Raw genomic sequence first — 60,948 nt, 5'->3', positions numbered from 1 at the left:
GGCAGCACGCGCGGACGGCGGAGGCTGGAGGCTCGGCCCCCCGGGCGCGGTCGCCGAGGCGCGGAGGGTGCAGAGTCCCGTCCTCCACGCCGGCCGCTGGGCTCCGGGGCAGCCGTGGCCCTTGGCAGCGTCTGCAGCTCCTCTTAAGCGGAGTCCACCGTGCAGAGCTGCGGGGAAACCGCGGCCCAGCAAGGCGGGCGGGAGGGGGCGCTGAGGCCGAAGGGGCGGGGCGTTTCCGTGGCGCCGCTGCTCCGCCGGGGATCGCCGTGCTGGGCGGGCCACCTGTCCCCCGCGGCTCCGCGCGCCCGGCTGTCGGAGGAGCTCGGAAGACCTCGGGTTCCGGAAGAGCTGGGCGGGGCGAGCGGGGCGCGGGCGGGGCGGGGCGGGGCGGGGCGGGGCGCGGGGGGCGGGCGAGGCGGGAGCGCACCCGGGGCCGGCTCGGGGCTGGCTGAGCGCGGGCGGGGGCGAGGCGGGGCGCGGGCGGGGGCGGGGCGCGGGCGGGGCGCGGGCGGGGGCGCGGGCGGGGGCGGGGCGGAGCGCGGGCGGGGGCGCGGCGGCGGCGCTGGGCCTCATAGGCAGCCGCGCGCCCCGGCGCACAAAGGCTGGCGCATGTGTGAGCGGCCCGGGAGCCGGCAAAGGGAAAGCGAAATCCGCGGGGGCGGCAGGGGACGGCGAAGGCGCGGCGCCGCGGTCCCGAGGCGGGGGTCCCGGCCTGCCCGCCCCGCCCCCTGGGCCCGGGGCCTGAGCGCGCCGCCGCGGCCATGGCCATCGCCCACCTGGCCACCGAGTACGTGTTCTCGGACTTCTTGCTGAAGGAGCCCTCGGAGCCCAAGTTCAAGGGGCTGCGGCTGGAGCTGGCGGTGGACAAGATGGTCACGTACATCGCCGTGGGGCTGCCGCTGCTGCTCATCTCGCTGGCCTTCGCGCAGGAAATCTCGACGGGTAAGGCCGGGCGGAGGGGCGGGGCCGGGCGGCGGCGCGAGCCGCGTGGGCCGCGGTCCCGGGTCTGCGGGACGTGGTCTGACTGCGCGCCCCGTGGCGGGGACGCGGGGTAGAAAGGCAGCCCCGGGCTGATGGCCTCGAGTGTTCTTTGCGCACGTGGTGCAGGCTGTGGCCCTGCGGATCCCGCTTGCATCCCCCCCCCCCCCCCGTTCTGCCTGCACCCCGCTGATCCCGACTGCGCCCTGGAGTGCGTGTCCTGCCCTCGCTATCAGATTTGTGGAAACCACGGCCTCCTCATCCCGTCCTCTCTCTCCCACATTTGCGTAATTATCCACAATTTTGGAGCAGAGAAGTTCCGGAGCGGCTGAGCGGAGGGCGTGAAGAAGAGGACTCCGTGAAAGCTGTGCGCTCCCTTCTTTATCTCACTGGTCGATACCGAGACTTGAGCTCTGGGGGGTTGGTTGTGAATGATGGGAAATGACTGCCCTTGGCTGGTATTAGTGGGATCCCAGAATCCTCCATCTGAACGGCCTTACTATGAATGGGGGATGAACAAGCCCCCTTCACGTGGACTGTCGTTTACTCATAATAACGCGTCTGAGGTGCCAGTGTCTGGGGCAGGATCTTGTGGTTGCCTAATAAGACTCTCTGGTCTTCCTCAAGAGCTGAAGCATAGAAAAAGGATACTTTCGAGTCAGCAGGAAAGCAGCTAGAAACAGTTTGATGGGCGGTGGGAGAGAAGAGAGGACGGTGGGGCTGGGCCTGGGGGAAAGCCTATGTGAGAAATGGTGCTGGCTTCTGGCCGTGGAGCACAGTGGAATTTGCATAAGCAGAGGTGAGACCTTTGTTAAGATTCTGAGATCACAATTGCACTACTCGGGATTTACCCCAAAAATACAGATGCAGTGAAAAACTGAGACACCTGCACCCCAATGTTCATAGCAGCAATGTCCACAATCGCCAAACTGTGGAAAGAGCCTCGGTGTCCATCAAAAGATGACTGGATAAAGAAGATGTGGTTTATGTATACAATGGAATATTCCTCAGCTATTAGAAACGACAAATACCCACCATTTGCTTCAACGTGGATGGAACTGGAGGGTATTATGCTGAGTGAAGTAAGTCAATCGGAGAAGGACAAACACTATATGGTTTCACTCATTGGGGGAATATTAAAAATAGTGAAAGGGATTATAGGGGAAAGGAAGGAAAATGAGTGGGAAAAATCAGAGAAGGTGACAAAACATGGGAGACTCCTAACTCTGGGAAATGAACAAGGGGTAGTGGAAGGGAGGAGGGCGGGGGTGGGGTTACTGGGTGACGGGCACTGAGGGGGGCACTGGACAGGATGAGCACTGGGTGTTATACTGTATGTTGGCAAATCAAACTCCAATAAAAAATATACCAAAAAAAAAAAAAAGATTCTGAGATCGCAGAGAATGTTATATATGTTCCTGGAAGGAGAAAGATAATGACTATACTCCCTGAGGAGGAGTGTTAGTCACAGTTTTGGGTTATGAGCATGAATATGGGTCCAGGTCCGTTAGAACAGAGGCGTACAGGCTTGGTAGTTTTAAAAGTGCAAAGTTATTGTGTGAGCAGAGGATGGACTGGTTGAAAACAGTACTGAATAAGCCTGATGGTATCCTGTAGGGTCTGGGATCAAGGAGGAGAATCGGAGCTAGGGAGGCCAGATGCCAGAAGATGGGGCCTTGGTTGACGTCTTGTGCATGGATGGGGGCCAAGATTTGAAGGGAAAGGATGGGAAGGGGTGAATTCTAAGAGATCAAGGAGCAATAAGTGGCACCTGGGTACCTAGTTTTTAATAGGCAATGAAGGGCAGATATGACCAGAGTTGATAGAAAGGCTGCAGCCCAGAATGATTGGAGAATGGTGGGGGGGATTTTTGTTTTTTAAAGATTTATTTATTTAGAAAGAGAGAAAGAGCACATGCACAGAGCAGGTGGTGGAGAGGGGCCGAGGGAGAGAATATCTAGCAGACTTCCCACTGGGTGCAGAGCCTGATACGGGGGCTCGATCTCATGATGTTGAGATCATGACCTGAGCCGAAATCATGGTCAGAAGCCTGAGCCCCCCAGGTACCCTGAGAATGGTGGTACTCTTGATGAGAATAGTGAAGTTGCAGGAGGAGTTAGTTAGAAGAGGGTTATGGTAAGCTTAATTTTGTGATCTACAGCACTAAGTTGTTCAGTGTGGCAGGAAGTTGCCAAATTCATTGTGGAGAATACGTGATCAGTTTTTTTGTCTTTGGGCAGGCATAGTCCTGGGGTTTCCTTCCGCCTTCCAGATGATCAGGAGTTGGGACTTCTAGTAGAAAGGAAAACCACCAAGCAGCTTGGGTCCTAGAGATAATCTCTCCCTTCAGCAGATGTTCTTTGGGTACCAGCTATGGGTTGGACCCAGTGCTATGCCCCGAGGGCCCAGGAATAAATGAGGCACAGTCCCTGTCATGGAGGAGTAACAGTCTTGGGCACCTGATGCCAGGAGGAGGGAGTTGGTTACCCTTGGTGATCAAAGTTGACATCTACCCCACCCCCCCATACTAGAGGGATTCAGAAAGCAGAAGCACTTTCAACAAGTTTAAGTTGATGGGCTGAGAGGCATTTGGCTGGCATTGGGAATGGTTTCACCCAGCAGGAGTCTGACCTTACGCTATGCACAGAGCACTGCTGTGTGTTGAGTGGGACAAGAAAGGAGTTTGAGGCATGGTCTTCCTCCCACCCTGTAAGAGTTTACCTCCTATCTGGGTGCTAGGACAGACATGTTGACAGGTGACATTCAGCAGCATGTAATTCAGTGGCAAGACAGTGTCATGCTCTGAGCCCCAAGCAGGTGAAGGTTGGGGGAAGCTGTGGAGCAGACTCCCATTCTTCTCAGATGCTTCAGGCATGTGGGATGAAGCCAGCTGGACTGGGGAAGACCTGTCTGGTTGAGTACTCAATTGGGACAGTGAGAGTCAGGTCAGTCCAGCCAGGCTGATAGGGAAGAGCAGGAAATCTCACTCTTTTCCCACGGGTGGTGGTGTGTATATATAAAATGTGAAAAATCACCTTTTCAGGGGCGCCCCTGCTAGGAGACATCCTTAACCCCTGAAGTGTAGCCAGGAGCATTTGGAAGGCTTTGGGATAGTGAGCTACTGGCTGTTGAACTAATGTAAGAATTAAAACACACACCTGGTCTAGTGAGGCCTGATACTTCTAACTCTGCTGGTCTAAAACACTCCAGGCCCAGCTCCCCATAAGGTAAGCTGGGTTTGCACAAAAACCAACAACCCAACTTTACATTAACTTGGCACACAGCAGAAGACAGTTTCCATGTCATCGTGCCTGGACTAGGAAGACTGGGATGGAAGCCAGAGAAGGGAGAACTGACACTCTGTTTTACGGGCCCTAACTTTTTCTCTCCCCTTGCCTTGCCTCATGTCTTGTACACAAGTGCTCAATAAAAATACAATGAAGGAAATGCTGGAGCACATTAAGGACTCTCTGGGGTTCTCCCTTGGACTGTGGCTGGGCTCAGAGGAAGCAGGGGCATTCTGGGGAAGGGAAAGCATGGAAGAAAGGAAGCCAGGTTCCAAGGATAAGGTTAGGTCAAAAATTCCAGTTGCCAGGTCCCACCCAGTGCCTGGAATTCACCAGCTAGAGACAAGGGTTCCTGGCATGGAGAGAGAGACTTCCCAGTCGCTGGGCTACCCGGCATTTGAGAACACAAGTCATGCTGAGTTGTGGTTTCTATCCTGATGTCTGTCCCCAATAATAGCATTCACGGATACAGGTCATCATGGGAGGGAGCCAAGTTGCCCTGTTTGACTTATAAGTGTGGATTATATTCCGTGTACCCCGGATTCCCTTTGGCAGTATTTCATGATGAAGAGGGAGCTGTGTTTGTAATGTCGAAGCACTCTACTTGGTCAGGCAGATGAATGCCATTTCCTGTGGCCCGGAGAACACACACGTGTCACCAGTGTGGAAGCTGCAGGGAGGCAAAGTTCTATGCCACAGAAGGACCCTTGTTCTAATACACCTATCCCCAGAGTTTAGAGTTTAGAAATAGGTGGGTGACAACTCTGTGTAGAATACAAGCATCAGTAGGGGTGCGTGGGTGGCTTGCATAGTCAGTTAAGCTTAGGTCTTGATCTCAGGGTCCTGAGTTCAAGTCTCACATTGGGCTCCATGCTAAGCATGGAGCCTACTTAAAAAATAACAAAAAAGAATGCCTAAGTAGGCTACATGGCCTTTAAGCTCTGAGGTTTTAAGAGCATTTATCTAAGCTATTAAAGAAATAGATTCCCTAAGCTACCTTTCAACATCAGTGGGACCCATGTTCTTGGAGTCTTTCCACAGGGGCTGCCATGCCATTGGCCTAGGGCTGTATATATATAGGTCCTGGTGCCAAGGTATTCCTCCTGCTTTGTTTCTCTGGTGCCCTAACCTGGCATGTCAGGAGGCCCTGGGAGAGGAGAGCCTCCATCTCCTGCCAGGGTGCTTCTTGCCCTGAGCCAGGCTGGCTGGACCAGATGAGCAGCGGGGGCAGCCAGCAGACCCCTGGAAAAGGTGTTTTGTCTGCCGGGGGAGCCTTCTCTCCCTGCTGCCTTCCCAACGAGCACCTGCAGTTCTGGGCAGAGGGATCTGGTCTGTCGGGACTAGTTTTACAGGGCCAGCATTAGGCCAGCCCGACACCGCCCCAAGCCCCGTCGAGCCGAAGGACAGACCTAGATGCTAACTATAGCTGCTTCTGATACTATTAGCTTACAGTTCTCCCTGTGTTTCCTCCACTCAGGAGAGGCTACTGATGGGTACAATTTTTCTGGGTTAATTTTTTTTTTCTTTTTTACTGTTGTATTTTTATTGTACAAATAGTACCTAAAAACATTCTCATGGTAAATGATGCATAAACCACCTTCATGTGCTAGAGGTAACTTACCATTATGGATGCTTAGAACAGCCTCAAAGTCTCCTTCCTCTCATGAGTACACAGGTATACATTCTTTTAAAAACTAATTGAGTCCTACATAGTGGTTTGCGTTTTCCCACTTCATATGTTTTGGAGGGTGTTCCATGTTAGTACATAGGCATTACCTCACTATTTTTTTAATTAAAGTATAATTAACTTACAATGTTATATTAATCTCAGGTGTATGCTGTAATGATTCAGCACTTCCCTGCATTACTCACTCCTTTGCCCATCCCCTCACCCACTTCCCCTCTGGCAACCACCAGTTCATTCTCTGTATTTAAGAATGTCTTTTTTTTGTTTGTCTCTTTTTGTTGGTGGTGGTGGTTTCTTAAATTTCACATGTGAGTGAAATCATAGGGTATTTGTCTTTCTCTAGCTCCATCCATGTTCTTACAGAGCGTCATATATTCTTATAATTGATTTAAGTACTCTTAATGAGGCACGTTTAGGTTCTTTCAAAATTTCTTTTTTTTTTTTGCCTTTTATTTTATTTTATTTTATTTTATTTAAATTCAGTTTGCCAACATATGGTATAACACTCAGTGCTCCTCTCATCATGCGCCTTCCTTAGAGCCTGTCACCCAGTTACCCCATTCCCCTTCCTACCCTTCTGCAACCCTCCACATGTTTCCTAGAGTCGAGTCTCTCACGGTTTGTCTTCCTCTCTCATTTTTTCCCACTCAGTTTCCCCCATTCCCTTATGGTCCCTTTCATATTTTTTATTTTCCATGTATGAGTGAGACCATATGATGATTGTCTTTCTCTGACTGACTGACTTCACTCAGCATAATATCCTCCAGTTCCATCCACATCAGTGTAAATGGTAGGTATTCATCCTTTCTGATGGCTGAGTAATATTCCATTGTATATATAGACCACATCTTCTTTACCTGTTTGTCTGTCGAAGGAGAGACATGGCTTCTTCCTCAGTTTGGCTATTGTGGACTATGCTGCAACGAACATTGGAATGCAGGTGTCCTGTCGTTTCACTCTATCTGTGTCTTTGGGGTAAATACCCAATAGTGCAATTGCTGAGTTATAGGGTAACTCTATTTTTAACTTAAGGAGCCTCCACACAGTTTTCCACAGTGGCTATACCAGCTTGCATTCCCACCAACAGTGCAAGAGGGTTCCCTTTTCCCCACATCCTCACCAACATTTGCTGTTGTTTTTCCAGCTTTTTAAAGGGAGGCTTGTATTGAAATGTATTTCCCTCTTAGGACCGCCTTTGTTGTATCCCAACGATTTTGAACAGTTGTGCTTTCATTTTTGTTGGTTTGCATGAATCTTTTTAATTCTTCTCTAATTTCCTGGTTGACTCATTCATTTTTCAGTAAGATGCTCTTTAACCTCCAAGTGTTTGAGTTCCTTCCAAATTTCTTCTTGTGATTGAGTTGTAGTTTCAAAGCATTGTGGTCTCAAATATGCAGGGAATAATCCCAGTCTCTTGGTGTCCGTTGAGACCTGATTTGTGACCCAATATGTGGTTCAATCCTGGAGAAAGTTCCATGCGCAATTGAGAAGAATGTGTATTCTGTTGCATTAGGATGGAATGTTCTGTATATATCTGTGAAATCCATCTGATCCAGTGTGTCATTCAAAGCCCTGTCTCTTTGGTGATGTTTTGCTTAAAAGATCTGCCCTTTGCTGAAAGTGGAGTATTGAAGTCTCCTACTATTAATGTATTATCTATGTGTCTCTTTACTTTGGTTATTAATTGGTTGATATACTTGGCTGCTCCCACATTAGGGGCATAAATATTCATAATTTTAGGTCTTCTTGTTGGATAGACCCTTTAAGTATGATATAGTGTCCGTCTTCATCTCTTACTACAGTGTTTAATATAAAATCTAATTTATCTCATATGAGGATTGCTAACCCAGCTTTGTTTTGAGGACCATTTGAATGGTAAATGGTTCTCCACCTCTGCATTTTCAGGCTAGAGGTGTCCTTAGGTCTAAAGGAGTCTCTTGTAGACAGCATGTAGATGGGTCTTGCTTTTTTATCCAGTCCAATACCCTCTGTCTTGACTGATCATTTAGCTCATTCACGTTCAGAGTAACTATTGAAAGATATGAATTTAGTGTCATAATATTACCTATACAGTCCCTGTTTCTATGGATTGTTTCTTTGGGCTTCCTCTTTGTTTACAGGGTCCCCCTTAATGTTTCTTGCAGAACTGGTTTGGTGGTCACATATAGTTTCAGTTTTTGCCTATCCTGGAAACTCTTTATCTTTCTTCAATTCTGAATGACAGTCTTACTGGATAAAGTATTTTTGGCTGCACATTTTTCTAGTTTAGTACCCTGGATATATCCTGCCAGCCCTTTCTGGCCTGCCAGATCCCTGTGGATAGGTCTGCTATTAATCTGTTTCTCCCAATAGAAGTTAGGAATCTCTTTCTCAAGCTGGTTTTAGGATTTTCTCTTTATCTCTGAAATTTGCAAGCTTCACTATTATATGTTGGGGTGGTGATCAGTTTTTGTTGATTTCGGTGGGGGTTCCTCTCTATCTCTTGGATATGGATGCCTGTTTCCTTCCCCAGATTAGGGAAATTCTCAGACATGATTTGTTCATGTGTATCTGGTCCTCTCTTTCTCTCTCTCCATGCCCTCTGCAATCCCAATGAGATGAATGTTATTCTTTCTCAAACTATCATTTAATTCTCGGAGTCTCTCTTTGTGCGCTCTTAGTTGTTCCTTCCTTTCCAGACCATAAGTTTCTCAGCTTCCTTCCTTTCCAGACCATAAGTTTCTGGAGGGCAGGAACCCTCTGTCCTCTGGTTGACTGCTATATCCATAGTTTCCAACTAAGACTTGATACATAGTAGACATTCAACAGAGTGTGTGAATGAACAGAATATCCAGTCCCACTGGATCCTGAGTGTTAGTTATTCTATTGTCTGGAAGATGGAATTTTATGTATCTTCAAAGGGTTAGTTTTAAAAAAGTTTGTCAAAAATATTTGGAAACTCTGAATAGTATCATTGGAACTGACTCAAATAAACAATAATAGAGGAAGGAATGTGAATTGAGAGAAGATAAGCAAACATTTAGTAATGATGAGATCAATTTTAAAGTAACTAGAACTTACCCAAGCAGCATTTGGTCTGTTTTCTTTTTTATTTTATTTTTTTAATGTTTTTACTTGGCATTAATTGACACACAATGTTATATTAGTTTCAGGTATACAGCATAATGATTCAGCATCTCTGTGTTACGCTGTGCCCACCACAAGTATAGGTCCCTTCTGTCACCATACAGTGCTACTAAAATATCATTGACTATATTTCCTATAGTCAATTTCCTATATTTCCTATGCTACACCTTCTATTCCCATGACTTATCATTCCATAGCTGGGGCTCTTATTACCCTTCCCATTCCCCTTCACCTATTTTGCTACTTCCTCCCAGCCCCTTCCCTCTGGCAACAATCAGTTTGTTTTCTGTATTTATAGATGTGGTTCTGCTTTTTGCTTATTTGTTTATTTATTCATTTGTTTTGTTTTTTAGATTTCATGTCTGATGAAATCATATGGTATTCATTTTTCGTGGCCTGACTTATTTCACATGGCATAATACTCTCCAGGTCCATCTGTTTGCCCTAAGTGGCAAGATCTCATCCTTTTTTATGGCTGCATAATATTTTGTCTGTGTGTGTATGTGTACATACCACATTTTTATCCATTCATCTATTGGGGGACACTTAGGTTACTCCTATATCTTAGCTATTATAAATAATGCTGGACTAAACATAAAGCTTCATATATCTTTTCAAATTATGTTTTTGTTTTCTTTGGGTAAATACCCAGTAGTGGAATTACTGGATCATACAGTATTTCTGTTTTTATTTTTTGGAAGAACCTCTGTACTATTTTCCTGTATCAGTTTTACAGTGGGGAAAAGAGTGTCTCCAATGAATGGTGCTGGGAAAACTGGACAGCTACATGCAAAAGAGTGAAACTGAACCAATTTCTAACACCATACAAAAAAATAAACACAAAATTGATTAAGACCTAAATGTGAGGCCTGAAATCATAAAAATCCTTGAACAGAATGTTGACTGTGATTTCTTTGACATCAGCCATAGCTACATTTTTCTAGTATGTCTCCTAAGGTAAAGGAAATAAAAGCAAAAATAAACTATTGGGATTACATAAGGGGATTGGAATTACATAATAAGCTTTTGCACAGCCAAGGAAACCATCGGCAAAACAAAAAGGCAAGATATTAAATGTGAGAAGATATTTGCAAATGATATATTTGATAAGGGATTAATATCTAGAATATATAAAGAATTTATGCAACTCAACACCAAAAAAAAAAAAAAAAGAGCAGTCTGATTAAAAATGGGCAGAAGACATGAACAGACATTTCTCTAAAGACATCCACATGGCCAACAGACACATGAAAAGATGTTCAACATCACTAGTCAGGGAAGTGCAAATAAAAACCACAATGAAAAAAAAAAAAAAACCACAATGAAATATCACGTGTATCTGTCAGAATGGCTAAAATTAAATTAAATTAAATTAAAAAAAATAAGTTGGCAAGGATGTGGAGAAAAAGGAACCATTGTGTGCTGTCATTGGCAGGCATTCTTTTTGTTTTAGTGAACACTGTTTCCTGACTTGAAATTAGAAGACCCATTTTTGATTATTTACTCCCCTTGTCCTTTGCCCCCACCCCGACCCCTGCCCCAAGAAAAAAGGAAGAAAGGAAAATGAAACTATGGAAGAAAGTCTATTCTTTCATAATAGATGGAATTTCCACCACTGGCAAAAACTGAAAGTACATCTTGGAACCTTTACAGCTTCTAGTTTGGATTAGCAACACCCTTTAAAAAAAACAAAAACAAAAACATAAGCACCACCTTTCCTCTGCACAGTACTTCCTTGGATTTTTTGCCCAAACCCCTAACTGAGGCAGTAAGTTTGGCCCAGAGTGGAGAAGGGGTGGCAGTTTGGGAGCATCATGCCCACTGTGCTCTGGCTGAGTGAGGCAGACAGTGTGGGGACATAGGTGACCAGGAGTGCAGGGACCCAGAGAGAACCTGTATAGTACTGAAGCAAGCCTGGCTGTCTGTGGGATACAGGTGTGTGTCAGGGAAAGGGGTTTTTCATTGTCACGGATTTATTCATCCTCTCTAAAGCTTGTGCCCCTTTTTCTCTGTATTTTATGTTTTTATCTGATGATAAAGACAGGGCTCAGTGTCAAAAATATGGAAAATACAGAAGAGAAAAAAATAGTAGTAATTCTACTGCCAGAGATAGCCACTCTTATGTCTTGGTAATATCTTCCCCCGAGGCTTTTTAGATCTACATAGCTGACAGCTTCTACTTCTTAAGAAATCAAACACTAAATCAGGGCCATCTTACCATGTATTCTTAAACTTGTTTTTTGTTGGCTACAAAATTGAATGTTGAATAGGAATATCAAAATGTAACCCTTTCACAATGTGTTTGCTAATATAAATAGCATTGTGGAGGACACACTTGAACAGAGCTCTCTTTCCAATGAAGATTTCAGTATTTTGACAAATTGTGTAAGTCCAATTAGGAGGTCAGAGTGTGCAGACATTTTCAGGACTCTGATTGACATGGCAGGCCACCCTCCAGAAGGATCGTCCCCTGCCACTTCCACCAGCAGGTAGGAGAGGGCCCTTCTCCCACCGTCAGCAGCACGTAGTGTTTGTCATTGACAGTTTAGTAGATGGATAAAGCTATGCCGTTGTTTCAGGTCACATTGATTCAATCACAGCATTGCATGTTTTTCCCTAGATACTTATACCATTTACATAATTCTGTGAATTGTTCGTGTCTTTTCCTTGTCTTTCAGAGGGGAAGTTGGTTTCTCAATGGATTTTATTAACTTCTAAGATAGTTTCGGATATTTGGGGGCCATCCTTAAAGGCAGATACCTTCCTTGCCAGTTGTCAGTTACCTTTGAATTGTGACTATGGTTAGTTTTGATGAGCAGAAATTATTTTAAATTGTCAAAACTGTCTGCCTTTTAAATTTTTATTTCTTCAATTCTGTTATGATTAGACCAGTGTAGTTCCTCCTTATGACAGTTAAATATCCATCTAGTTTTTTTCTAATGATCTTTGATGATTTTATTTGAATTTACCTCTTCAATCTGCTTTGGTCTTTTGATACTGTAAATTAAGACTCTTGCTGATAATTCCCTCATCGTTATTTATTGAGGAACTTATTCCTTACCCAGTGATCTCTGGTGATTTCTTTATTATAAACTCTGATGTGAATAAGCCTTGTTAGGGCTATTTGTATTGTTCTATTGGTCTATTAATTCTCATAAAATACCAGACCATCCTGTTACTGCTTTCATCCTATATGCAAGGAGGTACCTGGGTAAATTAAATAAATAAAATCTGGAAATAGTGGAACCATGAACAAGGAAACCAAAGCAAAGCTCAGCAGTAGAAGTGTCTGACTTGCCTAGCACAGAGTGTTGCATCTTCAGGGGATAAATTCCTCATAATATAGTAAATATTTAGAATGCTACTGAATTTTAGAAAGAGGATCATGATCAAGAGGTCCTTATTGGAACTTGTCAGGTCATCTCAACTACTGGACACTTTTTTCTTTTCGATAGTTATGAGAACCAGTACATTGCCACATTTTGGGATGTTATTTAGGCTGCTGCAGCTTCCATATTTTGATCACTGCTATTACTAGTATCTTTGTGATTACAGGAAGTTGTAACCAATTACAAATGGGTTCCGAGAAGAATTACAGCTTCCAAATTGGTTTGGAATGCGGTGAATATTCCAGGAGGAAGGATGAATAGGCTATATGTTGCCTCAGTGCTTCGGCTGATGAAACAGGCTTTGGGCAGTGAGACTCCTGATATGCTCCCTGCACCAGCCCCAATACATCCCACACCACCTGCTGCTGGTGTGACAGTGGAGGGAGCTTCCTCGATTCGAAATTCTAATTTGCCACATATCTTTAAGTCTGTGTGTTTGTGTATGTCTGTGTTCAAGTTCAGACAGCAAGAGAAAGTGAAAGCCCTGCCCTTTTTTGGACACACCTACTCTTGGTCTCTTTCCCTGAGGTAACTACCACTACTGTTACTTCTTAGTGTTTTATGCTGCTCTGTGTTCCTTTGGAAAAACATGGTTTTATTTGTATTTTATTCTTACTGCATTTTAAACAAAATATTATGCCAAGCATTAAGAGCTTGCAATTTGCTCATTTGTCTGCAATGTGTCCTGGAGATATTTTCATGTTGTTTCATGTAGATTTGCCTCATTCTTTTTAGGCATGGCATAATTTTCCATAGTATGGACTACACCCCAGTTCATTTAACCATTCAGTTAAGGGTCGTGTATGTTCACTCTGCATTTTCCTACTATACATGGTTGTTCAGGGAACATCCTAGGACGTACTTCCTCAGGCAAGATGTGTTTCTCTAGATCAGTGGTTCTTAAACTTTTTGGTCTCATGACCCCTATATACCTCAGGCTCTTAAATTCCTTTGAAGATTTCAGAGAACTTTGGATTGGGGGTTGTATCTATCAGTATTTATCATGTTAAAAATTAAAACTGAGAAAATTTGAAAACAATTTAAATAATACGTTGATTACATGTCAACATATATATATTTATTATTTTATTTGATTCATTTATTCACGAGAGACACACACACACAGAGAGAGGGGCAGAGACACAGGCAGAGGGAGAAGCAGGCTCCATGCAGGGAGCCCGACGTGGGACTCGATCCCAGCTTTCCAGGATCACGCCCTGGGCCAAAGGCAGCGCTAAACCGCTGAGCCACCCGGGCTGCCCTATATATCTCTTAAAAAATAACTTTAAAACCAAAAATTTTGTAAGAAGAGTGATGTTGTTTTCCACTTTTACCAAATCTCCTCAATGTCTGACTTCATAGAAGACCACTGCATTTTCACATCTGCTTTTCATTCATTGTGTGGCAATCTCCCATGTCAGTGACCTCTGGAAACCCCACTGTATAAACTCAGAATGAGAATATGAAGGCAAATAAAACTTGCTATTACTGTGAAAGTAGGCCTCACATCACGGAACTTCAATCTTCCATGGAAAGATTCTCAGGTTCTGGACCACACTCAGAGAACCTGTGCTCCAGGGTCAAACTGGAGGATGGAGTTGGAAGTTAGAGGGTCAGGACGCCTGGGTGGCTGAGCGATTGAGTGTCTGGCTTTGGCTCAGGGCATGATCCCGGTTTGGGGATCGAGTCCTGCATCAGGCTCCCTGCATGGAGTCTGCTTCTCTTCTGCCTGTGTGTCTGCCTCTCTCTGTGTCCCTCATGAATAAACAAAATCTTTAAAAAAAAACAAAAGAAGTTAAAGGGTCACAGATGTGCACATTCCAAACATAAAAGGTACTTCCAGGTGGTCTCCAGAATATTCCCTCACCCTCCTACCGGCGATGGAGGGGAGTAGGCCTGTCCCTACAGCTTTACTGATGTGTGATATTTTCAGAGTTTTCTATTTGCTCTTCTCATTGAAATGGCATCTCACTGTTTCGGTTTGTAGTTCCCTATTTGCACTGGGATTTCACAAGACATAGTTCTGGGCTCTGGCTGTAACACTGAGCAGTGTTCTAGGGACTGCTCATTCTTTCCAGCCCATTTACTGGTGCCTTGTGGCCTTGGGTATTTGATCTTAGGGAGACCATCAGGCCTCAGCTGGTTATCATTGCCTTATGAAATCTCCCCCAACCCCAATCTATCCTGTTTCTTTTTATTTGTTTTAAGCTGAAAGTTAAAAAGAAAAAAAAAAAGATCCTTTCCCTCTGTTCCCTATTTAAGTTTGGTCAGTGAGCAGAACTAACAAATACCTTTTGGGAAATGTTAAGATGTCTTTCAGAAAGTTCTTTCTTCTAAATGTTAACATCTGTTGCGTGTTTGATGATTGTGTTGTGTAAGGGTCCTTAGAGTTTCAAAAAGCACAGAGAGAGTTCTATTCCCTCATTTGGGGAGGCTCACCTCTCCTCTGACCAGGCTTTCTTTTCAAAACAGAAAATGATGCCTGTTAAGTGAGATAATACATGGAAAACAGCCTGGTACCTGGCTTGTGTTTCGTACATGCTGCTTGACGCTGAAGCCGGTGCATGTTAAGCATCTGCAATCTGGAGGTGTTCTGCAATATCATGATAAACCAGCACAGCCAAGGTGAGCACTTCTCTCCGGCTCTCACTCATGCCCAGGCCCTACTCAGAGGACTGTAGGAGGCTCAGCTCCAGAGGAGGAGCCTGGATGGCAGGACCTCACTAGCCTCCTGTCCCTTCCCCTGGGTCCCTTAGAGGAAAGAGCCTGGTGATCTTGCGATTCTTCTTCTTAATGAGGCATCATTCCTTTTAAGTCTCTCTGAACTCACTGAGCCTTATGCCTTCAGTTTTCTTTTCTGCACACAGTGGAGTGAATACCGAAACAGGAAAGTGATGCTCTGTTAAAGAACTGAAGGAATGCCTGTATAGCTTAATGGCAAGGAACAGCTGCATGGCGCATGTGTGCCCAAAAGGCATCTGGCCCCAGAATCAGTCTGAGCCCTTGCAACATGAGGACAGTGGACTCAAATTAGTTATTGGGTGCCCTCCAGGACCCTTCTGATTCTTGATTCTGGTGCTGTGGTTCCTGCCCCACCTTAGGGTCATTACTCTTTTTCACATCTTGTTTCCATTAAGTCGTGTTCTTGTCCTTTTGGCCCATCCCTGAGCACTGCCCCTGGGAGCTTGCAGCCTGGCCGGGGGGATGGCCTCCCAGTAACTGCCGCATGCTGGCTATGAGAAGTGTTTTGGAACAGGTGCCCTGGTGGGGAGCCTCCCCATTAGGGATGGCTTGATGAGGAGAGGCGCTGGACTGAGTTACCCATCAGCTTGTGCGGAGCCTCTTAGGGGAGGACAGACATGGTTTTATTTCTGGGGAAAAGGGAACAGGATCAGTATTACTGGGGCCTGTGGAACAGGGGGAGGAGTGATTGGTGTAAGATGAGAGAGGCAGGTAGGGCCTGGTGGTCATGGAGCAACTGTGGCATTTGGATTTTAGTGTTGATCCAGAGCAGTCAGAGGGCTTTTAGCGGTACGGGGCATCATCAGATACGAATTTTAAAACCTTGCCCCAGGTACACCGTGAGAATGGACTGCAGCTGTAGAGACACTAGTTAGGGGCTATTGCAGTTGAATTTGGACTGATGATCTCTGTGCACTTGGAGATCAAGGATTGTCACAGGTGTCTTGGACTCTGCCATGGTACATTGTATGGGACAGTTTTTGTTTTTTTTTTAAGATTTTATTTATTCATGAGAGACATAGAGAAGCAGAGACACAGGCAGAGGGAGAAGCAGTCTGCCTGCAGGGAGCCTGATATGGGACTCGATCCTCGGACCCTGGGATCACTATCTGAGCCAAAGCCAGATGCTCAGCCACTGAGCCACCCACGTGCCCAGGATATCTTATAAAAGTTTAGTGGGGGCGCTGTGAGCACGCGGGGGCTCGCCAGCCTCTCCCGGGATGTTAGAGCTGATCTGGGAAGGCCCCGAGCTGGTCCCATTCAGTGGCTTTCTGCTCTGGGGCTTCATGGTCACTTGAAGCCTGGCCTGGCATGGGCGGTGAGGAAGGAGTGGGCCAGAGCTGGTGTGGAAGCCTGGTCCTAGGTAGCCAGCAATTGGTGCTCATCACCTGGTGGAGCAGGAAGCCCTGTCTGCTATGGGCCTGTGAAAAGCTGCAGCTCTGGGAGGGCCTGGCCCAGGCCCCCGGGGGTGGGGGCAGTGGAAGGTTAGCGTCCTGAAGGGGAATGACACTTGTGCCTGCCCTTACTGCCTGCCTTCCTCTGCTGTCTTTAGGACCAGTGTTAACAGCTCCTGGGTGTGCATATGTAAACATACACATTTACATTTTTTGATGAGGCTTTACTTTTTTAGAGCATTTTTAGGTTCACAGCAAAACTGAGGGGAAGTACAGAGATCTGCTCTATACTCCCTGCCCCAACACATGCATAGCCTTCCCCGTTATCAATATCCCCTGCAAGAGTCGTACATTGTGTGGACTTGGGAAAAATGTGAACAACATGTGTCCATCATTATGGTATCATGCAGAACATTCTCACTACCCTAAAAATCCTCTGTGCTCTATTTTCCCACGCCCTACCCCCCAACCCCTGGCAACCACTGATCATTTACTGTCTGTTAGTTTTGCCTTTTCCAGTGTCATAGAGTTGGAACCATACAAGTTTATAGCCTGTTGGCTTCTTTCACTTAGTCATATATATTTATGTTTCCTCCATGTCTTTTCATGGCTTGATAGTTCATTGCCTTTTGGTGCTGAGTGTCCCATTATCCCATTGTACCACAGTTTATCCATTTCCCTTTTGAAGGACACCTTGGTTACTTCCAAGTTGTTTTTTTTTTTTTTTAAGATTTTATTTATTTATTCATGAGAGACACAGAGAGAGAGAGAGAAGCAGAGACATAGGCAGAGGGAGAAGCAGGCTCCATGCAAGGAGCCCGGCGTGGGACTTGATCCTGGGATTCCAGGATCACGCCCTGGGCTGAAGGCAGGTGCCAAACTGCTGAGCCATCCAGGGATCCCTACTTCCAAGTTTTGACAGTTATAAGTAAAGCTGCCGTAAATATCCATGCATAGTTTTTGTGTAGACCTGGGTTTTCTTTTGGGCTAATACTAAGCACAATTGCTGGATCGTGTGTAAAATATGCTTCGTTTTATAAGATACTGTCTTCTGAGTATCTCTGTGTGTGCTTTCCCAGTTACAATGGACGAGCGTTCCTGTTGCTCCACATCCTTGCTAACATTTGGTATTGCTAGTGTTCCAGATTTTGGCCACTCCAGGAGGCATACACTGGTACCCTGTTTTAATTCGCCTGTCTCTGAGGACATACGATGTGGAGACCCTTTTCATATGCTCATTTTCCATCTGTGTATCTTCTTTAGTGAAGTGTCTGTTAAACTCCTTGGCCCATTTTTAATTCAGTTGTTTGTTTCCTAACTATTGAGTTTTAAGAGTTCCTTGTGTATTTTGGGTAACACTTCTCTACCAGATGAAGCTGCCATAGACTGACATTGCCTGTGTGCTACGTCCTCTGAGCACAGTGTTTGTTAAGCAGCAACCCTTCTGGACAGTTACATGTTTTTCACTTTTAAGAGACTGTGGGATAGTTAAGATGTGAGTTTTGGGGGCACCTGGGTGGCTCAGTTGGTTAAGTGTCTGCCTTCAGCTCAGGTCATGATCCTGGGGTCCTGGGAGCCAGCCCCACGGTGGCTCCTTGCTCAGTGGGGAGTCTGCTTCTCCTTCTGCCTCTGCCACTCCACCCCATTTGTGCTTTCTGTATCACTCACTCTCCTCTCCCAAATGAATGAATGAATGAATGAATGAATGAAAAAAAGGAAGAAAGAAAGAAAGAAAGAAAGAAAGAAAGAAAGAAAGAAAGAAAGAAAGAAAGAAAGAAGAAAGAAAGAAAGAAAGAAAAGAAAGGAAGAAAGAGAAGTGAGTTTGGGAACCAGACTGCCTGGGTTCAATCCTGGCAGATGACCCATCCACTGTGAGACCTCGGCTGGAAAGCGGCTCTGATTCCAAAACCTGTGTACTCGGCCCTTCACCTGCCTTGTGAGTGAGGAGCAGCAAGGCAGGCTCACACCCCAGCACAGAAGTTGGTCGTTTATGCTGGGGCTTGGGCCCTGCTGCTGTGGGATCGTCCTCCCCACTGCTTGCATCCCTGCTGGGGAGGCCACCTGCTCTGTAACAGTCATGGCCAGTCCCTCCCAGCCCAGCACTTCGGCCTCTGTGGGTCATCAGAACCATGGCTGTGTGGATGACAGCCCTGAGGACATTAAAACACAGCTCCCCCACCCCATCCTGCCAGCCCTTCCCTGCCAGCACCATAGAGTCAAGTCTGCAAGGATGGCCCTTACCTGACCCCCAGCTGGACTCTGTGTTCCAGAGTGGTCTGCTCCCCTTCATAACCATCTGTGAACTTGGAAGACTCCAGGTGTTTGCTTGTGCCGGGTCCCTAGCCTGGGTCCTCCTCCCTTCAGATAGAAATACCTGCCATGGCCTAGCCATTATCTTTATGCAGGTTGTTTTGTCTCTTATCATTAGCGGTTCTTAGTCTTGGCCTCCCTCACTGGACTGTAAGCTGTCGGAGGACAGGGATCATGCCGCCTTTAGCTTTGAATCCCCTGTGTGTCCTACATGGCACTATGTACACAGTAGATGCTCAGTGACTCCTTGGGTTGAGCTCAGCACTATTGAATTCTGGGTACCTTAGGGAGAACATCTCTTTTCTGTTGCCCCATAGTAGATACAGGAAGAAGAGAGCACTTGGGGAGGGCAAAGGTCCTTGGCTCTCTCTGACATTCTGCTGGCACAGAGGCTCTGTGCCATTAAATACCCAGCTCAGATGAACTTGGATGTCTCTCTTCTTTTCTGAGGTTTCTTGAGAAAAGAGCATTTACCCCAAAACCCGTGATGGTCTACTCAGAATGCCTTTGTATTTGCAAAGAAGTCTCATGACTGATTATCTAAATAATAGTAACAGTTGTAAGTTCTTTTCGTTTTGTTGGAGTCACTAATCTCTGATTCATTACCAGATTGAGACACTCAAGGCCTTCTCCTACACAGTAGGGTTCCTTTGTTGCCAGAACCCAAAGCTAGCTTTTAAAAGCCATCATTGAGGGAGAGATTATGCAAAAGGACTCAACAATGTTGGGTCTAGTCTCAGGCTGTGGCCCCATTACATCTAAGATCCCAGTTATCCATGGCAGGCTTTCATGGTGCAGATGTTTGAGAGCCACAGAAGATAATGACAAACGAGTAAACCAGTGAGTACAGGTGAAATTCAGATCATTCTAAGTGCACTAAAGAAAGTCATACAGGATGTGACAAAGGAAACTGTCTCTCTGTCTCCAGCGCTTGCCTTGGTGCCTGCTGCATAGAAATAAAAATGGGAGCTACTGTTTATTGAGTTCTTACTGTGTGCTGGTGCTATAGCAGGCATTTCCTTTGATCTTTTTTTTTTTTTTAAGATTTTATTTATTTATTCGTGAGAGACACAGAGAGAAAAAGAGATAGAGGCAGAGACAGCCCGATGTGGGACGTGATCCCGGGACTCCAGGATCACGCCCTGGGCCAAAGGCAGGCACTAAACCACTGAGCCACCCAGGTGTCCCTTCCTTTGATCTTTATAGGAGTTCTGTGAGGTTTTGCAGATGAGAAAAATAAGGTACACGGAGGTTAAGGGACTTGTTAGTAAAAGAGAAAACCCAGTGGCTATTCAGCATAATGAGATGTTTGTTAAAAGCAATATTCAGGAATAAAGAGGCCAGAGCCCTGTTTTATAGATGTACCTAATTTGCTCCTTGAAGCTCACGGGCCTTCCCTCTATCTAATTGGACTGTCAAGTGGTCCCATGCAGATTAGACCCCTGTGTCAGTGAAGGCTGGCTAGACAGTAGCTTTCTTTTAACCCTTTTCGACTTAAAAGTGTCTCTGACATTGCTCGTGGCCTTTAAATGACCTGTTCATTCGACATTTTTCTTAGGCTGACCTCATGCCCCTTGACATCCTTTTTTGGGCAGAATCCTTATGTTCATTTTGAAATGGTGCCTCGTTTCCCCACCACACTCTTACAATGCAGAAGTCAAGACCACGTTTCCTTTGGTAGAGGTGCGGCAAGTCTGGCACTGCCACAAGAACCTATTCTGTCTCTCAAATCTCCTATTCCCCCTATGACACTTCAGAAGATACAGTTTATCTGATCTGTCCCTTCCCTTGTGTGGGTCCAGCCTCCATCATTACTGAGTAAAGCCCATGCCTGCAATCGCCTTCACCTTGCCAACAATCTTATTCTGCACAGAACAGCAGTAAGTGTTTGGGGGTAGGTCTTCACGCACCAGCTGTTGACCACATGGGGCTGCTCTGGTTGGCTCTGGTTGGCTCTGGTTTTTGATGACACTTTCTTATGAACTCAGGCCTGGAGCGTGGGCCCAGGCTTCTGGGAAGATTGAGGCTGGCCATTTCCTGCAGGTTCTTGTGTCATTGGCTGGCCTGGCATTGCCCGCAGCACCTGTTCTTCTCCACTCCTCCCTGCCCTGCCTCCATCTTCTCTCCTCCCTGGTCACTCATTCCCAGGTTGTCATCACATTGGACAAAGAGCAGGGCCACACACTTAGGATTGTGTCACACCTATGCCCGGTATTGACTGTCTGACATTGGAAGTTACCCTGAGCCTTATTTCTGCATCTGACAAATGGAACTAAGTGATAACCAGTCCATAGGCTCTTTCATTGAATTGAACAAGAGCATTTAATTCCTATTTAATCATAGTATTTAATAAATGACTCCCATTCTCCTTTAGTAGGCGATTCTGTGATGGGAAGAGCTTCTGTGTGATGGGTACACAGGGGAATACCAGCATAATGGGGGAGTCACACTGGTTCTTAAGCCTTGGAGTATACACGATGCCCATTTGCCACAGGCTCTTCTTTTTGGCTCCATTTGGCCATGTGTCATGTTTTAGAAATGCCTCCAGGCAGGTCTCTCTAGTCCTTGTGCATTTTGCTTTTTATCCTTGGGTGCCTTCCTTATACACCCCTTCATCACACTAGTGTGTTTTTATCAGGATTGGTGCTGTTTGGTTAATACTCTTGGTACAGATTTTGTGTGATTTTGCCAAGGACAACTATTCTTTTTTTAACACATAAGTGGCATCCCAGCAGAGGTGTTTGTGCCCAGACTGGGCTAGGACCTAGTGGTAACAGAAGAGACTGGAAGCCAATGTGTGCTGTGACTGGTTCTTCATACCATCTCTCACCTACACGATGGCGATAGACTCTTGACCTGTGTCTGCTTCTATTCTTGACTCTGGATGGGCAATTACTGACACAGCGTCCAGAGTAAACCTTTTAAAATGAAAATCAGAAAATGTATTTGCTTTAAAGATTCTGAAATTATTCTGTGTGAGTTTTCGGGTTGAGAAAATGAGTAATTATGTTGGTATATTTGGTATCTAGAGGGTCTCTCTGTAAAAGATAAAAGATACAAATATGGACTGGGGGAAGGCCATGGTGTTAAATTGGAATTTGAATATTCAGCATAAGCTCTCTCTCTCTTTCTCTCTCTCTCTCTCTCTCTCTCTCTCTCTCTCTCCCTCTCTCCCTCTCTCCCTCTCTCCCTCTCCCTCCCTCCCTCCCTCCCTCCCTCTCTCTCCTTCCGTCCCTCTCTCTCTCTCTCTCACACACACACACACACACACACACACACACCTCACTGATTTCCTTGCTGTGTCTGCTGAAGGCAGCTAAGAGCAATGGCATCCCAGTAGCAATGAGCACATCCAGCATCCCTAGGTTTAGACATTTTCTTACCCACTAAAAGGAACCAAGGGCTCCCTGAAGAAATGGCCAGTGGGAGGGCTGGGGCAGGGAACGTATAAGAGGAACCCAGAACATCTTGGGCCATGATGTGCAGAGTGCTCAGAAATGAAGGGGAATGTGTCAAAGGACATGGGAGCTGGTTTGAAACAGTTTGAGCATCAAAATGGGTAACAGCGACAGCTTGTAAAGTTTTGAAAAAAGACTATATGAGTCCATATTGATACTGAAAAATGTAAATTGGAGGAAGAGGAAGTTCCTCTTTGTAGTATAATGGTGACTAACAAACACAGAGGGAAGGATAAGGTTGGAAAACTATTTGCAACCCCAGCAGAAGCGTCTGATTTACCACGGGGTGAAAACTTTGCTGGGGAATGGGATACGTCCACAGTCAGAGATTTCCACTCAGACAAATTATTTCTCAGGGAAAAAGGCATTTTTACGGCACAGCCCTGACAACAGCTTAACCAAGAAACGGTCATATGTGACATCACTTGCCCTGAAGGAAACTGATGTTTGGTGCCTCCTGAGGTGTCCTGCAGAGGCCCTATACCCATTTGTGGGAGTCCTGCCTGCAGTGCAGAACCTGGTCAGAGCATGCAGTCAGATGAACATAAATCAAGAGGCATCACACAAAACAGAGGACCTGTGTTCTTCACCCCTGTTAAGGTCGCAGATGACAGAGAAAGGCTATGGAACCCTTCCAGGGTAAGACAACTAAAGACACGTGACATCTGAATGCATGGTGTCTGGTGTGGGATTGGATCCTGAGAGGAGGGGGAGAAAGTTTCTGTAAAGGAGAGTTAGGAAAATCCAAATACAGATAGCAGTATTGCATCTTAAAAAAATTGATAATTGTACTGGGTCATATATGAATGTTTTGTCCTTAGAAGATATATACTTCTGAGAAAAAGCGTCATGACCTTTGCAACTTACTCTCAAGCTGATCAGGAAGAAAAAGAAATTATGTATTATGTATACATGTATAGAGAGGACAGGTGTCAAAATGTTGACAGTAGTTGAGTATTTGTGATTTCACTATTATGTTCTTTTTTTTTTCAAATACTGATACTATATTTTATGCATGTTTATGGATTTTACGGAATTCTTCCAGTTGTGTTGAGCTGTAACTGACATATGATGTTGTATAAATATAAGGTATGCCATGTAATGATTTGACAGATGCATATATTGTAAAATGATTACCACAGTAAGTTTAGCTAACATCTAGCACCTCACATAGTCTTTTATTTTGTGATGAGAACTTTTAAGATCTGTTTGCTTATTAGCAGCTTTTAAGTGTACAAATACAGTATTGTAGTTTTAACTATAATCACTGTGCTATTACACCCCCAGAACTTCTTTCCTTATACCTGGAAGTATGTACCCTTTGACCACCATCACCCATTTCCTGTACCCCACCCCCATATTCCACCTCTGGCAACTACCAAACTGTTCTCCATTTCTAGGAGTTTGGTTTTACTAGATAAAACATTTAAGTGAGATCATATAAGATTTGTCTTTCTCTCTCTGACTTATTTTACTCATCATAATGTCCTCAAAGTCCATCCATGTGGCAAATGGCAGGATTTCCTTCCTTTTTTTGGCTGACCATCATTGCAGTATTCCTGTAATTTCTCTGTAGGTCTGAAAAAAATCCAAGTAAAATGCTCATTTTTTTTTAAAAAGGTAAATACAACAAAATATTGCTTTAAACTCCAGGGTGTCTCTTATCTTATTTTCTGTAATTTTCTGTGTATTTGAGTTAATCAATCTCAGATGTTAAAAGTAATCTAATATTTAAATACATTGAGTACTATTTTGCCTCTTTCCTAGAACACTGAGTTCTTTTCATGCCTTTTTTTGCCCTGGTACCCAGGTCATGAGAATTTTATTCACTGGACAATCATCAGGTTTTACCCTGGGTTTACACAAGCTCCTCTTTCCTGTGGTGTAGACTTTCAAGGTTCCTCACCACAGAAAAGAAACTGCTCAGACTACTACTTAGTTCTCCAGTCTGTTCTTTTGGGTAGGGCTGACTCCATGGTTCCGTGCAGGCAGGGTCTGATTCCAGCTTCCTTTTCTCTTCTGCTCTTGCATTTAGCAAGCTTAATCTGTTGTGTTGCTTATGCCATCAGTGATTCCCTGAATGAAAGGAGCCTCGTAGGTTCCATCTGAGGCTCGCCAGCTTGGTTGTGTGTACCCTTTGACTGTGCAGTCTGCTGGTCACCCATCCTGGACCACATGGTCGGTAGGTACAGGCTGTTATTCCTGTCCATTTAGTGAGAGCGTTGTGCACCGATGGGGCCTTTTCTAATTTGTTAGGCCTCGAAGGGGAAAACCATTCATTCTGCTCTATAGAGCCGGGATAGGTAGCGAAGTACCTGAGGACTTGGAACTCAGTTACAAGAAAACACTTGATTAGCCCTGGTTGGGTTCTCTTTAAAAGCCAGGGCAGGGGGGCAGCCAGGGGGGCTCAGCGGTTTAACGCTGCCTTCAGCCCAGGGCGTGATCCTGGAGACCCAGGATCAAGTCCCGCATCAGGCTCCCTGCATGGAGCCTGCTTCTCCCTCTGCCTGTGTCTCTGCCTATCTCTCTCTCTCTCTCTCTCTCTCTCTCTCTCTCTGTCTTATTCATAAATAAATAAAATCTTAAAAAAAAAAAAAAGCCGGGGACGGGGGTTGCCTGGGTGTCTCAGTTGGTTAGGTGTCTGACTCTTGATTTTGGCTCAGGTCATAGTCTTGAGGTTGTGAGATCAAGCCCCACGTCAGACATGGAGGCTGTTTGGGATTCCCTCTCTCCCTCTTCCTCTGTCCCTCCCACCCCACCTCCCTCTCTAAGAAAGGAAAAATTCGGGTTTGGGTGTGGAAAACAGAGACCTGATGAGTCAATTTGATTTAAGGGGAAACAAAACTGTTGTTTCAACTCAGTGCCTTTTTTTTTCTTGTCAGTGTGGGCTATAGACATTCTTGCATTTTCCCACTGGTTTGAAACATGTTTGCACCTGGGGGTCAGTGCCTTCAAATGAAGGCCTAGTAGCCCATTTGGGACTTCCAGAATGCATTTACTTGCTGTGTGAGGCTTTGGGTTGATGTATCCTGGAAAGACGAAAGGGGAGAAATTTGGTTCTTTTTAAGAAAGAGATCTAGTTCTAAGATTCTAAGGCTCAGGCTAAGGCCAGGAGGATGGATGGGGAGATGTCTGTGGTGTGGGTCCCTCACTTAGCTGGTGCCACGCGTCCATGGGGCACATGAACACACATTCCCTCCACACGATCTTTCACTGCATCTGGCCAGACACATCAGAGTAAAGCCCGCAGCAGCCTCTGGACTCTCAGCAAGTCGAAAGTTGTGGGGTTCTTTGTTCCTGGTGTAAACCTGAAACTCCTTTCTTGCTTTCTGCACAGTTGTGAAAGACAGTTCATATCTCACTAAAGCTACTCCCTAGAAATCAGAGTGCTCATTCAGCCATCACACAACACAGAGGAGTGGGAAGAGTGTGGGAATGTGGCTGGAGGGTCGCTGTGGGTCAGCAGGGAGCTCTGTTTCCTCAACTATCTAATGGGATGGTGCTATCTTACCAGGATGCTTGAACATTGAGACAGTACTTATGATAGTTGTTCAAAACATTTAAAGCACCCGACAAGTGTTACTTATTTGATACAGGGTTCTATATGCAGTTGAGAGAGCCAGAAAGACTGTGTGTGTGTGTGTGTGTGTGTGTGTGTGTTCGTGTATATGTGTGTCTACCCTGTTGGTGGAGTTGCGATAAGATACACATGCATGTTTATACAGCGTAGTTGAAGGTGATGATGCGCATGTCTCTGATGGAGCTCAGTAGGGAGGAAGCTTCATGGCTTTGAAAGATGGACCATGGCAGTAAACAGTGTAGATGGGACATTGACTTAACAAGCAAGTGTCAGACATAGCCCCCCCCCCCCCCCCCAGAGGTACTAGTGTGAGGAAAGACACAGATTTTAGGAACAGATCGGGCCTGGGCAAGCCATAGCATTGATTGGGCTGGATTGGAGCATCGGTTTGGGTTTATACTGTGGGCAGTAGGAACCAGCAAAAAAATGTTGAGCCAAGGAAGTGTGAAGACTAGAACTGGGCTTTTAGGAAGAATAATCTGGTGAATAGTTTCAAACAGCCAGAGGAGGGAGAAACTGGAAGCTTTCCTTACTGGAAGGCCACTAGGAAAATATATAAAGCACCTTACATATTTCCCAATATTATTTTGAAGACTGAATGAGGTAGAAGTTATGGAAGTACATTTGGAGAGAGGAGTCAGGACCATCCAGGTCCCGAGCATCCTAGGCTCCCAGCAGCAGCTGAGCACCCTGGCAGGTGTGCCTGGAAGCCAGGATGGGATGGGCTGTTCCCAGGGGGCAGAGGCACTGGGCTGCACAACCCACCCAGCTCATGGCAGTCTCCTCCCCTACCACCACCCTCATGCTTTGCCCTTCTCAGTACCACCACCTTTCACTTTGGCTCTCGCTGCTGCCTGGCTCTTGACTTCCTTTGTTTCTCATTGCAGGCCTGGGACTACACCTCAGGGCTTGATCTGTTTCCTTTCCAGGATTTGGCCTTGACTTCCCAGAAAGCTCTGCCCCTCCTTGTCACTTGGAATCACTTGTTCAAACCGCCTCCTTTCTGACAGAGCCCTGGCTCCCAGGACCTCCCCAGTGTGCCCTCGCTGGAGTGACTGGCCCAGAGTGTTTTTAAGAGATCAAGAGATTAAAATTCTGCTGTTACCAGTTACTAGCTTGGCTAGGAATTAGCTTTGGGTTCATCCAGGGTAAAAGGAAAATAAGATACATTTCTCCCTCCCTCTCTGATTGGGTTGTGAGGTTTAAATGAGGCAGTGATTTAAGGACTGCTTAGTGTCCTGTGAATATTGGTTGTCTGATGTCTTTTCTTCTGACCTTCCATTCCAGATGAAGAACACTTACTCCTGAGCTCAGCGCATCCTCATTTTCCGTCTCTCTAGACTCAGTTATATTTCTTTCTTCCCCTTTTGCAGAAACTGTGGTGTAAAAAGTTTAATTATTTATGCTCTGGCAGTTTCCACCAGTGCCTTGGAAGAGATTTGGGAGGTCCCAAGATAGGACATGCCCCACCTCTTCCTATAGAAAGAATGTTAGTACGTGTTGGCTGTGTGGTACTGCCAGGACTATACCAAGAGATGCCTGGGCCAGACAGATTTTCATGAAATCCTAGTAGCAGTGTCCATTTTCATGAGAAAGTATTTGGACAGATGTTGCCAAGTAAGCAGCTCACCAGAAACCATCCATCTATGACCTGGGCCTGGCTTCCTCCCGTGTGTCTGCCGCTCGCTCAGTAAGCCTTGGTGGGTGGGACTGCCTAGGCAGCACTTAGCAAAGTCATGCTAACTCCAGAGCTTTGTGGCCTGAGTCCTGTGACCCTGTGTTGTTCCGACTAGTCTATTTTTTAAAAAATGCAAGAACCCAAGTTTAACATGTGAGCATTGAAAGGTCCTTGAAACCTGTGACCTACCCCCAACTCATGTTTGAGCCATTCCTAGCTGGCAAGAACTTACCGTATCATAGGACACTTTCTGATGATATGGGACTTTTCAGTGATCTCTCTCTTTTTTTTTTTTTTAAGATTTTACTTATTTGTGCATGAGAGACACACAGAAAGAGGCAGGAACACAGGTAGAGGGAGAAGCAGGCTCCCTGTGGGGAGCCTGATGCGGGCCTGGATCATGACCTGAGCCGAAGGCAGATGCTCAACCACTGAGCCACCCAGGTGCCCCTCAGTGATCTCTTCTAAGGGCTCCTGCCAAGGAGTCCTTTCTTGATATCTGTGGGCGTAGAAGTACCTGATGAAGGGGGGGTGGTGCTCCGGGCCCATTGTACCTCCTCCACTGCAAGAATCTGCTCCCTGGAAAACCTCCATTACTACCCTCTCCTACCACAAGTAAAAAGCCCCACCCCCTCCCCAAGGGAGGTTACCCTTTGGGACTTTTTTTTTGCCCCAGGGATGAGGGAAGCCTACCCCAGTGGCTTCCTACCATCCTTTCCCCTCTTTGTAGGGTGGACATGCCCCTGCTCTGTAAAGCAATAATGGAGCCTGCTAGTTCACAGAGAAGGATGTAATACTTCCTGAGCAACTGCCGGGAACCAGGCAGTGTACAGAGAATGCAGGCATTAATGCCATTGTCCGTTTGGAGAGCCTTGGGTTCAGAAAGTGAAGTGACCTGAGGTCACCCAGCTATGAGCAGCAGGCTTGGGTGGCAATAAGAACCAGCATCAGAGCACGAGCACTTAGCACCTGCTAGGCTGTGCGGGGTGTGGAAGGCAGTGTGGCTGCTCTGGGCCTGAGCCTCTGGTTACTGTGCCTGCATACGTAGGCACATGCTCCCCCATGTTTCCCGCCACCTCACCCTAAACCCATCCCCTGTCTGCAGGTCTACACTATCCTGCTGGGGCTGTGCTCTCACCTATGCCACCTTTTTTCTTGGAAGAGACAAAAAAACAATTTGCCATCCCATGATCTATCACCCAAAGGTTCCTTTGGCCTTCCTTGGTCAGGCTAAAAGTCCTGACTTCTCTGTTCTGAAGGACCTCTCCTGTAGTCCAGTTTTCTGATCAGCCCTTCTCCTCCTCCCCCTGCTCCATAACCCTCCCTTGTCTCAGTCCTCACCCAATTCAGGTGGCCCTGTACATGTCTCCCTGCTATACTTTTGGCTTTGGATCTTTTCCTGCCCACTTTTTCTTTTTATGGTGGTTGCACTTCTTTCCAGAGCTTACCCCAGCTGAGCCCAAGCTGCTGTCATGACCACTGTCGACCAAAAATGTCTTAAATTCTCAGTCTGAATATGATGCTGGGCACTGGGCTTTAGCTTTGACCTACTCTTGGCGTGGTGCTCCATGACTTTGCTAATACTGAGAGACCTGAGGTGGGGAGGGGGGCCAAGGAGGAAAGGTCCATACTCTGCACTCATTTATTTGGCACCATCTGTTCTTGCTTCTCAGGTACTCAGATAAGCTGTTTTTCCCCAAGTTCCTTCTCCTGGCGGCAGGCTGCCTTCGTGGATTCTTACTGTTGGGCTGCTGTTCAGCAGGACTCCTTGCAGGGCGATTCTGGACGCCTTCCACTGTGGCTGCATAAGGTAACTGGGGATGTTTGCACATTTCACCTGTTTGCTTTGTAGATGTGAGAACGGAGGCCCAGAGAGGCTATGCCAGTCCACAGCCACACACAGGTGTGTCGCCAGCCAGCAGTGCTGTAACATGGATCATACAGCCATAGTGTTTTCCAGTCAAAAGAAACCTCAGAGGTTACTTGGTAGGAACCTTCACTAGCCCAATGGGGGGGGCTGAGGCACTCTTTGGATTTTAGCCCTATTCAAGTGGCTGCCTCTTGTGTCTAAGTCACCTTTCTACTCTTTCTGCCCTACAGCGTCTGACACATAGTAGGCTCTCAGTGCCTCCTGAATGCCTGGGTGGGCAGTGTTAGACAGGGGCAGAGCTAGGACTCAAACCTAGCTTTGGCTGTTGCCTTTTCCACTGGTCACAGGGTCCCTTGGGAAAAGTAAGGGCCAACATACAATTTAGTTTCCTCTAGCCAATGTGTTGCTAGAGCATTGGGAAGCCTAGTGATGATTCTCTGCGGGAGGGTGGGGGGGCGGGCATTGGCTGTAACACAGTCTTCGGGATGTAACACAGTCTTCGGGATAGATTCCTTTGCTTTTGGCTGGGTCCAGATGTTGCAAGGAAGGGAAGGCACACTGCATGGGAGACACCAGTGTCCTACAGAAAAGAGGTACAGACAGTCAGGAACTCCATGGTCGGGGGAAGGGTGGGGGGGTACATAGAAGATGGGCAGTGAGGAAATTAGCTGGATTTGGCAAGTTTGTGCAGGAGAATGTTCTCTGTGTAATGAAGTGGCTCCTTTAGGTCTTCTCTGTGTGTATAGAAGTAGGACTGTGCATCAGCCAGTCATTATTTTCAATCACTGGTTCTGTTGTCCATCATGAAAACAAGTAGAAGATTTATGTTTCTTCTTCTTTTCTCCTCCACTATGGAAAGCATGCTATTTTATTTTCTGAAAAGCCAGAAGCTGAAGTTTGACTCTCTCCAGCCTTGACCTATTATGGAACACACAGCATCCTTCTTTTTTAAAAAGAACAATTTAAGTCCTTTGCTATGACTCAGGCCTCTTCCCCTGTTTGTTTATTACATGCCGTCAGGCACAGTGATGCCCTACAATGACTTCTTTCTTTTTTGGGGTTGGGCTTTTCTCTTTGACTTTTATTTTTTATTTTTTTTTTTTTTTAAATTTATTTATGATAGTCACAGAGAAAGAGAGAGAGGCAGAGAGAGAAGCAGGCTCCATGCACCAGGAGCCCGATGTGGGATTCGATCTAGGGTCTCCAGGATCACGCCCCGAGCCAAAGGCAGGCGCCAAACCGCTGCGCCACCCAGGGATCCCCGCTGCGCCACCCAGGGATCCCACGCTGTGCCACCCAGGGATCCCTCTCTTTGACTTTTAATCTTAGTGTCAGTTGGGTCTCCGTCAGCCCTTCGTGTCTTAGTAGCCAGGCCAACAGAGAATAAGAATATGGATGGGCATAGTTCCAGAAGCTGAACAACTGTGTTTACAAGTCAAAATCCATGCAGTTATAGCTTAGATCCCTTTGTTCTTAGGAGAAAGGAGGTGGTAACTAGTTGCTGGGTTGGGCATTGATGGAGCCACAGAAAAAGAATGTATAATCTGGCTTGTTCAGTTTAAGAACTGGCAGAGATGTTAGAAATTGTGACTTTTAGAGTAGGAAGAAATGCGAGGATCTTGATGCAGTGTAAAGTGAAGGGCACCTAGAGAGAGCAGCAAGCTGGGGACTCAGGACTAGTTGCTGGCTCTAAGACTAGAATCAGGTCCCTGGCCATCTACTGCCCCTGCAGTGGAGAAAGAGAAACTGTGTAGAGCAGTGTGGGCAGCCAAGCCTTCGGTCTTGGAATCACTTGTTCAAACCGCCTCCTCCAGTGTCAGTGAGAGACTGAGGAGCTCTCTTTCTGGTGCTAGTAGTCTAGTTTATTTGGAAGAAAGTTTGGCTAAGAGATCTTTCCAGATTCACAGGTTTGAGGGCAAAAATTAGAGTTGGGACCAGCCAAGTTGGAGGGACCCTGGTCATCACCCCAGACTTGAAAGTCCATTCCTGGGGAGCAAAGGCTGATCCTAAGTTAGACAAGCCCTCATGGCGGCTAGAGTCCTGGTTTGAATCATTTCAGTACTGAATGAATGAGGAGATAGGAGGATTGTCAGTGTCTCTAGTCTGCCCACCAGCCCGCAGCAGAAAGGAGGCAAGTAACTTCATCCAGAACCTCAAACTTTTGTCCAGTTTTTCACATGTAATTTCAGTGGTCAATCAAAAAAAATAACCAATGTCAAGAAAACCAAGAGAAAAATCAGAACTAGAGACAGACCCACAGAACATCAAGATAATAGATTGATCAGATACACATTTAAATAATCACTGAATAATCTGGTCAAAGAATTAAGATAATATGAGGAATTTCAAGAGAAGTGGAAATTCTTGAACTGAAAACAATAGATGCTGGAGAGTTGATTTTAGCCAACTCCTTGAAGACCCGCTTGCCATATACTAGAGTGTATGCATGGCATCAGAGAGCCACACATGCAGTGGCCCCTTCCTCAGAGAACTCCCTGTCTGGTTGCAGGGGAGGTGAGAAGACAGATGCGTAGAGAGACACTGAGAGGGAGTAATCAGACAGCTCGATGGGTCATCGTGTAAACCAAGAGGAGAGTGTCCTTAGAGCGGTGAACTCTGTTCGGTGCTCTCGCAGAGGCGACAATATAGGAGGAATGAAACAAACTTACTGACCTTGGTGAAATCTTTAGTGACTCTGGCAGGAGTGATTTTAGGAGAGGCGTGGGTGCCAGATGGCAGTGGGTGAACGGGACGGGAGGAGATGAGAGTGATGGTAATAGACAATTTCTTCAGATTTTTTGTTTTTTTTCCAGAAAATCTCTCTTGCTAGGAAAAGGAAGAATGAAGAACAAGCTGAGTGGTAGCCGGAGGGAAGGTTTGGGGATGTGGGAAATTTTGTAATAGGAGGGCGTTATAGAATACACATAAATGCTGACGGCAGCAAGGTAGAGAAGAGGCTGACTGTGCACTGCCTGGGGAGGGCCAGTGACACCTGCTGGGAGAAGGAAGGGTGCTGGCTTGTCCTGTTGGGGGGCAGTGGGGTTGTGATTGACTCTGCAGGGTCAGCCCAGGTTATAGAGGGCCTCAGAAAACTTAACAGATGTGGAGGCTAAATGTTGGAGACAGTGGGAGCCACTGCAGGTCCCTGAGTGGGGGATCTTGGTGTTTCCAGGAGTTTATCCTCAGTGTTGGAGTGCAGGAGAGAATGGGGGCAGGGAGGGAGCCACTTGGCAGGCACAGGGTGAGGCCTTTATTCCGGAGGCAGAAAAGAAGGGAAGCTCTCATCTCCAGAAAGGTAAAGAACAGTCAAAAAGCAACACAGGTGTTTTATTGCTGACTAGAGGGTTATACTGAAGGATGGCCCCAGGTGACGTCAGTGTTTAGACCAGGGGTCAGTGAACTTTTCTTTGAAGGGCCAGATGGTCCATTTCCTTGTCCTGGTGGGGCACGCATCAGCCACAGCTCCCCAGCTCTGCCAAGATAGATGATGTGTGCACGGTGAGTTGTGGCTGGATTTGGCTCCCAGGAGTGGTTCCTGGCTCTGTGGGCCGAGAGAATAGTAGTGCAGGTGGCCAGGAACAGAAAGACTCTGGGCATCTCAGAAGGTGTACCAGCTGGACGTGGAGGGTGAGGGAAAGGTCAGAGTCACAGACACGGCACAATCAAGGATTTAGGCGCTGGGTGACAGGGAGGCCGTTCACTACTTGGAAGAAGTCTGGGGAAGGAGAAGGTTTTGGAGGAAACCAAAAGGATCTGCTTGAACACGTGACATCAGAGCTGCTCAATGCCTGGAGTGGTGTCAGATAGGCAGTGGGCTGTGATGTGTCTGGAGGTCCAGGGTAGGAGGGGTGTGGACGCGTCCCATAGCAGTGTGTCAGAGGGAGGTGGTATTGAGCTGTGTGTTGGGGTGGGCTTTCCTAGAGAGGGAGTGTAGACAGAACACTATCTGAGGGCGCTTCAACATTGTGAGCTGCCAGAGGAGGAGGAGTTGGTGCAGGAGTCAGAGCTGGGGGTCGTGAGGAAAACGAGAACAGTGTGCTGTGCGAAGGAGAGCCAGGAGACCCTGTAACGAAGGCCCTGTGTCAGGTGCTGCCAAGACATGGGGATGAAGTCTTTGTTACGGTTGGTGTTGTGGGTGGAACCCTAAAAGATGTATTGATGTCCTAATGCCTGTCCCCTCGAATGGGACCGTTTGTGGAAATAGGGTTATTGCAGGTGGAATTAAGGTGAGGTCTTACCAGAGTAGAGTGTCCCTAATCCATTAGGACTAGTGTCTTCAGACATATACAGAGGGCGGAGATGTGACACACTGGGCAGGAGATGGCGTGTGACAGAAGCTAGAACAGAACATTTGGCTGCCACACTCTGCAAGAGGCAGGGAAGGGTCCTCCCCTAGCGGCCTGGCACCTCCATTTTAGATGCCCAGCCACCCAAACTCTGATGGAAACGGGGGTTTGAACAGCCCAGCTTGTGGACCTGGCCATGGCAGCCCTAGGGAAGTGAAGCAGGTGGTCAGAGAGACTGAGGCTCCAGCCTGATTGGAGGAGAGAGCGATCCTACGTCAGATTTGAATGTCCGCGTGGCTTTGCTGGCCAGGCCAGATTCTGTGATCCTAGCTGCTTTATTTTCACATTGATTTCTTCTGTCAGCTTTTTTTTAAATTGTGATAAAATACACACTGCATGAAATGTACCCTTCTAACCGTTCTCTGTCTTTTGTCTACTCTCCCATGTGCCTCCTATCGCTGAGGTCGATGTGTCCTTTTACGTCTGGCTGATTGCGCTCCACACTCCACGTGGTGTTTTCAGGCTTGCTCACGTGGCAGCATGATCAGAATTCCCCCCTTTTAAGGCTCTGTCCTACCCCGTCGTGTGCGTAGACCACATTTTGTTTGTCCCCACATCCCTCAGCGGGCCCTCGGGTGGCTTCCGCCTCAGGGCTCTGCAGTTAATGCCACTGTGAACACAGGTGTCCGGGGCCTGTGCGAGTCCCTGCTTGCAGGTCTTGTATTTGCCAGGATGTGAGGCTGCTGGGTCCTTTCTCAAAGTGTCAAAAGTTTTTCCTGATGGTTTTCTTCTGTTCTCTCCACATTCAGTGGACTTGTGGTTGCTGAGCTGGCAAGGGCCCTCTCAGACACCTGCGGGTACAGGGTAGGTGCTGGGTCCGGGGCCCCATGGCCGGCCGGTGGGAGAACACGTGGCCTCCGAATCTCAGCGGCCTTTGTGCCTGAGAAGGTGCGGGTTTAGTGTGTGGCTTCCGAAGTCTGCGCCCTCACCCGGGCTGGCTGCCAGGCGGTGAACCTGAGCTCCATGCAGAAGGCGATTTTGTAGGAGAAGAGCCGTCCAGTGGGGGAACTAACGGGGGACCACCACGAGGCCGTGGTCCCAGGTGGCCGTGAACACGTGCGTCTCCTCAGCCCGGCTCCCTCTCTGTTCTGGACACGCAGCCGCCCTCTCCACTCCTGTCCCTTGCTGTCACGCTCCCAGTCAGTCCTCGTTCATCCAGGACTCTGGTGACGGCTCACAGGCATTTCCGGCCGGTGAGACCTGGGTGAGGCAGGCAGCCCGCCAGCCTCTGCTCTCCAGGACTGTGCCCCCTCTCTGTGTCCTCCGTTCCTGCGGCTGCCCGCACCCTGCCTTCGTCATCACCTGGAACTGAAGTAGGGCACCCCACTCCCGGCCAGCTCCTCCCACCCAGGGGCCCTCCCCCACCACTCTCAGAGGACACGGAAGCTCTGACATGAGAACATCCGCAGCGTCCTGCCATCAGACTGATCAGAGGTCGGCAGGGCAGCCCCAACCTTTTCCTTCCCTTCCAAGAAATGGAAGAGGCCCCCCATCTCCTGACCAAGGGCTGGCCCCCACCCCACCGTGTGTCCCACCTCTGTTCTGGAGTCTCCCACCCCCCTGGCTGCAGGAACACCTCGTCCCCCATCTCTTCCCTCCGCATCCTCAGCCTCCCCTTCCTGCAAGCTAAGCTCTCTTCCCGCGAACGCTTTGGCACATCTGTCCAACAGGCCGCCCTCACTGCATCACCATCACCGGCAACCTCTCTGTTGCTGTATAAACAAACACTCCTCCACTCCCACCCCGGGGGCTTGTCCTACTGAACTTCTCTGTGATATCCAGCCCTTGGCCATGCACTTGTGCTGCAGAAGCGCTCTGGACTCCTGGCGCACGGTCTCCTTGGCAGGTCCTTTCTCTTTTGCCCAGCACTGAGAAGCTAGGGCTCCTCCGGTGCTCTGTCCTGGACCACCTCCCTTTCTCACACTGCCCCCCTTCCTGGATCACCTCACCCAGCGCCTCTCTCGGCTTCCTCCCCTCCGCCATCAGCACCCAGGTCTTTGTCTGCCACCCCTGCCCCTCCTGAGCCCCAAATTTGACCACCCCACCCCCCTGTGTCCTGAGCTTGTGCTCCCTGATGACCAAGCATGTGCCGCCAGCACGTGCTCGAAGCCGAAGTCCGTTTCCCTGCCTGTCCCTGCTGTGATCCCTGGCTCTGTAGAGGGATCTACTCTGACACCTACCAGGAATCTGAGGGCCCAGCAGGCCATTTCTCCCTCCCAGACTCCTTCAGTGTTCCTTCCCACTGCCCTCACTCCTGCTCCTCCTTTACCTCTTTCCACATAACTATAGGTGGTCCTTTTTTGGCCTTTCTGACTGTAATTTCCCTAAACAAAACCCTCCACTGTCCCGACACAATGTCTGTTTCTTTTAGAAGACAAGCTATTTTGGTTACCAAGGTTCACTGTCCCACTGGCCCCTGCGAACCCCCCAGCCTCCCTGCTAGGCCCATCCCTACCACCCCGGGGCCCCAGGGACCCCGACTTCCTATAGCTCGCACATGTCTTAGCTGTCTCACACACGCCTTCCTTTGGAAAACCTCCCCCTGATCCTCGCCTCCAATCTGGCTATCTCCTAACGTGTTATTCTGGTCTCAGCTTAAATGTTCCTAGCCACCTGGACGCTTCCTCTGAACCTCCAGAGTGAGGGTTGTTGCCAAGTCAGATCTCATTCAGGGCCAGACCAGGCAGGTCAACACAAAACCTCTGCGTGGACAGGCTGCACAACCTGCCTTAAGGCAGTGAGATCTTGAAAATGGGGTGCTGGCCGAGCAGAACCACGGGCGCACCACACTCTGGTCTGTTTGGGCATTCCCAAAGCAGCTTGTGCTTTTCCTGGAACAACCATGGGAGGTGGCAGTTATTTGCCTTAATCCTACTTAACTGATTCTTTATTTCTAGACTGCACATTCCACTCAGGTAGGGATTATGCCCAGATCTCATTCATCAGTGTGCTTCTGAGACAGCACATCACCCACAGTGTGTGCTCAGAGCACATATATGGAAGGGAGGAGGGGAATGAAGCGATTTGTATGTCCTGTTCAGGACAGACCTCATTCTCCAGGAGCATTCTGGGTCTCCTGAGGGGATTCGAGGCACAGGGTTTGTGAACACTCCTCAATTCAGTTCTGACACCAGACTTAACACCAGGAGGCCCAGGCTCCCTGCAAAGAGATTGCTCGCTGTAATATTTAAGTATCTATCAGTGTGAAGTTTGTGGCCTTGGTATTCTTAATGCTGTGATTTGTCCTCAGCTACCACTTTCACTCACGTCTCCTTTCTTCTTCCCCATTTCTGGTAACCTCTAAGGGAGTTTTTAATTGAAATGTGTGTGCATTCGAGGGGACCGGCAGGTGGTGCTGTAGGACTGTTTGATAAGTGACCCCCCCCCCCCCTTTTTTTAAGTTCTCTTTGTTCAAGTTTATCCTGTAGGCAGCTACTAGGCAAGATTTTTTTTTTTTTTTTCCTGAAACAAGACAGCAGGGTTTTCCTTGAAAAAACAAAACAAAACCCAAAAGCAACAGAACAAGAAAATAAGATTAGTAGAATGGAAAAGTCTTTATTTCTTTTAAGTGGATTCACAGAAATTTAGTTTAGAGGGGTCCCCTGAGGCTCCCAGACCAGAGGTTTCCAAACTTTAGCCTTACCTGAGGGCCAGGAATCTGGTTTTGTTCAGCCTCCCAGGAGATGCTGATACTGCCTAGTATCTTGCAGATTCTGTGTCTGTGTAAGTCACCTAGGACCTTGTTGAAATGTAGGCTTAGGGTCAGTAGGTCTGACCGGGCCTGCACTCGTTCTAACAAGTTCCCAGGTAATACTGAAGGTGCTGCTCTGTGGACCACTCTTTGAGAAACAAGGATCCAGAGCAAGGGATTGAAAAACTACATGCTCCAGCCAAATCTAGGCCCTCCATCACCTATTTCTGCAAATAGCTTTATTGGAACACGGCCATACCCCTTCCTTTACACATTACCTGTGTCTGCTTTCGCCTATGCACCAGAGGTCCTATGGCTCACAAACATTTACTGTCTGGCCCTTTGCAGGAGAAAGTTTGCCTGCCCCTGATCTAGAATTCTAAAGCCCTCCCAGGTGATTCATTGAAAGGAACTCCCTGCCTCCTGGGAAAGTTCATTCCATTTTCACACAGATCTTTAGGAAAGTTCGTCCTTGCTTCCACCGCACACATAAACGCCATGCTTACTATCCTGTCTTCTGTCGACCTCTCCTCGTGCCAGGACCCTCCCAGAATGTCTGAATCATGAAGCCTATGGGTGTCTTCCCATGAGTGCAGAGTGGAATGGAGTATACCACCTTTCTTCCCTGTCCTCTGGAAGCTGCTCATGGATGCACTAGCCATTCTGGGTAGCCCTTCACCCATGACTTCCCACATTTGGAATTATCTTACTGTCTGAACGACATGTGGCCAAGCGCAGTCATCTTTCATGTGTCTTTTTTTTTTTTTTTTAAGATTTTATTTATTTATTCATGAGAGACAGAGAGAGAGAGAGAAGGAGAGGGGAGCGGGCAGAGACACAGGCAGAAGGAGAAGCAGGCTTCATGCAGGAAACCTGACATGGGACTCGATCCCGGGTCTCCAGGATCAGGCCCTGGGCTGAAGGAGGCTCTAAACCGCTGAGCCACCTGGACTGCCCTCATGTGTCTTTTTATGTCATTTTCCTAATACAGCTTGTTCTTGGTTTACATGCTTCCTACTTTTGGACCATTTCTTCCCATCTCTTCCAGGGTTCTCTTTTTTGCCCAACCCTGCTGTTAGGATCCCATGACCATCCCTGGCCCTCTTGTCTCCTTCTACACATGCTCCTTGGATGAGCTCAGCCATTCTTGGCTTGGATCATCTCTGTGTGCTACAAAATCCTGAATTGTAAGGTCAGCTGGATATTTCCCCTTTATTTTCAGTTACCTCCTCACATCTCTACTAGGGTTTGAATTCTTGAGTATTTTATGTTCACAATTTGTCATCTTCTTGGGTCTGCCTCCCACCTCACTCCCCTCTGTTGGGAATCCGTTCCTTTTTGTTTTCTGTAGTTCAACCAATGGCACTGCCACCAGCACCCTTGCTTCCAAAAGGGCACTGCAGCATCTGTTCCTGGCTGTCGGCGGCTCTTCCATACACCTCCCCCTCCCCCTCTGCTGCCTCTCAGTCCAGTGCCTAGCACTTCTGGCCGCTTTGCTGCGGGAACCTCCTGCCTTGTCTCTCTCCCCTGCACCGGTTTCCCTTCTCCATGGCTATAGTAATCTTTCTAACATCAATTTCCATCATGTTCTCTACCAGGGGCCTCCCATTGCATGTGATGTGGGAAGCTGTGGACTTCGTGATTTAGTTCCTACTTCCACTTTGTGTGAGTGGCAAGGCCTGCTGCAGCAAGTTCCTACCACCTCAGTAGCTTGCCACAACAGCAGTTTATTCTCTCATATTTCTGGAGGCCAGGAACTAGAAATAAAGGTGTCAGTTTGGTGGGGTCCCTCTTGGGGGCTCTGAGGGAGAACTGTGCACCCTCTTCTACATTCGGTGTTGCCTGTCTTGTAGGTATGTCACTCTGGTCTCTGCCTCTGTCTTCATGTGCCTTCTCCCCTGTGTATCTCTGTGTCTTCAGGTGGCCCCCTTAGAGGGAAGCCAGTCACTGGATTAGGACCCACTCTAGTATGACCTCATTTTAACAAATTCCATCTGCAAAGACTCTGCTTCCAAACGAGCTCACATCCTGAGGTTGCCGGTGTGAGTTTTGGTGGCAGGACACCTTTCAGCCTAGTCCATCCCTCTGGCCTTAGCTCTTACTATGTCCTCACTGTGGGCTCAGTCATCTGCTTTGGTGCCCTGGATGGATGGGCATTCGCAGCGCAGAAAAGGGGATAGAATTCCATGCAGAGGAAAGAGTATGTCCAAAGGGCCACAGAAGTGGTGCAATTTGAGTGGAGTGTTAATGTATGAATGGCATTATTGTATGTTTTTGTTGCCTCACAGTACTTGAAAACATAGTTCAGATGTCACCTCTTTTGCAAAGCCTTCCCTGACCTCCCCAAGGACGCTTCTAGTCCTCAGCACTTAGTACCTGCGTATTTCGCGGCCGTTATTTTTATGTTTTGATTATTTATTTATTAGTGTGTATTCCCACCTGGTCTGTGTGGTCCTGGAGCCGACTCTACATTCTGTCTACAACCATTCTGTCTATGGCTTTGAGGGATGCTAAGGGTCTCAGACCTTGTTTGGAGTAGACAGAGCTAATGGACAAAGCCATTCCCATCCAGCAGATGCACTCCTAAAGCTTGGCAGTTTTCTTGTGTTCCTTATGTGGGCAAAAGGATCTTAAAGACTATAATTTAATGCTTTTTGGCATTCCTGTTTCAGTTGAATTGATTTTAATACCACCTTGTTACAAGAGTCACTCAAAATCACAGTTTCATTTTTGATGAAAAAGAAACAAGAGGTTTAATAACTGTGGAGGAAACTGAGAAATGGAGAATTCACCTGCATTCCTTGCAGATCAAGGTATGAGGTACCAACGATCAAGGTATGAGGATATCTGAGGAGAAAGCAAACACCTAATATGTAATAGCTTTGAATACTCATTTTTCCAATTACAGTGAGCTATACTGATCTATTCATTGGTTCTAATTATTGCACCACGTAGACCTATTGGAAAAAGTGTCACAGACTGTAAACAGTCACTTTTTAATCAAGAAGAACAGTTTGAGGTAAAATTCTTTAATTAAAAAAGCTTGAAACAAGAGTGACTTGTAAAGATATCCCACAGCCCTGAATTAGAAATAGAGTTCTCCGTGTAGTTTCCCCAGAAAATGCTTGGTTGTCTTGGTTATGAAGGCAGCACAGAGTCCGCATCACACGGTGACATTTTTGTGCTAATGGGCCCCCTTCAGAGCAGGTGAGGACCAAAGGCACAGTGCTTCTCACTTCCGCCAACTATGAATTATGTAGCCAGAATCCATCTGATGACAGCCTGGTGTGTATTCACTGTGTAGTGGCCCTCTGCAGATTGGGCTGATGGTTTTCAGAAACCCTAACCTAGGCCAGCACCCCATATGGAAGCAGTGGTATTGAGGATTGGGCTTTGCAGAGCTTCGGAAGCATTGGTGCTGCTGCCCTCTTTCCCATGGGGTGGGAATCCTGAACGTGGCCTCCAAGATTGTGTCAGGGAGTCTGTGAACCAGAATAGAAAAACATGTGACAGCTTGATTTTTTTTTAATTCATCTCTAACAAAAATTTAACATCAAAAGATATGTATTATGTAGGTAACAATCCCTAATGGGATTAGTGGTATTTGTGATTTTGTCACGATTGCTTCACTGCTTCAAAGTTGGTGTTAGACCATTTGTCGGATCTTATTAATAAACACATCTCAATTTGGTTTTTAATGTCATGATAACTATGTTAGTTATCATCCCTTTCTTTTGTGAACTTTTGGATACTATTTTATACATTTAAAAATACTATTCTTGGGGCTCCTGGCTGGCTTAGTCGGTGGAGTGTGGGACTCTTGATCTTGGGGTTTTGAGTTCAAGCCCCACATGGAGTATACAGATTACTTAAAAATAAAGTCTAAAAAATACATCATTCTTCATGAAAAATAAGGAAAATCTGAGAAACTGTCACAGAACCAAGGAGACTAGAGAGACATGACAACTAAATGCAACAAAGTGGGAACACTGGAGAAATCCAAGTGAAAGCCTGAAATTTATTTGATGATGGCTTCCTAGGCTTGGCAAGCATACCGTGCAAATGAAAAATGTTAACAGTGGGAACACTACTGTCTTTGAAACTTTTCTGTATCTCTGAATTTACAGTGAGAGAGGCCCAGTGATGGGTCTGCTGTTTGCTCCCAGATGTGTGTGTTCCGTGTCCTCTCAAGGCCATGACTGAGGAAATTGGAGAGATTAACTCAAACCTAGGGAGACGTTTTCTAGAGAAGTAAAATGATTTGCAGTGTATTATGGTGGAAAAGGCATGGCTCTGGGTTCAGAGGGCAGGCTTCACATTCTGTCCCTGGCTCCAGCTTTGGGCTCCATGGCCAGGAAGTGTTCAGGGCTTCCTCTTCTCCTTTGTTCAGTGAAGTCATCAATAAAGGCCTTACCAGGGTCGAGGTGAGATAAAGATAATGTGCCCATGCAGTACTCCATTCATTGTTTTCAGCTGGTGTGTTGTAGTGCATTTTACACACCAGGTACCACGCTGAACATTTTGCACAAACTATCTATCTTAACTGTCATGATTCCTATATTACCCAACCGTTTCATAGGTAGGGAACCTGAGAGTCAGAGGCTCAGTGACCTCAGTTCCCAAGGACATGAAGATGAACTTAAATTCAGATCCGTGCTAACTGTAGTCCATGGTCCTCCTTACCTTCTCTTCTCTTTCCCCATGGCCTGATGCACTTGGTTACTGGTCGCTCTTTGTTTTCTCTGACTTCAGAATCTCCTTGTGTTTGTTGGTGGACATATGTGCAACATATGTGTTGTGCTCTCCACGTGCTGTGGCCCTAGTGTGGTTGGCTTATCTGGGCCTGAGATCACTCAGCTGTAAAATGAGGGTATTGGGTACTCCTCAGGTATGTCCCAGCATGGAAGGTCCATTCTGTGAATTTTAACTGCTTATTCCAGCTGTTCAATGGCATGATCACTGGATCACCGAAGGCACAATTTTTCTAATTTGTTTTGGGCAAAGTTGGCATTTCTGTGTCATTTTCCCATATTCTAGAGCAAGGGGAAAGAAAAGAACTCTAAGATTAGTGACCTCCTAAAACCATGGCAATTAAAATCAACCCTCGAAACCCAGCAGAGGCCACAGTGACATTTACCTACTCCTTAATTGGGATTTTATTAACAGATTGCTCTAAAAGATGTGGAAGTAATTTTATTTTTTTGTTTCTTTCTGTGATTATAGAGGAGCCACCACGTGTCACCATGTAGTTGCTCGTTATTTCAAATTAAAGTCTATTGAAGGGGATAAAAAAAGGTGTAGTGATGTGAAGTGCCTGGGCAGGTGAATTTAGCCTTAAATAGTTAGGAGGTGATGAGCCTCCTCAGTAATTGACATGAGCATGCACATTTGTCTCAAAATGAAAAAAATTGAGAGCCTCACTTGTACACTCAGGTTACTGATGTGAGGACTCTATGGATCTCCTGATTCGCTCTCTTGTTTTGCAGTTCTTCCCTTACATCCTGCTGCTGGTTGCCATCCTCCTGTACCTGCCTTCCCTGTTCTGGCGTTTTGCAGCTGCTCCTCATCTTTGCTCAGATTTGAAGTTTATCATGGAAGAACTTGACAAAGTTTACAACCGTGCAATTAAAGCCGCAAAGAGCGTGTGTGATCAGGACATGAGAGATGGTGGCAGCCCAGTTGTGGGTGTTAATGAGAACATGGGGCAAAGGTAATTCAACCCCAGCAGATATCTTGGCAGGTTTTGGGGCATGAGGTCTCAGCCCTCCTCCAGCCCACCTGGGCTTAGTGTTCACACTATAGTAGATGAGTGGGGGCTATCACCCACCTACAGATACTCTGCCAGCCAGGGAGGCCCACTTTCCCCAAATCTCACTCCCACCTGCCTGCCCCAGCACCTGTCCTCACACACAGAGGCTTTCCCACTGTCTCATGTCCTGAAAGGCAGTTGCAGCTGGGGTAACAGGTACTTGCTGGCTTTGACCTACTCCATAAATGGAGGAGAACAAGGGATTATGGGGCCACTAAGATTGGAGAACCCCTGAGAGAGAAGTGGGAGGCAGCATCTTTTCCTTTTCACATTATTCCTCACTCTTGTTATCAACAAGGGTCATCATATTAATAGCTCTCATTTTTTAAAATACTATCTCCCAGAGGCTGTTTGGAGTTCTCTGGGTACATTATCTCACTTAGCCCTCAGAACGTCATTACAACTAACTGCGTTTACTTGCTGCCCCCTCCTCCCCAGATAAAAACTGCCCTACAGCGATCAGTGGGAAAGCTGGAACCCAACCCAGGTCCCTAAGCCCGAAGCCTAAGCCCTGTGCCCATTGGGCTGTCTGCCTCCCGCCCCTCCTGCCTGGAGAAGGCACATGTGTTCTAGTCAGGCTGGAAAGTCTCCTTTATTCTGCACATTGAGAAAACTATAGTTTAGAGACAGTAAAATAAGAACAGTCAACCTTTCGCATTTACCAGGTGCCAGGCATCTTAAGAATTTCAAATCTAACTCATTTAACTGACCAGACCTCCTTTAAAATACTCAGGGGGACACTCTTCTGTGTTTGCTTTTCTTCTTCTTTTTTTTTTTAAAGTCGATTTTGTTCCCCACCACGCCAGTGCAGTTGCAGGTAAAGTAGGGAGAGAGGAAAGGTGGTCAAGATGCTTAGTGGGATACTGTTCTGTGCATTTACGTCTTCGATATCTGATTTCCAAAGAGTATAAATTTCTCTCATTCCTTTGTTGTTGTCAGTTTGTGGGAGATCTCCGAAAGCCACTTCAAGTACCCAGTTGTGGAGCAGTACTTAAAGACAAAGAAAAACTGTAAGACCTTGATCGTCAAGTACCTCAGCTGTCGGCTGCTGACGCTCTGCATCGTACTATTGGCGTGCGTCTACCTGGGCTGTTACTTCAGCCTGTCCTCCGGGTCTGATGAGTTCGTGTGCAGCATCAAGACGGGGATCCTGAGGAACGACAGCACCATCCCCGCTGGCTTTCAGTGCAAACTTGTCGCTGTCGGCGTCTTCCAGTTGCTCAGCCTCATCAACCTCGTGGTCTATGTTCTGCTGGCCCCCGTGGTCATCTACACACTCTTTGTTCCGTTCCGACAGAAGACAGATGTCCTCAGAGTGTATGAACTCCTGCCCACTTTTGATGTCCTGCATTTCCAGTCTGCAGGATACAGCGACCTGAGTCTCTACAACCTTTTCTTGGAGGAGAATATAAGTGAGCTCAAGTCATACAAGTGTCTGAAGGTCCTGGAGAATATTAAAAGCAGCGGCCAAGGCATTGACCCGATGGTCCTCCTGACTCACCTTGGCATGATCAAGATGGATGTCGTCGACGGCAAGAGAGTTGAACCCATGGAAATGATGGGAGAGGAGCCAGAGGACCCAATGACAGAGCTCAAAGGTAGGGTTAGCTCTCAGGACAGAGGCTAAGGGAGCCCACAGAGCTGTCCTTTGTCAGCAAGCGGCAGTCTTGCCCCTGCCCCCTTATCACGAAGCCTTTTTCCTGTGTGGTCTTGGGTGAAACCCCTCAGCACCAGCAGACAGAGGAGAAGAATTGGTACTGCCCCAGATCTCCAAGGGAAAGTGTGTTTTCTTCAGACAGTCCTCCTTCCTTGTCTTTCTCTTGCCGTCTCTGCCTCTGGCTCAGGCATCCCTCCTTGCTGTCATTCATCCTGGTGGCTTTGTCCCTGTACCTCTGACCCTCTAGCCCATTGTCCTCCATCTCTTTCAAAAGAGAGTTGGTTAATTTAACTCTAGCCCTAACCTCACTTCACTATGCCTTGAACTTTGGCTAAGAAGCAAAACCTGGTAAAGCAAAGAACGTTAGGCTTATAGAAGAGAAGGCAATTCATGCTGCTGGTTCCTGCTATGTGACTTTTGTCCTATTTGTTTTCCATTTTGACAGATTCAAATGTACCCAGTGAAACTAAAGTAAACAATGGAGAGAAAAATGCTCGACAGAGACTTCTGGATTCTTCTTGCTGATAATTTTTTTTTCCCATTGAACTTGAGATCCGTGATTCCTGTGACATAGATTTGTATTGGCCGAAGCGCTCTGTCAGGTGCCCAGCTGATTTGCAGCAGGTGGTTCTTGGTAGAGTAGAGATACTGAGTGTGCCTGATTGAGTCTCCAATGAAAATGACGACCCGCAAAACATTGTGGGAGATGGTTCATGAACTCCCGATGAGAAGCACCGTGATAAGTAAAGCACAGCGAGCATGTGTAAGTCCTTGTCACATGGAAAGAGGGAAGGCATCACAGCCAAAGTCCAAGCCCTGTTTGTGCCTCAAGGAAACACCTTTCTGTAGAGATGGTGCAGTGGGACTCAGAGGTGCCAGTGAGGACTTCAAGAAGGGTTTATTTGTGGTATGAAATAATATAAACATGTCAGGATCCAATTTTAATATGAATCTCCTATGTGCCCTTAATGACTGTTGCACAAGAAAAACATTCACTGGCCAGCAGTGGACTCACAGATGGACCTGCCGTTGGTGGAGCCTGTGGTGGGCAGGGGCCTGTGTTGGGGACAGTGCTGGTGTAATGGTTCTTGTTCCACCCAGGCTCTCTTTGCACTGCTGCCTGTCCGCCAAGGCTGAGATCGCCGACCACTGTTTGCTGCTCTCTGTTCCTATGGGCCGTGGCCCACGCACTGCTTCCCCCAGAAACTTGGTGAAGACTGTTCCCCCGGGGTATTTAATTGTGACTTCTGTACAGGCAAGGATGCTTCTCAGCCCAGTGAGGAAGCCTGGACATAAAGAACAAATTTCAGTTTTCCAGGAGGTTTTGTGCAGGTCATTCCTTTGCTATCAAAGGAATTGAAACAGGATGTTACTTAAACAAATGAACAGAACACAGAATTGCTTTTAAAAAGGGGACATTTTGCTTATTCTGATCAGAACATATAAATGACATCTGCCATATGGTGTGCTTGGAACCAGACCAGCTTAGTGGTTTATTTTATTTATATTTAAGCACATTTTTTAAAAATTCGTTTTAATTTAGAATCGTGTGATGTCAGAATTGAAGCCATGTGGGAAGGATGTTCTAGCATTGATGGAGAATTTACAGATGGCTATGTAACACCCAAGAATTATTTCATAAACATTTAAGGCCAATTCAGAATATATAAACACCTCTCTCAGTTCTAACCATGTAAATAGGCCCAAACTAAGTTTACATTTTATACAAAATCCTTTGAAACTTTATCTGTGGATCTCTCTGGTTTTACTCTTAGGAAGTTAACACATTACTAAAGTGAGTAATCCTCAGGAACCTCAAAGTTTACATTGGATCCTAGGGAAAGCTGTTTACCTAACCTAATTACTGTTTGAAAAACAAACATTGTGTAAGCTGCTCAGAGTATTCTGAGAATATTCTACTCTCTTTTTGGAATATTCACAGAAGTGGATTTAGTTGCACTTCTCTGAGTGTTTCTGAGATGGAAAGTTAATGCTAAATCTTAAGGATGCAATCAGTGCTTTAAATTATTCTTATTATATGATATTTATTACCGTTGAATCACAGTGCGACTTAGAAATAGCAAAACCTAAATACTCCATTTTCCTCATTTTTATATCACCATATCCAAGTGTCCATCACAGCTCTCCAGACTGGTTTCTTTTTATACTTTGAAAAGATTTCAGAGAGCTATTTTTTCTATGGTACAGTCCAGCTCCCTGCCAGCTCCATCTTGCCTATAGGCTGACCCTAATTTGTGTTTTGAAGTAGTAAAGTGGATCCATTTTTTAGGAAACCAGCAGCTCCCTAAGCCCTATCCCATATAATCCTTTCATCAGAGTTGGTATAGTGGGACTCCTTGACCTCTGTTCTTCTCCCCTCTTCTTCCATGCTGAGCTCCAGTAGGTTCTGGGGTGTCCCAGGCTCATCATGCTCGTCACTGATCGTTGCATATAATGAATCAGGCTAGTTCCCATCTTGGAGGAGTTCAGAGCCTAGTCAAAGGCAGCAGCAGGTATAAAGAAGAGTTGCCACAATAAAAGCCCTTCCAGAAAACTCCCAGCAACTGCTCTGTGTTCTCGGGAGGCATCATATTGTTCTCCTCTCTCCCATAACTTCTGTAGCTGGTGGTCTCTAGAGTCTAGTTGTAGTTTTTTCCAAAGATTTTTTAGCACCAGTCTTCCACTGTGAAACTTGAACAAAACCCTAGCGTAGTGATTTTGAGCACTAAGAGCCTTCTGGCCTTCTGGACCTTACCTTGCAGGGGAGGGGAGAGGGCAAGCCCTTGAATGACCGTCATGGAGGTAAGAGGCTGACGGAGATCCCCAGTCCTACATGCCGGCTTGGGGAAAAGTGTTATCAGAAAAGTGAACTCATCCATCCCCTGCAAGTTGCTTATTTAAAGGACTACTTCTGAGGGTTCCCTTTCCCGAGGGTAAAGAGTCATTTCATTGCTTTCCAGAAAATGGGCAGACAGATTCTAAATGCGTACACAGGGCTACTGACTTTGTTTCCAGCTCATGCCTTGCTAGTAAACCACCTGCTGGAGCTGGAACCAATCACTCTGAAAGCAGTGTCCACCTACGTGTTTGCTTTTACCACAGGACGGGCAGAGACTTCCAGTGTGTACATTGTTGGAACTTTCGGGAAGTTACAAACCCAAAATACTTTAAAAGCTACAAATCCTTTCCTGTGATACACATATAAGACTAAATACACCTTCTGAGGCCACCAGTGTCCGCGCACCCAAGGTTCAAATGCTGTGCTCCCGTGGCCAGAGACCAGGCCACAGGCAGACAGTAGAGTCCCCTGTGCCCTTGTGGAAAGCCAAGGCTTCCAGTGGTGTCTCAGCTCTGCGTTTACTTAGTAAAATCATGTTTGCACACTTATAAGTGTGCCAGACCTTTTGAGGAGCGGATCTCATTTTTTAGAGACAGGCTGAAAAAGCGGGTTACGGGAATGGGTGGGTGGCAGTACCCTGGAGAGATCAGGCTGTTGCCAGTGACCCCTGTGAAGCCTCTCTAGTGTGTGGAGAGGGTGAGCGTAACGCTTCTACAGAGCTTTGTGCGACTTTGTGGTGGTACTGTGAAAATGCTAGAAACTTCAGTTGGGTGGCAGGTCTTGTTGCATGTTTATGTTTGTTCCTAGAAGCTACCTGTTAACTGAGCATCCTGTCCTATCCAAGAACGGGCCAAGCTGGGATGGCTGGGCGCCTCTGGCCTTGCTCCTGTGCAAGCCCCGCTCCCGGGGCAGATTATTGCAGTTCTTAATGTGTGTTTGTATTGGCTTATTTTGCTTATTGTCAGTACGAGGTTAATAGAACATCCACGAGGGGAGTTTTTATCTACCGCTGTAGTGTAAGTGAAGACAGTGACTGGCCTGTAATAGGCAGCCTGTAAATATTTGCTGAACAAATGAACACACTGTTGTGAGAAGTCTGGTGTGTTGGCAACAGTGATTTGATTTTAAAAGGCAGACAGGCCTCCGCAGGAGACGAAACGGGAGACTCGCTCAGCCTCTTGGTGGAGAGAGGAGTGTTTGTGTCCATGACCCGGCCTCCACAAGTAAGCAGTGAACAGAAGGTTCTTAACTTCTTACTGTGCAGTCAGATGTGGCCTCCTTTTCAGTTCAACACAAGTTCACTCTTGCCCTGCGATGATTAGCGGAATTGAAATTTTGAAGCTCCAGATCTCAGTGATTTCCCAGAACAACCTCTCAAAACGGATCGCAGATTGAAATGTGTAATTAGCACTGACTGGGGTTTCTGACGAGGGCATGGAGATGAAATGGCCCCTCTGGGCAATCGTTGGCCTTTGGCCTTGTTTTTCACAGGTAATAAGAACCCTTTTAAAAAGGTTGTCCAAGAGGACACTGTGTCATTTGTGGAGCAGAATAGATGTAAATTCCCCATTGGTTCGTTCGGCCTGCTTGAAATGAAGTGTATTATGTTTGAGGGGGTTCTCTTCTTAGCTGTTAAAAATACTTTGTCACTGAAAGCATGCAGTTTGATCTGTGATCGTTCTTCAAGTTCTTAAAAGTTGCTGTAGTTTCTCATGCCTGGAGTGCTTTCCCCTGCCCAGTGGAGGAGGAAAATCCTTGTAGAATTCAACAGTGTCACAAGTGTTCCCTACAAAAGCAGAAGCCGCCAGTTCCTCTTAAACAAGTTGGCTTCTTAAAAGCACCATAATTACAGTCTATTGAGTTCTTTAAAGTGTTGCTCTGGGCATAATTTAAATTCTTTTTAATGACTAAACACCTTCAAAACTTTTAAAGAAAAATAAGCGTGTTCCTTTCTGTGCCATTCGGTAAGCATGATCGCTTTCTAGTCCACAAAGATCAAAAGATGACAGCGTATTATGGTGTTAGAAAATGATCCTTTAAAAAAGCACAAGAATCTTGAAAGCTCTGCAGTTTGATGGTTCTCACTGGGACATTTTATATTTCCACGTAAGTCGTTTGTCCAAGTTCTGCATTCTCATCAAGCCGACTTCCCTTTAAGGAGGGATCAGAGGCTGCCCTGTCTGTAGATGAAGCTAAAACAATGTTTTGGTTTTGTACTGTCCCATCCACCTCAATAAAACTTCCCTCCATAATGGAAAAATGTGTCTTAATATTTTTGGTCTTTTCAGGGAAGATGTAACAGAAGATGAGTCCTGAAATGTCATGAGGCTGGTTTCTCTGCTGGATACATAGCATTCAGTAGGCACCATGGTGCTTACTAACATCCAGCTGGCAGTAAGCAAAGGATGAAAGTCCCTGGTTAAGGGCCTACAACCCTTGTAATTTCCAAAGGTGAAATCGCATGCCTTCTGATTGGGGATTGTCTGTCCGGGCTTGGTGAGGCGGGAACGGAAACAATATGCTGCTAAACACGGGTTGGCCTGCCTGCCTCTCTCAAGAGGGGGACTCCCTTGTATGTGCTCACTTAACACAATTTACTGCTGTAGGTAGGAAATCCCAGCCATCCAGAGCGGCGGTGCCTGGCTGAAAGTAATCCGTAAACACTGGCTGCAGCCCTCCTTGCCTCCTCCCACTCCCCAACTGTTTTCCTAGGGCAGTACCCCACAGAACCTTAGAAGTTGCACTCCGTTTCCATCATTCCAGAACAAATTGCCACAACCTTAACACCTCAAAGCAACACACCTTTATCATCTCACAGTTTTATGGGTCAGGGGTCTGGATGTGGCTGAGTTGGATCCTCTGCTCAGGGTCTGAGAAGGCCGCAGCCAAGGTGTGGACCAGCTGCAGCCTCCTCTGGAGGCTTAGCTGGGGATGGAGCTGCTTCCAGGCCCCTCGGGTTGCTAGCAGATTTTGTTTCCTTCTGTCTGACTGCTTCTCATTGCCTGTTGGCTGGAGGCCAGCTGCAGTTCCCTGCTATGTGGGTTTCTCCAACATGACTGCTCATGTCCTCAAGCCCAGAAGAGTTGTGTCTCACCTCAGGGAAGGCCCAACCCTTCCTTCAAGAGTTTGTACCTGAAGTCCTGCCACTCAGAATATTCTCCCTTTAGGTGAACTCAAAATCAGCTGCTTTGGGAGCTTCGTAACATCTGTGGAATCACTTCAGCTTTGCCATATTTTGTCACTCAGAAGCAAAGTCACAGGTCCCATGCACACTTGGGGAGTGGGGGGAAACAACACAGGGCACAAACATCAGGGAATCCTGGGGCCGCCCGAAGAAGTTTTTCTAAATCCTAGCTTCTCTGTCTCTGAGCTTCTAGTATAACCTCCTCAACATCCTCCTCGGGCCTCACTCCGTTCCCAGTGCTGACTCTCATCACTTCTCTCCTGAATTCCTCTTAGAGTCTTACCGTATAGAGCCATCTTCGACATTCCTGTTGGGACTCTTTAGAATACAAATCTGATCACTGCCAACCCTCCCTACCTCACCTCCACCATTTTAAATTCCTTTGGGACCTTTCCTGGCTTTGTGGATAAAGAACAGACTTGTGTCTGCCACAAAAGGCCCCACTTCGTCAGGCTCATCCCGTACCACCTAACACCATGCCTCCCATCTCGGATGCAGCCCTGTGTACTGCTCCTTAGAGGCCCCCCTCCTCCCTCCTCTCTCGGGTGCTCTTCCCTGCCCCGACCCCTCTTACCTTCCATTTGTTGGTGGGAATGTAAAATCGCAGAGCCACTATGGAAAGCAGTACGTCAGGGCCTCAAAAAATTAAGCAGAGAATTACCACCTGATCCAGCAGTTCCATTTCTGGGTTTGTATTCATCAACTGAGGCTGCCATAACAAAATGCCAGAGGCTGGTGGCTTACACAACAGAATTATTTTCTTGGGAGAAGGGAGACTTGGTATGGAGGCTAGAAATCCAAGGTGGGAGTTTCCAGCCAATTCACTGTCTGGTAAAAAACTCTCTTCCGGCTTGCAGATAGCAGCCTTCTTGTTAGTCCACACATGCCTTTCCTTGGTGTGTTTGGTGATTGGGGGTAGGAGTGGGGGTTTCTTTTTTTTTTAAGATTTTTGTCTATTTATTTTAGAGAGTGGGAGAGAGTGGGGGGGGGGGAGCAGAAGGAGAGAGAATTCTAGGCAGACTCCATGCTGAGAAAAAAATCCTTATGCAGGGCTCTATCCCTGGATCCTGAGATCATGACCTGAGCTGAAATCAAGAGTTGGACACTCAACCGACTGAGCCACCCAGGTGCCCCTCTCTTCCTCTTCTTCTAAGGCAACTAGTCCTATGGTGTTAGGACCCCACCCTTATGACCTCAGGTCTTCTCAAGACCTTATCTCCAAATACAGTCACCTTAGGGGTTATGGCTTCAACCTCTGAGTGGTGGGGGGGCAGGCAGAGAGCTATTTAGTCTGTGCATTCAAAGTGCAGTGCATAAGACAGGCCACTGCTGTCAGCCTTCTGTGACCAATGACCTCAAGGAGAAACCCAAAACAAGAAAACCAGAAAATCAGTTAAGCAGAGGCAGGCAAGCAATATTTCTGAAAACTCAGATATGACAGAAACAATGTGTTAAGACAACCAGAATGTCTCTCACGTGTCTGTGAAAATCAGTAAACTTTAACTTTTATAACCAAATTATACTTTGTGTGACACGTAATCATACCTTGAGAGAATTGCTTGTGAGCACGCATATCCCTTCCTTCTTTGCATATGATCCCCTGTAAGCTAACAAGCTTCAGAGCAGTCCTTCAGAACTATCTGGAATACTGTCTCACAGGCTGTAGTCCTTACAAGACAAGAAATGAAACCTTTACTAATGTACTTTGAGTTTGATTTTTTTTTTTCAGTCCACAAGTCCAAAGGGTACTTGCCTCAGAATTGAAGCTTTTTTTTTTTTTTTTTAAGGAAAGTGGATTTTGAAGAGGTATTTGTACATCCATGTTTATAGCACCATTATTTGCAATAGCCAAAAGGTGGGAGCAACCAAAATGTCCATCGGCGAATGAACAATTAGAAGAAAGGTACATACCCAGACCTTCCTTTCAAAAGGAAGGGAGTTCTGACACAGGCTTCAACAAGGATGAACCTTGAAGACATCATGCAGTGAGGTTAAGTCAATCACAAAAAGACAACTATGGGTGAGGAACCTGGAGAGAGCGATTCACAGAGATAAAGTAGAATGGGGCCAGCCGGGGGCTGGGGAGGGGAGAATAGAGTAGTGTGGTTTAAAGAGGACAGAGTTCAGTCTTGCAAAATGAAAGGGGTTCCGGAGATTGGTCACACAACAGTGGGAATACACTTATCACTACTGAACTGCACACTTAAGAACGGTGAATGCAGTGACTGCTATGTCACATGCACTTTACCACAATAAGAAAATGCTCTGGATAGGCCTAGGCAGCTCTCTGAGACCTCCCTCTGCCCTCTGCTCTTACACCCACCTCCCCCCACGCCCCCCCCCACGCCCTGCTCAGATGAGATGACAAACAGCCTCTGTCTCAGCCCCAGGCAGCACCCACCTTCTCCCTCCACAGAGGCAGCGCCTTCCCGTCCTTGTCCCTGAATCCGGGCACCTGGCCCACAGCCACGCCATTCTTTCTCCCTTCATCTCCTGAGAATGCCCAGTGTGGATGGGAGCATCAGGTGAGAAGGGACACTCCCCTGGCCCATCATTGGGCTCGCCACCACTCCCTCCAGTTTGCCCAGTTCCTGTGGCTGAAGACAAGCATCCCCTGTTTCCTTCTCCCACTTCAGTGACTGAGGGCTTAACTGGGGCCTTTCTGAAACACTTCTAAAGAGCTTTCCCGGTGGATGGTTTTTCCATTGGTGCCCATGCTAATTTACACCTGAGAGGCTCATTTCATTTTCCAGGGGCTCTAATATACACCACCTTATGCACCTCGGCATTCTGATTTGAAATGCTGATGGTGATGTAGTAAGAGGAGAACCGTGACATCTTTTCTATAGTCACAGTCTTGGAGAGGCTTGGTGCTTCCCCTGCTCCCACTATACTGCCAACTCTCCCACCCACCACCCCCACCACACTCCCCGGCACCACCACCCAGAGGTGAGGACAGTGGGGGAAGGGGGGGGAGAGGCTGGGCTGGAGGCTGTACCCTTCCTGACAAAACTGAATTACAATAACTAAACAGAATGGAGAATGTGTTCACTCAAATCCTACCTCTTCCCCCTTCGAATGACATCAGTGTTCTGAGTTCTTCTTGAAAGTGAGCTGAAAGCAGGAGCACATAAATGCTCCTTGGTGGTACACCAGAGACTGCAGACCCCTCAAAGAAAGGAGAAAGCAAGTCAAATCCAATGAATGAAAGAAAACCAAAATACAAGTTCCAAGAGCCCTGATTGTTTCAGTGTGGCTTTTCAGATGCAAGGAAAAGAGAAACCAAAGAAACTGAAATGCTATAAAAAATCACTTCCAAATCCAAACTGTGATTCACATGACCCTCAGGAAGCCGAGTCCAGCAGAACTCGAGCTTCCCTGGAAAATTCAGGAATGTAAGAGGGAACGTTCTGATGGTAATTTCAGAAGAAAAGATTTTTTTTTAAATTTTTTTATTTATGATAGTCACACAGAGAGAGAGAGAGGGGCAGAGACATAGGCAGAGGGAGAAGCAGGCTCCATGCACCAGGAGCCCGACGTGGGATTCGTCCCGGGTCTCCAGGATCACGCCCTGGGCCAAAGGCAGGTGCCAAACCGCTGCACCACCCAGGGATCCCCTTTCAGAAGAAAAGATTTTAACATTCATCTCCTTTGCTCTTTTGGATACCAAAACTGCTTCAAAGGAAGCACTGTTAAGCACCGAGGCCCTTGAGGCTCTTTACCATCTCTTAAAGTACTTTATAAGTAATATCACCCTTGAGATCAGGGAAGTTCATTTAAGAAAAAAGTAATTATCCCAAACTATGGCTGCTGCAAAAGGGAGCAGAAAAGAGAGTAAGCATTAAAAGAAGTGTGGCCTGGACAGGCTGTTCAATAGAATAAGATGAGAGCTGATGAGAGAACAAAGGCAAGAGAAATGTAGGTAAAATTAAATTTCCTTACAACTTGCAGTCCATTGACAAACACTTGAGGCAGCCCCAATATGACATTCCTGCAGGAATGGAACTGCATTCCTGAGGAAGGAACTCACAGCTGCCTTAATGGTAATGCTTTGCCAGGGACAAAAAGCAGCCTTAGCTTAACATTATTCAGCCCTCCAGGACTTAACGAATGAAAATATCTACCATCTACATGGACCTGGGTGGAACTGGAGGGTATTATGCTGAGTGAAGTAAGTCAATCGGAGAAGGACAATCATCATATGGTTTCACTCATATGGGGAATATAAAAGAAGTTGTGAAAAGGGTTATAAGGGAAAGGAGGGGAACTGAGTGGGCAAAATCAGAGAGAGAGACAAACCATGAGAGACTCCTGATTCTGGGGAAATAAACAAAGGGTTGCAGAAGGGAAGGTGGACAGGAGGGGGGGGGTGGATGGGGTGACTGGGTGACGGGCACTGAGGAGGGCACTTGATAGGATGAGCACTGGGTGTTAATACTATGTGTTGGCAAATTGAATTTAAATTTAAAAAAAAAAGAAAAAGAAAATCCCTTTGGAAACTTCTTTTATCTCTACTCCCCCCAAGATACATTTTAACAATCATCCTTCAAACGTAAGGCCCACTGATAGACATCGGAAGGGTCTCATGGCTAATGGCTAGTAGTAAATTACCTTGTCCTACCAGCAGCTACCTTGTCCTATCCTACCATGGATAGCCATGGTCCTCAAGGTCCTAAAAGCCATGCTTCAAAATTCTTTAGACACTTACGCTATCTCTAAGCCCCCACAAACTAAAAAGTTATAATCAGTCACTCCTTACAATCCCAGTGCAGCTCTTTCTGCCCACAGGTCCCATTCCCGTGCTATAATAAAAGCAACTTTTTTGCACAAGAAACATCTCAAGAACTCTTTCTTGACCATTTGCTCCCAGATCCTACATCACATAAAGAGCCACATAAGTAATTTAGGATTTTCTAGTAGCCACATAAAAAAGTAAAAGGAGACAGGTGAAATTAATGTTCAGGTGGAATAATGTAATTATTTTAACCCAATATATCAAAAATAGAATTTTGATATATAAAAAATATTGAGAGGTCCATTTTTTAGGGCACTAAGTCTTTGAAATACCAGCATGTCTTTTACACTTACAGCACATCTCAGGTCAGATTAGCCTCATTTAAAGTGTTCAGCGGTCACATGTGGCCAGTGGCTACCATATTGGACAGGGTATGTCACAACAGAATGCTTTGCCCATATCTGCTCCACCCTAAAGGCATGTACTTTAATCTGCTTATATCTTTGCCAGTGTCTTTCTTCTGGTCTGGGGTTCTCTTTTCCTGATGCCTACCTCCTTTCTGAAGGAATACGTGTCCTTCTTATCAAAAGGATGCATATTCTCTGCTACCTTGAAACTCAAGTCTGTGAGTATCTACTGATGCAGGAAAAGACATTAGGATTCGAAGCTGATGGCCAAGAAAGAATTCTTGAGACATCTTTGGTGCAAAAAGGTGATTTTATTAAAGCACGGGGATAGAACCCGTGGGCAGAAAGAGCTGCACTGGGGTTATGGGGGGGGGGGCCAGCTGATTATATACTTTCAGGTAGGGAGGAGGTTAGGGATGGCATAAGTCTCCAAGGAATTTTGGAAACAAAGTTTCCAGGACCTTGAGGGGCTAGTTATTGTCGGGAAAAGGTCATGTATTACCATCTAACAAAACCCTAGTCATGAGACCCTTCACGTACATCAGTGGGGGATGGTGGCCAACATGTATTTTGCGGGGTTTAGAAAGAAAGGAAAATTCTAAAGGAATTTTTTTTTCTAAAGGAATTTTATATGTTAAAGTAGACTCACAGGATCTTGGGGGTTGGGCTAAGATTGCCTTTGCCCTTAGCAAAGTATTAACATGGAGGCAGTTGAGTCCCTAGAGGAATGTCATTCTGCCTGTTTCAAGGACTTGTCAATGGGCTGTAGGTAGTAAGGAAATTTAATAATTTTTTTCTGCCTTTTTTTCCCACATCACCTACCTCTTGCTCACAATGAAATGTACATTACATACCTGCCTTTGAAGCAGCTATAATCTGGAATAAGAGTTCATAGCTGCTTCCCCAACCACATGCTCTCTTGCCTTCATTGTTGTTTTGTTTGTTTATTGCTACTTGTCCTTGTTCCCCTCAAATGGGCTATAGACTCTGTTAAATTCAGGTGTCTTCACAGCAGACCTCTCCACCCCAACATCTGTCCCTCAAGTGCCAAGCACAGCAAGACGAAGTGAGATGGAATTTGCCGGAGAACGTTAAGCGTGTGGGGAGGAGAGCAATCAAACTGCAGGTGCTCAGGGTCATTCATTCTCCTTTAACCAAAGCCTTGATGAAGCTGAGCAAAGAGGTGTATGTAGTAAGACGCATAGTAGATACCCTCCAAAAAGGCTTGCCTATTAGTGAGCTGCCTAAGTCATAGACTCTCATCTCGCAGGTAGAAAAACATGAATCATGAATTCCCTTGGCAGGATGAGGCACTGAAACTCTAAAGAGAAACCTTCGAAGCTAGGAGTGGAGGAGAACTTGGGACGGCCTGAGCTGCCTTCTGGCAGCTCCCTTTCTGTGCCCAAGGCCCTGTGGTGGAGGGAGAAGCTCACAGCTCTGGGGTCAGAACATTGTTGAAAACTGACATGCGTGCTTTGGAACCAAAATATAACTCAAAGACAGAGTTTGGGATAAAGAGGAACAATATAATAAGCTTACTGCTTTGCCAGACAAAGGAGGCCATAGTAGGCTAAGGCCTTCAGAAACTGTAAGCTGGCCAGAGGAAGGAGCTGGAGGCTTTACAGGGAAATACAGGATCTAGCTGGTTTCAGCAGGAATTGTGTACTTCCTGTCATCCTCTTTTGTTACATTTTCTAGGTGGTACCAGGTTCCTGAAACAAAGGCTAAGAAGGGAGGACAGGAGGTTTGGGGGAGAGAGGAAAAGTTTACTTAGTACAAAACTGAGCTTTGCTGAAGCATGAATATAGCCATTTTGGTGTTTGTTTGTTTGTTTGTTTGTTTGCTTTTTAAGATTTTATTTATTTATTCATGAGAGACACAGAGAGAGAGAGGCAGAGACACAGGCAGAGGGAGAAGCAGGCTCCATGCAGGGAGCCTGACATGGGACTCGATCCGGGTCTCCAGGATCACACCCTGGGCTGCAGGCAGCGCTAAACCGCTGTGCCCCCGGGGCTGCCCAGCCATTTTGATTTTTGTTCAACTTTATGCTTTTAAGCAGTTTCAAGAGGAGAAGTGAATCAAATTCTTACTTTTTCTGCCCAGAGCATTACGACCTCAATAAGCCTCAGGTCTTCCATCTGTAGAATGGGATAATAATATCTTTTAAGCTTTCTTCACTTTTAATTTGGAAATAATTATAAACCCTCAGGAAGTTGTAAAAATAACACAGAAAGATCCCCTTTACTCTTCATCCAGACTTCCCCAATGGTAACATCTTACATAATTGTAGTACAATATCAAAACCAGGAAGGGGACGTTAGTACAATCTACATGCTTTATTCAGATTTCATCAGTTTTATACACAGTCATTTGTGTGTGTGTGTGTGTGTGTGCAGAGTTGATACAATTTCATCACATGCATAGATTTGTGTGGCCGCCACCACAATCAAGATACAGAACTGTTTTGGAGTCCTGAGTTAAGATAGAGGAGGAATAAGAGACTCTAATTTTGTCTGGTCCCTGGCATTCAGCTGGATAGTTGTCAAATCATTCTGAACATCTGCAAAATCAACCAAAGATCTGAAAAAAAGAATTTCTATAATTCTACAAAGAGAAAAGTGACCACTTTTTGCAAGGCAGGAGGTTCAGAGACAGGAATCTGAGGTGATAGTGGAAGATAAACTGCAGGAAAAGGGAGCCTTCTAACACTATGGGAAAGTGTCATAAGCAGCAGAGCGCAACATCAGAACTTTTAGAAGTTTGCCTAAAAGGCACTCAGGAGGTAAAGCAGGGCAGAACCCCAGGTAGGAGAGCGGGGTCTCCGAATCCCTGGGGTCACAAAAAGAATGGGGGTACCTGAGTACAGCAGAGCCCCCAGCATGAGAGCAAAGAAATCAGTTGCAAATAGGGAGCCCAGGCACTGCCTTTCTACTAGATGTTGCCATAAACTGCCAACCACTGCACAGTCAGGTGACTACTCTCCCATCGGGGGTGGGGTGGGGTGGGGGGGAAGCAAAAGGCAAAACCACGAGGAGACCTCCCCTCCCTTCCCCGGGAAGAGTGGCACAGATGCACACTGCAAGAATCTGTAAAGTTTGGAGACTCTAAATGGGGTTATGTGCCAGAGATAAAAACATAAGAATGCTTGGTTATAGTCTGGGTGAACACAGAGTACATATGGAAACCAGGGAGACAAGAGTGATCAACTGCTTTTCCGTGAGGGCCCACTGAAGATTGGGGCTGAGATCTTTCAGCTCCAGGGCTGGAGATCGGGGCACCACCATTTTCATCCCCTCCTCACCAGCTCTGGAGCCACATACACTGAACCCGGCCCCCAGGCCAGGGGCTGCAACTCCTCCTGGACTAAGACACCTGAGAATCAGCACAACAGTCCCCTCCCCCAAAAGACCAGTAGGAACTTCTGGCAAATACCAAATTTACCCATTATATAGAACTGCAAAACTCCAACTTCTGAGAAAAGAAGATAGCATTCAAGGTGTTTTCTTATTATTCTTTAGTTCTTCAGTTTTATATTTTATTTTCATTTTTAGCTATTTTCTTATTTTATCAATTATTTTTAAAGTCTTTTTAATTTTCATTTTTTAAAATATTTTTTATTGGAGTTCGATTTGCCAACATATAGCATAACACCCAGTGCTCATCCTGTCAAGTCCCCACCTCAATGCCCATCACCCAGTCACCCCATCCCCCCACCCACTCCCCTTCCACTACCCCTTGTTTGTTACCCACAGTTAGGAGTCTCTCATGTTTTGTCACCCTCTCTACTTTTTCCCCACTCATTTTCTCTCCTTTCCCCTATAATCACTTTCACTATTTTTTATATTCCCCGTATGAGTGAAACCATATGATTGTCTTTCACTGATTGACTTCCTTCACTCAGCATAATACCCTCCAGTTCCATCCACTTACATTATATATATTTTTTTATATAAAATTCCTATATATATATATATATATGTATATATGCCTTTCACTTTTGGCTTCCTTTCATTGTATTCAATTTTATTTTTGTATATATATATATATATATATATATATATATAACTTTATATATATATATATATATATATAACTTTATATATATATATATATATATAACTTTATATATATATATATATGTTTTTCTTTCTTTCCTATTTTGTTATCAAGTTTCTTCTAACAAACCCAAATACACCCAGAATCTAGTTTACTGTTCTGTTCAACTTTTTGTTTGATTTCTATTCTCATTCTTTTCTTTTTTCTTTTTTTTGTTTCTCTTCTGATTTGTGTAGTGTATGTTTTTCTGATGTCATTGTTGCTATTATTATATTTTCCCACTCTTTCATCTATTCTTTTCTGAACATAATGACAAGATGGAAGAATTCACCCCCAAAAAAGAGAACAAGAGGCAGTACTCACTGCCAAGGATTTAATAAATATGGATATAAGTAATATAAGTAATATGTCAGAACTAGAATTCAAAACAACGATTATAAAGACACTAGCTGGGTTTGAAAAAAAGCATAGAAGACACTAGGGAATCCCTTACTGGAAGGCATAAAAGAACTAAAATATAATCAGACCAAAATAAGAAAGGCTATTTCTGAGATGCAATAAAAAATGGAGGTTCTAACTGCTGGGATAAATGAGGCAGACAAGAGAGTCAGTGACATAGAAAATAAAATGACGGAAAATAAAGAAGCTGAGAAAAAGAGAGATAAACAACTACTGGATCATGACAAAAAGATTCAAGATATCAGTGATACGATAAAATTCTAATA

The 60,948-nt window shown here is 46.2% G+C and overlaps 1 protein-coding gene across 3 annotated transcripts; it reads left to right on the top strand.

Moving 5' to 3' along the window:
• Positions 1 to 695: 695 nt before the first annotated feature.
• PANX1 (pannexin 1) lies at positions 696 to 50,101 on the top strand. 3 transcript variants are annotated; one of them, XM_038568298.1, is made up of 6 exons: positions 817 to 942; positions 14,940 to 15,092; positions 29,303 to 29,439; positions 43,023 to 43,246; positions 44,285 to 44,943; positions 45,448 to 50,101. In XM_038568298.1, exons 2-6 carry the CDS (start codon positions 15,032 to 15,034, stop codon positions 45,525 to 45,527), a joined length of 1,161 nt encoding a protein of 386 aa, XP_038424226.1. In that variant the 5' UTR covers positions 817 to 942; positions 14,940 to 15,031; the 3' UTR covers positions 45,528 to 50,101. The 3 variants fall into 3 exon arrangements, with proteins under 3 accessions (XP_038424225.1, XP_038424226.1, XP_038424228.1); XM_038568297.1 differs by lacking the exon at positions 14,940 to 15,092 and having other exon boundaries at positions 696 to 942; XM_038568300.1 differs by lacking the exons at positions 817 to 942; positions 14,940 to 15,092 and adding an exon at positions 24,449 to 24,553.
• Positions 50,102 to 60,948: the final 10,847 nt, after the last annotated feature.

Source organism: Canis lupus, chromosome 21 (assembly GCF_011100685.1).
Source record: "Canis lupus familiaris isolate Mischka breed German Shepherd chromosome 21, alternate assembly UU_Cfam_GSD_1.0, whole genome shotgun sequence".
Taxonomy (NCBI): Eukaryota; Metazoa; Chordata; class Mammalia; order Carnivora; family Canidae; genus Canis; species Canis lupus.
This window is presented reverse-complemented; position numbering and strand designations above follow the sequence as displayed.

Bases quoted from the DNA above. Each gene is read 5' to 3' on its own strand.
- PANX1 (XM_038568297.1), top strand. From the start codon at position 762: ATGGCCATCGCCCACCTGGCCACCGAGTACGTGTTCTCGGACTTCTTG. The intron at 29,440-43,022 runs GTAACTGGGGAT...CTTGTTTTGCAG, and splicing joins TTCCACTGTGGCTGCATAAG to TTCTTCCCTTACATCCTGCT. The intron at 43,247-44,284 runs GTAATTCAACCC...TGTTGTTGTCAG, and splicing joins AATGAGAACATGGGGCAAAG to TTTGTGGGAGATCTCCGAAA.